At 40.7% G+C, this 72,089-nt stretch overlaps 2 protein-coding genes and 1 long non-coding RNA gene across 3 annotated transcripts; 2 read left to right on the forward strand and 1 right to left on the reverse strand.

Annotated features, from left to right (window-relative positions):
* Positions 1-4,880: 4,880 nt before the first annotated feature.
* Positions 4,881-35,858, reverse strand: siah2l (seven in absentia homolog 2 (Drosophila)-like). The gene is made up of 3 exons (XM_031737201.2): positions 34,081-35,858; positions 10,004-10,183; positions 4,881-8,280 (listed from the first exon to the last, which is right to left on the reverse strand). The coding sequence occupies exons 1-3, from the start codon at positions 34,528-34,530 to the stop codon at positions 7,909-7,911; spliced, it is 1,002 nt and encodes a 333-aa protein (XP_031593061.2). The 5' UTR covers positions 34,531-35,858; the 3' UTR covers positions 4,881-7,908.
* A 9,572-nt stretch (positions 35,859-45,430) lies between these two features.
* LOC116322098 (neuronal acetylcholine receptor subunit alpha-10) lies at positions 45,431-65,403 on the forward strand. The gene is made up of 6 exons (XM_039617896.1): positions 45,431-45,569; positions 57,300-57,445; positions 57,540-57,694; positions 57,774-58,020; positions 58,095-58,380; positions 61,524-65,403. Exons 1-6 carry the CDS (start codon positions 45,512-45,514, stop codon positions 62,222-62,224), a joined length of 1,593 nt encoding a protein of 530 aa, XP_039473830.1. The 5' UTR covers positions 45,431-45,511; the 3' UTR covers positions 62,225-65,403.
* Positions 65,404-66,972: 1,569 nt separating this feature from the next.
* On the forward strand, positions 66,973-69,141 carry LOC120442164. The gene is made up of 4 exons (XR_005614532.1): positions 66,973-67,134; positions 67,658-68,335; positions 68,896-69,005; positions 69,091-69,141. It is a non-coding gene; the product is annotated as an uncharacterized LOC120442164 (long non-coding RNA).
* Positions 69,142-72,089: the final 2,948 nt, after the last annotated feature.

Genomic DNA, 72,089 nt, shown 5'->3' on the forward strand with positions numbered 1-72,089 from the left:
TAAGGACTTGCAGCATAATGCCTGCTGATGCAAAATGCAATGAAATGTCCAAAAATCACCCCCTCTATTTGCGGCTTGTACTTTCTCTCTGAACTTGGTCACAACACCTGCTTTTTTCCCAATCATTGACGGCACACCATCAGTGGCCAGGCTTACGGCGCGGGACCAGTCCACCCCGACCCTGTCCAGTGCTCCAACTACGGAGCGGAAAATGTCCTCAGCTGTTGTGGTGTCGGTCATAGGCACCAACTCGAGAAACTCCTCTGTGACAGTCAAAGTGTCATCAACTCCACGAATGAATATGGCCAGTTGAGCGACGTCTGTAATATCAGTACTCTCATCAATTGCAACAGAAAATGCCAGAAATGACTCCACTTTGCGTTTCAGTTGGCTGTCCAAATCTGCCGATTGTTCCGAAATCCTGTCTGCCACGGTATTTCTCGTCAAGCTAATATTGGCAAAAGCTTGTCGTTTCTCAGGACACACAATTTCAGCAGCCTTCAGCATGCAGTTGGCTTTGATGCTAATGCTACTTAGCTAGCAATTACGTAGCTGGCTTTCACCGCAGCATCACTGACCTCTCGGCTCCGGGTGAAAACAGATTGCTGTTTCCTCAGACCAACCAACATTTCATTTACCTTCTGTTTTCTCAGTTCTCCGTGCAAGCTGTTGTATTTTTCACCATGTTGAGTTTCATAGTGGCGCCGAATATTGCACTCCTTAAGCACCGAAACTTGCCGCATGCACACTAGGCACACGGGTTTCCCATTCACCTCCATGAACATATAGGAAGAAGTCCATTTTTCTTGAAAAATCCGACACTCTGTGTCCACTTTTCTCTTTTTTGACAAAGACATTTCGCTGATGAGGGTGCCCGTTCCAAGAGAAAAAGCGGGTAAAGCGATTGAACTGACTACAACACAGCGCCCCTAGCGAACAAAATAGGAACTGCAGATTTTAAAGAAAATGAAGTTTATTCTTTTTTTTAATAATGCAAATTTATCCCCGGGCCGGACTAAACCCTCTGGCGGGCCGGTTCTGGCCCGCGGGCCGTATGTTTGACACCTCTGATCTAATATCTCTAAAATTAGAAATATCCTGTCTCAGAGTGATGCTGAAAAACTAGTTCATGCATTTATTACTTCCAGGCTGGACTACTGTAATTCATTATTATCAGGATGTCCTAAAAACTCCCTGAAAACCCTTCAATTAATCCAAAATGCTGCAGCAAGAGTCCTGACAGGGACTAGAAAGAGAGAGCAGATTTCTCCTGTTTTGGCTTCCCTTCATTGGCTTCCTGTTAAATCGAGAATTCAAAAAAACTGTCACAAGCTAGCACTTTAAGACAGACAACACACTGCGGCCTCTCCTCATTACTCACCATTGTGCAGGTGAAGCCAAGCGTAAGATGTGCTTCATCATGTTTTCTGCTTTTTGGCTTGGAAGGAAGTGGGTTTGTACGCATATTTGGTGATGCTTCATCTTCTGCTTTTTGTTTGTGTGCGAGCCCGGTCAAAAACCTGTCCATTATGTTAGCAGAGTTCTTTTTTTTTTTTTTTTTCTTTTTTTTTGTAATGCATACCACGGCCCCCCTGCAATTGTTCAACTTTGATTGTTGCATGGGCGAGTAGGGCAGGGCAATGTGGCCAAAAATATTTTTCACGATATATATTTGAGAATTTGCGATATAACAATATAACTAATGATATAACTGACGCGAGAACTCCACAACTTTATTAGTGCACAAAACCCCATCAATGTATTTTTTTTATTTAAACAAACAGCTGTTTTTGTTTCTTGCTGACAGTTTAACCAAAAGGCATTTCCAGTGGAAACTGGCCGACATATCCTGAGCATATCCATGTATAATATCCACTAAACTTAAAAAGAGGTTATACACACACAATACGGTAATATTATGTTGAAGCACGCATGCGCGTTTTACCCATATTGGCTTCCTGTTAAATCCAGAATTCAAAATCCTGCTCCTCACATACAAGGTCTTAAATAATCAGGTCCCATCTTATCTTAATGACCTTGTAGTACCATATCACCCTATTAGAGCACTTCGCTCTCACACTGCAGGCCTACTTGTTGTTCCTAGAGTATTTAAAAGTAGAATGGGAGGCAGAGCCTTCAGTTTTCAGGCCCCTCTTCTGTGGAACCAGCTTCCAGTTTGGATTCAGGAAACAGACACTATGGCTGTATCTCAATTCAGGGTCTGCAGCCTTAAAATGACTGTTCAGTACAAAAATGAAGCCCAACAATCATGTTTTACAGTCCCGTGGTCTCAGCCTCTGATACTCATTAAATCACACAAAGCTCGTGTAGAAACAAATGAACAAAATATGTTCTCCTTCATTTCTGTCAAACAAAGCTGTATGACACGTTTCCAGCTGTTAGTGTCATGGTTGCTAGGCAACCTGGGCAGCGCGACGGAGGCTAGACCGTCCCATTTTATTTATTGATTGATTGATTGATTGATTTTGTTTCACACATGGTACAGCAGTAATTCATTTCCCATACACAACCTTCCTTTCAATTAAACTAACACTGTTTCCATGCATGAAAAGGAGCAGGAAGAAGAATAAATTCTTATTGACACCTGCCCCTATCTGTGACAATACAAGTAGGCAACCAAAATTACACTCTGACAATATTCTGCACATAACAAAACAAAACAAACCAAACAGAACAATATACTCAACAATGAGCAATACCACTAAATATGAAACTAAAAGGATAATTTTTCTACAATTAAATTCTGTTATTTTCAACTTCTTCGTATTGGTTTATCATTTAATTCTTATAGCAGATTTTAAATTGAGAAACATTTGTACAACACTTAAGATGATCATTGAGAGAGTTCCAGTTTCTTATGTCTATGACTGTTGGACACATTTGCTTTTGTGTGGTTCGAGCAAACCGATGCTTAAAGTAAAACTTCCTTCTGCCGTCCCCATTTTCTGAACACAATACAAATAAACTTTGTAACTTAAGAGGTAATGTTTTATTTTTTGCCCTAAACATAATATTTAATGTCTGTAATTTCACTATATCTTCTAGTTTTAGTAATTTCGATTTTTATAAACAAACTATTAGTGTGTTCTCTATATTTAACATTATGCATAATTCGAAACACTCTCTTCTGTAATAAATATAATGGTTTCATATTCACATATGTATTCCCCCATACTTCAACACAATAACTCAGATAGGGTAGAAACATTGAAAAATATAATATTCTCATTGTCTTATAATCTAATATATATCTTACATTACCCAGGATATAAATACTTTTAGCCAACTTTTTTTTTTAACATGTTCAATATGAGATTTCCATGTTAACTTGTCATCCACTATTACTCTTTCAATGAATACTCCCTCTATAGATAATACTATCTCTTCCTCCTTTACACGGTTAACGAATATCATAAACTTTGTTTTTTTCAAATTCAGCAATAACTTATTTACATCAAACCATTTTAAAAAATTTTTTCATTTCAATAACCATAATTTTAGCCAATTCTTTCAAGTTTTCTCCGGAACAATAAAAATTTGTATCGTCTGCAAACAAAACAAAATTTAACATTTTTGACACATCACAAATGTCGTTTATATATAAATTAAAAAGTTTTGGTCCACAAACCTACAAGCCTCGCACTTCTGGCCTTGAGTACGCGGCCCTTGAGGACCGTTGAGGCTGCGCACTTTAAGGCTGCAGAACCTGAACTGGGATACAGCCTTTCTCTACTTTTAAGATTAGGCTTAAAACTTTCCTTTTTGCTAAAGCATATAGTTAGGGCTGGACCAGGTGACCCTGAATCCTCCCTTAGTTATGCTGCAATAGACGTAGGCTGCCAGGGATTCCCATGATGCATTGGGTGTTTCTTCTTCACTAACTATGTTAATAGACCTCTCTGCACTGAATCATATCTGTTATTAATCTCTGTCTCTCTCCCACAGCATGTCTTTATCCTGTCTTCCTCCTCTAACTCCAACCGGTCGCAGCGCCTGTTAAAGATGCCCCAAAAACTGTCAGATTGTAACAAGCTCTAAAATGTGTGACTGTTTGTGCAGCTTTTCATTCTAAATTGGTTTAGATAAACTGAACTTGGGAAAATCCACTTCTGGTAGGAACTCCACATCAGATGGTTTCAGTTCTACTGATCCAGTCAAAGAAACCCTCACTGACATCATTTTAGTCAGTCAGAAACCACCCTTAAGTGCGATCTCCCAGTTAGAATGATTAATTCAAATTAATTTAAATGTACAAACTGAAAATAACTGCCAACATTACAATCAGCTGTCAGTTGAGCTTTAGTCCTCAGCACTGTTGCTATGACAACATCTCCACTCACTGTCACTCTTGAGCAAATATTATGAAATTTGGACTGTGACCAACTCCTTCCAAATTCAAGATCGTAACTTTTGCTACTGTGTCATAAATATGGTCACAGGAGGGATTCAGAGAAAACCTGTCCTGCTCCTGAGGGAAAATCCTCAAACTACACTGTCCCTCTCTCTCTGGCACTTAGCAGGTACTTACTAAAATCTTTTAAAAAGCCTAAAATGTGACTGAGCAAAAGCAGTGAAAGATGTGAAAAAGATGAAAACAACTTTAATATTTCAGTGTCCTGGTGTTCTCTTAAAGACTGAATTGAGTCTCGAGCTCAAAGTACGCAGAATCAGCCCAAGTTCAAAGTGAAGCCAGTTTAATGAAGAAGAGTTAGCACTCTACCTTATCTTCCAAATACAGTTAAAAATGTGGTCATTTTTTAACCGATGGTTTAGAAATGAAATGTTAAACTATTGAATTGTGCTCCACACGATGAGCTGAAGTTCGGTTCATTAGTAAAAGAAGAAAAACCAGCATGAAGGTCAGCGTAAACAAACCCGTTTATTACAGAAACATCACAAACTGAGCTTTACAACAGAAACATCACTGTGAGCATAGAAAACGTACTCTGAAAATCTCAAACAGCAGCACAAATACATGTCAAAAAAACAGCGGGAGGAAAAAATCTTTAGAAAATAGACTGTCACTTTAGCTTCATGTACAATATCTCAAAACATTTCATGGAAAGTCGGCGGGCTGCGGCGTGAAAGTGATTATTGGTCAGTGTGTGTCTGTGGACACGGGCGTCCCGGCTTGTGTTAATGTGGTTGTGTACCTCCCTGTACGTCCTCATGCTTCGTTTCCAAGGCTTTTAAAACTCAATCGGAGTCGTCGTTGGCATTCAGAGGCTGGAAAACCTTTATTCAGATATGAAAAAATGAGGGTTGGCTCAAGACTTTTGGACTCGTGTGTGTGTGTGTGTGTGTGTGTGTGTGTGTGTGTGTGTGTGTCTGTCTCACTAGCTAACAACATTTTTCTTATGGTGCCATAAAACTTATTTGTTTTGTGGAAGTAAACGTACGTTCAGCTGAAGAGTAAAAAGTGTTTCTTCGTCCGTCCAACAGCGAGAGGATGTTTCCTGCTCTCGTTGTTTGTGATCAAAGGTTCCCATGAAACTGCAGCGAGCACTTTCAGATTTCTAAAATCACAAAATGATCCACAAATGGAAAAAATGGACCCTGAAACTGGGACACTGGTGTCCAGGTAAACACACCTGGAGAAAGCAGTGTTTGCTCTATGTTTCTACTGTCTTTATATTAGAATAAGCCTTTTTCCTCCCCACATGACTCCTGGGATTATGACCTTTTAAACTCTGTAAATGTGGGATGTGACAAGTTTTATGTTAAAGTTTGACAAATTAGCTCAAATTTGTGGTTTTCTGTTAACACGCCACAGAAACACGATAATCACCACACAGGTATGAAAGATGTTGAGCTGGGTGTGTTTCTATGAGAACAAAAAAATCTAATACCTACAGCTCAAAAGCCTCAACAGGCTTCCAGAAGTCAGCCAATCAGAATCAGACATAACTCTGAATCATACAAAGCTACTCTCTAAAGAAAAATCCAGAGCTGGATGAGACACTCAGATGAATGACGGGAAGAAATTGGCTTATTTTGGACTTTTCTTTATCTTCATGAACACAGCAGAAACGCCGCCGAGCTCCGAGGGCTTTGCGGTTCAGTTACAGACATGTCTGTGGTCAGAGGTATCTTCCTGGTCAGTTGCTACAACGGTTTCATGAGAAGGGCAGCTCGTCATCCTTCTGAACATATCGCTGCGTTTTCCTGTGTGAAGGTTTCCCAGAAACAGCACATCAGCATCAAGACTCCCTCAGAAAGCGGGTGAATGGGAGGAGATGGTTAGCGGTAGAAAAGTAAGGCGCTGGCGGCTAAACGGACTGCAGGAGGAGGGACGGGAGGATTATTCCTCCATTTTACTGCTTTTATCAGAGATTACAGAAAGTCTGAGGATTAACTGAGCTCAGCTCAGGTCAAAGGCCGACCTCCAGTCAGAGAGCCCGTCACCATCCGCAGCTGCAGGGATCTGAACCGGCAACCTCTCAGACGATGAGCTGAATGTTGGTGTTCACATTATTCTGCTATACCTGAACTGCTGGCAGCCTTCTTCCACCAGCTGACTCGAGGTCTGTGGAGCTTTTTTACAGTATTTGTTTCATTTTCAAACCATCTGCTGGTTTTTTATGAAGACAGACGGATTAACCTGCAGATTATTTTCTATAACATATTAAAAACACATGTCACATGGCTGAGAGCGGCCGGCCCGGGTTAGAGCCCGACCCGCGGCCCTTTGCCGCATGTCTTCCCCCTTCTCTCTCTGCCCCTGCTCCTTTCTTTATCGAGTCTATCAAATAAAGATGAAAAAGGTCAAAAAAATGTGTGAGAAAACAGCTAATGATAATGAGAATGACAGTTTTTAAATTCACTGACACGTGACAAAGAAAACCAACAAGTCAGACAAACATTTTCCGCGTATTAAAAGTGTCTAATTATTTTTGCTTTAAATTCCAGTCTTAAAATGACATTTATCCTCTTTCATAGTAAAATTTCACAGCAGAAATAAACCTGTTTACACTGTTTCTATGGACATGTGGATTTTTTAAAATAACTCCTTCAGTGCACAGAGATGTAATAAGTCAAATTCACCTTAAATAATATTTCCTGAATATTTTTGGTATGTTGGCAACAAGGTTAGACTCAGAATTTAAGTGAAATTTCCATTTTCCAAAACATTAACACTGTCCCATAAACACTGGATGATTTCTTTGTTATATGTGATATTAAAGCAAATATCTTTACATTCTCTATTTCCTTTCAGCAAAAAACTCAAAAACAATAAATAATCTGCACATTAACCAATAAAGAAGCCACGGCTGAACTACGGAGGCCGACGTTTATTGATGAACCAAACTACATGTTCAGAATCTCTCTGTAATACAACTATAATGAGACGTGACTGCAAACGTTATCAGAACGTTTCCTGAACCATTAACTATATTGTATATTGTATATACAATATTGTAACAGTCGGGGTGTATTTGGCCTCTGCTGGTGAAGAACATAAACTCGGACTGATAGCACCAGAACTTCAGAGCAGAATATTGTGAACACGCCGGCCTGACAGGAAGCCGATTAACCTGACGCAGGAAGAGGGAGCTGCTTTGGTGGAGAGAAGCGTTTGTTTCCACCAATGAGGACCGAGTCCTCGGGAGTTCAATCTCTAACCATCCCGGACGTCCTGGCTGCGGTCGAACCTTTTCTCCATTGAGGAGTGTGTTGGAGGCCCCGTGCTCGAGGTGACGCCCTCTTTTCCAGACAGGTAACCAAAGGACAGTCTGCCCCACGTCCATCGTTAGCTGACCAAAGAGGTCAAAGGGCTGCTGCTGACTGTTTGAGTCAACTCCTCAAACGACTCCAACTGAGGCTGTCAGAAGGTGTAATCTGCAACACCTTAACTCCTCCCTCGACAGGAAGCGCCACTCGGCTCAGTCAGCACATGGAGATGGTGACGTTGATCCCCAGGTTACCATTGTCAGCGAACAGATGGGCGATGGAGGTGTCGAAAACCAGGCAGTCACTGTTCATGATGGCGGCTGCCACCCCATCGTGGATGGAGCGCGGCGTGGCCTCCCAGGTGAGCCGGCGCCGGTTGCCGTTTAGCTCCAGGCGATAAGCGAAGTTTTCGGCCTGCTTGCGGGTGCCGATGAGCAGCACGACAGCAAAGAACTGCTGGTGACCTTCATACTTCTCCTGCTTCTCCAGCACCAGCATGAAGTGGTGGCTGAAACATGACTGCATCATCACCCAGTCGACAGCGCCCGGCAGGTTGATGTCCGTCGCCAGGAAAACGATGTCCTCCCCCTGCAGCACGGAAGAAACAAGTACACATTAGGAAGACATCAACGTTTATCTCTCGCATCCTTTTCACACCTGAAATCATGAGGAAAACAAAGCTGAAGAGCCAAGAACTGCTGCGGTATCAGAGACATGAGCAGAAAAGGTAAAATCCTCACTTTTACTTACAGAAACCTCACAGATTTAAGAACACTTGGATTTTGATCCCGTTTCTACACAGTGTGGTGTTGTTTATCTGTTACTTTGCTGATGATTCCTTAATAATTTACATTATTTGTGTCAGCAGCAGAACTGATCTATATGATGTTCTGAAATCTCTCCTAGCTGCATTCGAACTATCCAGAACTACATTCTACATGTTCAGTGGGTAAGTAGTTAAATCTGCTGGTTACTTCAAATGCTGATTTTGTTTGATTCAGAGGTCACACTGACACTGAATGCAGGGCAGCCTGTGGTGTTCATAGTAAATTCAACCTTTATATGTAGGGATGGGTATCCAAACCCGGTTCTTGTTGAGAACCGGTTCCCACTGTTTCAATTCCTTGGAATTGTTTGCCATTTTTACAAACGATTCCCTTATCGATTCCAGTCGCCCCGAATGACGTCACCACTTTGTAGAGCGTCATTTACCTGGCAGGAAACATGGCGGCTCAAACGCTCAAAAGTTTGGTTATACTTTACGAGAACGGATGACAACGGGGCAACTTGCAATACTTGCAAAGTAGATATTTCATTTAAGGGAGGAAACACTTCGAATATGCAAAAGCATTTGCTCACAAAACACGCGATGACCTTAAATGAATGTCGTGTTTTTAATTCCGCTCCGGACTCGTGAATCTCAACCCAGCAGCAGCGGTAACGTTTGCACGTCCTCTCCCGTTAATGCGGCAGGTAACTAATCAACTAACAGTGCATATTATGTTAGCGCGATCTGCCTTATTACAACCCTGCCATTACTGTGCATTTAGGGGACCATGATGAGAGAGACAGAGTCTGGCTGGCAGTTCTCGCTGCAGTCTACCGGTAGCGTCTCCTTTCAGGCCAGGATAGACGAATGTCACCGAGCAGTGACTAAGTTTGTGGTCAAAGGCTTGCACCCATTTGCCACAGCAGATGCCCCCGATTTTCGGTAAGTGAATGTGTTTAATTGTAGGCAGGGACATTACTGGATATTCTTGTGTAATTGCTACAGAATAATTTATGTTATACTTTGTTATTGCTACAGAAGAATATTTATTTTATTATTTTACATTTACAATTTTTTTCCTGGGGACCCTGTGACACCCCATTGAAGAGCCGTAGGCTGTGGATCTCTTAAGATCTCACTGTTGGGTTTGTAAGGCCATGTTACTCCTAAATTTCTGTCTTGTTCAAAGAGAAGATATAAAACAAAGTTCTAAGCTAATCGACCTTAGTGTTCTCCTTTTTTTAAAAGAATCGATAAAGAATCGAATCGTTAAACAGAATCGAAAATGGAATCGGAATCGTGAAAATCTTATCAATACCCATCCCTACTTATATGAGCTTTACACTGCCTAAAGTTTGGAACGCTGACATGACAGCTCAACATTCATTGTGGATACATTGTGTTAAATCCCCAAAGTGCAGAAACAGTCAGAAGGACAGGCTACAAAAAAAAAGATTGGCTACCGTTGATTTTGGGGTTCCCACTTTCCCCATGTTTCTACCCCATACTGTGTGTCTGTAGAGTGAGAGTTTGGATCTTGACCTGCAGCGTGGTGATGGACTTGTGAGCGTGCATGAGGTGAGGCATGACAGCCTCCAGCGAGCCATGCCACTTGCAGGTGGCTCCTGGGCACGGGCAGGTGTACGGCCTGAACTCGCACACCTCCTCGTGATCGGGCTTCTCGCTGTGGTGAAGAGACAGCAGGCAGCCGGCTGACGAATACTGCAGGGAGGACACACAAGACAGTTAGAGGCACGCTCGACCTCAAAGATCAGCTGCTGGAGGAAAGTCGCATCAAATATGGCATGCATCTCACATGAATATTACATCAACTAAATTTACCTTTTCCCCTCACTGAGAATCTACTTGAACTAATGTGGAAGTGCCTTAAACTTGCATTCTTTTTAATGGCCGTGGTTGTAACATGACTTTAGCTCCTGTGGGAGTGTATGGGGAAAATGACCCTTGGCCATGCCCAGTGTTACCACTTTGATGAGTTCGTAGGCTACCTCAGATCATATTTAATATAAGTCCATTAAGAGTCACAAAGGATGGTTATGCTCACTGGCTGACTGACAAGTTTTCTGCCAGCGTACGGTTTCTTGGTGAGATCCGGCCGTCGCCATCTGCTTTCAGCATAAAAACTCATCTCGAGGAAGTTTATACTTACAGTTAAAACTATACTGTGTTTTCTAAAACTGAAAAAATACAGAAAAGTTTTTAGTCAATTTTTTAGTTTTTATTTTTAGTCAATGTTAGTTTGAAACTAAAAAAAACAAAAAAACAAAATTAAAACGACAAGAAAGTGAAAATCCAAAACCACAGTCAGGTTACTTTCTTTTAGTCCAGGTCCAACGTTTTTATTTCAATGGTTCATTGATGCTTCTGTATTGACATTTTTGCCATTTCCACATTTTTACTCCTGATAAATGTGGAAATGTCTGAACTGTTGCCTCGGCTCAGAGGACAGTTGGGATATTAAATGAGTGGTGATTTCAATTTTGCGGATGAATTGAGAAGCTGCGATATAAATACAGCCGATGGCTGCTGCCTTTATGCAGACAGGAGCGGTGCATTACTGTAATGGCTGCAGCTTTCTCCTTAATTTTCTGAAACGCTGAAGGTCACAGCGATGAGACTCTCGCTCCCTCCCTCATCCCATTTCATCTTGAACAACAGACTGGCTACAGACAGACGGAGCTTATAGCAGGGCATGAAGGTAGGGGGAGGGGGTGATGAGGAAGGCAGTAAATGAGGTATGAAAATAGTGAGGCGGCGAGGAGCTCAGGGAGACGGGAAGGTTCTCGGGGGAGGCGGTGATGTCGTTAGCGATGCCGTTTGAACATCGCCCCCTGGTTTCAGCGTGCTGGGGGAGCATCCATAAACATGTGGGCAGAGACATCCAGAAAGGAACGGCGTGTTCAGAAGATGACTGCTGATTGGGTGGTTTGACCTCAGAACACCAGACAGCACACACTCTGCAACCAGCTGTCACAGCACATCATCGAGATATGGATCTATTATTTATAGATCAAATATATGCATGAGAGTAGCTTTGAACAGAAAACAGGATCCCTGATGCAGAACTGAGATCTAGTCCATGTCTCTGATGTTGAATCTCATCTTTCCCCGTCTCACTAACGTGGTGATGGAATGGGGCAGACATGTACCCCGAAGATTTTAAAACTGATGGGCAAAGTCAGACTTCAGGAAGCACTTCTCGGGTCTGATTGGCCAGTTTGTTCAGCTAAAGCATGATCTCATTTTAAGACTCTTAAAACTTTGAGACCTTTTCCATAGTTTTTACAAGTCTTGGAGATAGTCCACTCTTCTTAAGCTCAACTTCTACGTCAATGTAGCCTACACAAGGTTCAATGCCACTGTAGCACTTACATTATATTCATAGTATACATTAGTCAGTTCAAACTGATCCATTCTGTGCCAATCAAGGTGAAAATGGTGACAGAAGAAGTAGCTGGAAATGTGTGGCAGGAAATAATCACAGTAGTTGTGGGCTGTGCCAATGTGACATGTAACTGCGTTACTAAGAGTGCAGATCAGGTTATGGAGTAAGTTCTGTATAAGGGTTTCAGGATACTCTATAGACTCAACACAAAACTACAAAGTAAAGTATGACTTAATGTTCTCTAGGACCAAGAACCATCAGATTTCTTATAGTAAATTCACACCAAACACAAAGTTTTTCTTGTGAACTTCCTGTTCTGCTCCTCCTCTTCCCATTGGCTGGGCAATTTTTGGGTGTCCATCATGAATGATTAAGTCTCACACAAGCAAGAACCGGGTAAACCTCTATTTTGCCTCTGGTGCAATCACACCATTAGGCCACGTTCTTCAGAGACTTTTGTTTTTAGTTCCTTCCTGAGCGCAGATACTCTCTAGAGTTGATTTAGACTTCTGCAGCAAATCTACATCCAACTCACACAGTAACCACAAAATCCTTTCAACTCCTACACAGCAACGTTCCATGCCATCCAAGTTGCTTTGGTATGTGTCGGCCCGATGTGTAGTCACATGTAAAAAGTTTCAGGTTAGGGTTAAAATGGGGTTCTGGTTATGGTGTAAGCCATAAATCTGACGCAGAAGTATAATTCAAGTTTAAGAGTAACTGACATTTAGTGTCGGAGTCCATCCATCCATTTTCTTCTGCTTACCTGGGGCCGGGTCGCAGGGGCCACAGTCTAAGCAGGGAAGCCTCCTCTTGTCTGGAGGCCAGCTGGGAGGTATAATCTGTCCAGCGAGTCCTGGGTCTGCCTCACAGTCAATTTAGAAATTAGCTATTTTTTCTAACAGTCCATAAAACTCTTGTTAAGTTATGATTCACGCACAGCTCAGAGCTGGAGGTGAAGGAGGAATGCAGAGCAACCAGGAAATTGACAGCTTCACATTCACACTTTGCTACATTGGGAATGAGGTGGGTTGTTTCAAGTTTGTTTTGGATCTCTTGTCCCCGAGTGGAGCAGGTCTGCTGTGGCTGAGAGAGCTGGGAAAATGAAGAAACTGAAACGGGATTAAGAACATCGGCTGAAACCTCTGATCATGTTTTCTTCAGTGTCAGTGACACGCCAAACACCAGCATTCCCACTGATTCAATGCAACTGGTGTAAGTGCAAAAGAAAAAAAGCTTCTGAAGCTATGCTGTTCTTGAAGGAGGTCGTAGCAGGTAGTTACCCTCAGGAAGTTCAGAGAACTCTTTGGTCCTAAAGTGGAAAATCTCTGGCCTCCTGAGTTTCAGCAGCAACAGTCTCCGCCCACCGAACCATTCAAGATTCTTTATTTGTCACGTTGTGACGGAGTTACACCGTCCCGGGCCGCAGACAGCTGATCTGGGCACATACACGCACCACCACCATTAGTTTCTACAATTACCGTGGCTGCGCGTCTTTTCGTCGACCGGGCGGATAAACAAAAAGGGGTGAGAGGTATATTTTGAGCGGCACAGAGGGTGGCCAACATATTTTTCCCGCTTACCTTTAATAAAGTCGGTTGCGTAGACTCTCTGTGATCGCCGATTATACGAGTGGTTATGCAAGCCGATGGTATGGTGTTCCAGGGTTCAAATAGTGGGTTCGCGCGCGCTTGAAAGGTCATGTGAACTGCATTATTTTTGTTTGGGTTTTTTTGTTATTGTGAAACACTGTAGGCTGCCTGGAATTGGCCATAAATGTCTGTATATACATATATATGTATTGTAGGAATACAGCTGGAAATAAGCTGAGGGGAAAAAGAGTGTTTGGGAAAAGAAATAATAAAGAGATGACTATTATGCCTAGTGGGAGAGGCAATGGGGTATAAAAGAGGCTGTCAGGGCCTACCTGGGCATTCTGTGAGATGTGACACAGAGGGTAACATACAGACTGCGTTTTGTATATACTGTAGATGTTTGCTTTGTGTTGAATTAAGTTAGTTTTCCATTTTCTTTGTAAATAATCTTTTGTGCACCTGGGAGGCCGACGGAATAAACTATCCACACTGAATGCTTCCTGACTACGCCTGCATTTGTTCGGGAGAAGTTTAGGAGAGGACCCCGCGACACACGTGCATACAGGGAGTGCAGAATTATTAGGCAAGTTGTATTTTTGAGGAATAATTTTATTATTGAACAACAACCATGTTCTCAATGAACCCAAAAAACTCATTAATATCAAAGCTGAAAGTTTTTGGAAGTAGTTTTTAGTTTTAGCTATTTTAGGGTGATATCTGTGTGTGCAGGTGACTATTACTGTGCATAATTATTAGGCAACTTAACAAAAAACAAATATATACCCATTTCAATTATTTATTTTTACCAGTGAAACCAATATAACATCTCCACATTCACAAATATACATTTCTGACATTCAAAAACAAAACAAAAACAAATCAGCGACCAATATAGCCACCTTTCTTTGCAAGGACACTCAAAAGCCTGCCATCCATGGATTCTGTCAGTGTTTTGATCTGTTCACCATCAACATTGCGTGCAGCAGCAACCACAGCCTCCCAGACACTGTTCAGAGAGGTGTACTGTTTTCCCTCCTTGTAAATCTCACATTTGATGATGGACCACAGGTTCTCAATGGGGTTCAGATCAGGTGAACAAGGAGGCCATGTCATTAGTTTTTCCTTCTTTTATACCCTTTCTTGCCAGCCACGCTGTGGAGTACTTGGACGCGTGTGATGGAGCATTGTCCTGCATGAAAATCCTGTTTTCTTGAAGGATGCAGACTTCTTCCTGTACCACTGCTTGAAGAAGGTGTCTTCCAGAAACTGGCAGTAGGACTGGGAGTTGAGCTTGACTCCATCCTCAACCCGAAAAGGCCCCACAAGCTCATCTTTGATGATACCAGCCCAAACCAGTACTCCACCTCCACCTTGCTGGCGTCTGAGTGGGACTGGAGCTCTCTGCCCTTTACCAATCCAGCCACGGGCCCATCCATCTGGCCCATCAAGACTCACTCTCATTTCATCAGTCCATAAAACCTTAGAAAAATCAGTCTTGAGATATTTCTTGGCCCAGTCTTGAGGTTTCAGCTTGTGTGTCTTGTTCAGTGGTGGTCGTCTTTCAGCCTTTCTTACCTTGGCCATGTCTCTGAGTATTGCACACCTTGTGCTTTTGGGCACTCCAGTGATGTTGCAGCTCTGAAATATGGCCAAACTGGTGGCAAGTGGCATCTTGGCAGCTGCACGCTTGACTTTTCTCAGTTCATGGGCAGTTATTTTGCGCCTTGGTTTTTCCACACGCTTCTTGCGACCCTGTTGACTATTTTGAATGAAACGCTTGATTGTTCGATGATCACGCTTCAGAAGCTTTGCAATTTTAAGACTGCTGCATCCCTCTGCAAGATATCTCACTATTTTTGACTTTTCTGAGCCTGTCAAGTCCTTCTTTTGACCCATTTTGCCAAAGGAAAGGAAGTTGCCTAATAATTATGCACACCTGATATAGGGTGTTGATGTCATTAGACCACACCCCTTCTCATTACAGAGATGCACATCACCTAATATGCTTAATTGGTAGTAGGCTTTCGAGCCTATACAGCTTGGAGTAAGACAACATGCATGAAGAGGATGATGTGGACAAAATACTCATTTGCCTAATAATTCTGCACTCCCTGTATAGTTACACAAGTACAACACACAGTGAAATGTGACCATTAATCTCATGCCAAACGAGACGCTGATGCCTAAGTGATTTCTGCTGATGTGTGCTTATAAAAGAGTCTGACAGCAGGTCTGCCTTTGCTGAAGCTTATTATTGAGGCATTTTGGCCAGTGTAGTAATCATTTAAGTTGTAAAGCATCACTCTGCTGCTTAAACACAATAAATAAACCTCAAACACGCTCTGTTAATTAAATAGGATATAACCAATTTTCCTGCGCCTAAGCCTGAAGAACTGCTGTCAAAGACAGAGTTATCTCAGTCGGCAGCATGATAAGTGGATTAACGTCTGGAAGGTGACTGCTGGAGAGGATCTGGCTGTCAGGATGGATAAGGAGCACATCTACACATGTGCAGGAGGAGAAAACAGGGTGAGTCAGGACAGGAGACAGCAGTCCAAAGAGTTCAAGCCTCTGACGACTAGAGCTCCTCATTCAAGTAATTGATGACTAACCAACAAACTGACCGTTTCACTCAGTTTCTCAACTAAGTCCAGTCAAGCTTTAGACAAAAGTTCTCAATGAAATGAGACTTTTCAGACAAATTCAACCAGATCTGGCTCCTCAGCTTACTTCAGACTCCCATTTCTAAGAGACGATCTGCGTATCATAGTTTGAACTTTCCCCCCGCTGAAGGTAATGCTGAAGCCTCCTATGGATGTTTCTGGGGTATATGGATTACCTGGATCTAGACTGAGAGCAGATGATAAATTAACCAATGACAAACTTTTAAATATGCTATGATGGGTTGACCAGTTGGCGAAGAATACTCAGACTAGCCACTTCCTGTGGGTAACACTATTACAGCACCCTATTTGTTCATAAAGCTTTTAGTAACTTGAGAGTTTGGGTGTATGGAAGTCACCTCAGTGCAACCCCACCAAAGAGACAGTTCAACTCTAGAGACATAAATCAATAACCAAAGGACACAAAATAGCCTCGGCAGTATTAATGATCAGAATAATGTATTAGCAGGCATGAAGCCACTGCAGGCGAAGTCCTAGATCACTCCCCAGCAGGAGCTTTACTCAGTGATTAAATATTTACGATCTGCGGGTCAAAACGCAGCAGCGGCTTCCTGGAAAGGGCAGCAGACACAAATAACGCCCACATTAACCGACTTCTATTCATTAAACCAAACTGCTGGTTCAGATTTAACAAATGCAGCTCTCTGAATTATTAACTTGTAAAGCTAATTTATAAACTGACATGAGTTGATCTTCGTGTTTTCTGTGTTTAGATTATTTATTTGGAATAATTACTTTATTTAAATTTTGATTTATTAACTACAAACTACAAAAAAAGGAAATGTTGTTATGAATATTCATCTGTTGTCCAAAAGCCAGAAAACATTTTCACCACCTCCTGAAGCCAAAACACAGACATCAGCAGAACTAAAAACAATGACCTCATTTCCAGGATCAATTTTCAGGGTTCGATTTAGAACAGGTCAGAACATTTTGTCACTTTGTCCCAAATACACAGCAGGCGGGAATCCTCTTATCCAGATTGTTTTAGCAGAGGATTTAGAACAAACCTGTCCAGCGTCAAATCAGGACTCAGAGGGGCACAACCTGCTGTCAGAAAACACCTCCCAGTCCTGACCAACACACGGTGAAGATCTCTCTATTAATCTGCTGTGAATCTGATGAATCAACATCTGTATATTACATAAAAACCAAAACTGTAGAGTAAATTGTTGGGTTTAAAGAAGCGGCTTCTCTGAAATTAAAAGTATGACAGTACTGGGTATTACGGGCAAACCAAATGTATGCAGTGTTTTCTAACAGGGGAAGCATGGATGATGAAAAACCTGTTGGTCTAAGCACAAAACCCTGTGGAACACCACGACCAACTTGTGTGTGAAGCAGATAAATAGATGCGATTCAAACCAGCACATTTCCTTTAAAGCCAACATGCACTCAGGTAGCTGTAGTAAAATAATGCACTGTAAACATTTTTACAGTACAAGCACAGAGGCCATACGAAGATCATCGGTAACCTTCACTAACACGGTTTCTGTGCTAATCATTTCTCTGCAGATGATCACAGAGCTGATTTATAACAACTCTTTGGAGAAAATCTGAAATAACAGAACGATAGAAATCAGTCAGGCTGAAATAGAGACAATCCAAACCTGTGGTCCATAACCCGCTAATAAATAATCAAAAAGTGTTTTGTTACACCCAGTTCAGTTTAAATAAGTGTCTCATTATGTTTGATTAATTTCATCTTTGAGGTCTTAAAAAAGGCTTTTATCATTTGCTGAGTCATTTTTTGATTATCAGTAAGCCTTAAAACAGAAAACCAGCTCTGCTGTGTAGCCGAGGTATCAAACTCCACCCTAAACCATCAAAGCTGTGTTTTTTTGAAAGAGGAGCTAAATCTTCACATCCATTAGCCTCATTTCATCATCGATCTCAGTCAAACTTACTGGACTCATTTGTTCCTAACTGACTGCAGAGGAGGGAGGCTTCTTTACCTCTAACTCGTTTAGCAGCGTGTCTCGCTCACCCTCTCCCGATCCTCTCAGCCTGATTGGTATTGATCGTGTTGGGGCTCAGCTGAGTGCTTTCCTGGCTGTGCTGCTGCTTCAGCTCAGCCTGTGCAGGTCTGATGAATCTGCTCTGTGTGGGATTGGTGAGACGATGACATCTCAAACTGGTTTAATGGTTTTGGTATTCCTCTCTCCTGCCAGCTGTTCACCATCTGCCTGAGGATGCTGCTTGTGATTACAGGCACATTATATGAGCACAGTGAATGGCATCTGAATACGAGATGTTCCTTTCCCCAACTCTCGATTTGTAATTCGCCAAAAAAAGGTGGCTTTTTTTGTGTCTCCATTTCAACAAAGCCTATTTTTAGACCCTTAGTTTATTTTTAGTCATCTCTTCAAGGAGCCTGACAAGCTTATCAAACTCTGCACATATCTTAGAAGTTATGAAAATGCATATACCTCAGTGAATATCTGAGAGATGCAGGCACATCCTAAGATGTTGATAAAGCCTCCTAAAGCAGTCATGCTCAAACATTGTAAACCCTCAGCACACCTGCAGTTAGAGCTGGGCGATATGACCCAAAATTCATATCTCGATATTTTTTAGCTGGATGGCGATATAAGATATATATCTCGATATTTTTTAAAGCCATAAAGTAAGAACAAAAAGAGAGTTCTTAGTCAAAGCTGCGTCCCAGATGTCACACAGGCACTTTTATTAACATACAGCATAGATGTACATGAAAAAAACTACTCAAAAATAAATTATGAGCATTTATTAAATAATGATGCTCTATAAATAAAACTATGTTGTTTTGTGCATAACAAAGAGCTCACAATTGTGCAGTCAAAATATAAACTAACAGACGCTGAGCATAATAACAAAGACAGATTTCACAGCTGCTCTGTTCCCAACTTCTACTGCGTGACTGACAGTATGGGCTCAAAATGTGGTCATAAATATTTTGTACTTGTAAATCAGGATTTGTATGTGTGTAAAAAGAATTTGTGTGTGGACTTAGCAAAAAAAACCCCCTGCAAGTTACAAGTACAATTTTGACCCTATTTTTCTTCCTGTCATCTGATTGGTCAATGTCATGTCAATCACAAATGTAACAATCAATCAGAGAACAGATGGGTTTGGCTGTCGGAGGGGCACTTTTTGAACTGCAGGTCCTTGAAGGAATAAATGCCCTTTACATGCCAACCCAGCGTTTTCCTTCATCACCACGAAGGAAAACAGTCTGTGGTCGTCCGAGTTTGGTGATTTTTGTGTCACAGGTCTATGTGCTTTATACAGGGACTTCCACAGCCTTTTCAACAGCGCTGCGGACCGGGGGGGGCAGTGTTTTGGAAATGACAGTCTTCATTACAAAGCTTTCTTCGTTATGAATTAGCATACATGTTTTATTGAACATTTGAAGAACTAAAAAAAAAACAGAAACTGTTGTAGAGGACATAAAGTCAGAGATAGAAAGCGACAAGGAGCAGGTGCATCTAGTACAGGTAGAGCTGCTGCAAAACCCACAGAGCTCAGCAGCCAGCGCAACAAATTCTGGATCCTTTGCTTTTAGTTAGCAGTTAGCATTAGCAGCACATCCTGCGTCCGATGTGAAAGGACTTTTATGCTGCGCACTGTGACTCACAGCAATGGTCCCGGTCAGCCCTGACTTTGTGTTAAACTAATCCTAAAGTAATAATGGTATTTCTAACCACTGACATACCACAACTTTATCCTTTCAACAGCTGCTGAAAGTTAGCGGACCTAGCTGCTATCGGATATTTATATAGAGATCCTCCAGCTTCAAACTGTATTACCCTTCAAGGACCTGCAGTTCAAAAAAGTGCCCCTCCGACAGCCAAACCCATCTGTTCTCTGATTGGATTGTTACATTTGTGATTGACATGACATTGACCAATCAGATGACAGGAAGAAAAATAGGGTCAAAATTCGTACTTGTAACTTGCAGGGTTTTTTTTGGGTAAGTCCACACACAAATCTTTTTTACACACACACAAATTCTTTTTACACATACAAATCCTGATTTACAAGTACAAAATATTTATGACCACATTTTGAGCCCATATGACAGCCTGGAGTTTGAAATCCGCTTTGTAACCATGTCTCTGAACAGGAGCCATTTATGGTCCTTATACACACACAGTACGGTAATATTACATTGAAGCACAGTACGTATTACTCCGCGAGGCTCCTCGGTAGCCGTAATGCTCCGACAATCCATCAAGCGGTGCAGCTCCGTAGCTTAGCAACGTCGAACTAAAACATTTTTTGACAGATTGCTGAGCGCTGTGTATCACATAAAATCGGTTCGCGGTCATCAAGCACAACCAGAATTCATACAAAAGGCACGCAGTCAACTTTTGAGAGAATGAAAGGATTTCAGGCCGTGCATGGCGTTAGCGTGGCTAGCTCGTTAGCGTGGCTAGCTCGTTAACACGTTGACGCCGTCCAGCCCCACGCACGGGGCGATGTGCAGTAACTCATTAACGGAGATTTGCTGCTTTACTCTGCGACCATGATCAGTGAAGCAACACATGAACTGGAGCTCACAGTTCAAGGCGAAAAGAAGCAAGACTGCAACAAAAAGGACGACCAACGCCACAGGATCCAACCACAGAGCGAGGAAATCTGTGCAGACGCAGCTCAGTGATACAGAGAACTGTGTTTACGACGTGGGAGACACATGGAAACGGAGGCAGCTGGAAGCTAACAAACATCACTGCAACTTGTAGATCGAGCTTCTCTTTCAGCCATGTTGGCTCAAACTGAACTAAGTGAGGTGCGTTTGATTCGTAACAAGACTCGACAAAAGCTTCACGGCAGTGTAAAGTTTTCGTGCTCTTTAAAACACGAGACATGTTATGTTATGTCTGGGCCTCTGTAAACAAAATGTATTGACATGTTCTAAAATAAAAATAAACTGAAAATCTGTTTTGATGCAGTCATACGTTAAAATTCGCCAGCATCATTCAGGACTCACCTGACTGCCCGGCAGGGGTTTGGTGCGTCCCACAGGTCGACGGGCTCTGTCCCTGACCTCTGACCCATGCTGCTGCTGCTGTACGGTGTTAGCAGTTAGCCCTGCGGCACTAGCTGAACCAACCCCATGGCGGTGATGCCAGCCCAGAAGGCAGCGCCACTGAGCCAACTCTCTGAGCAGCGGTAGGCAGGAGGCCGGGCACAGCATCGACACAGGCTAGAGCTGCAACAATTTTACTGATTAGTCGACTCTAGTAACTGTTGACTTGTTGTTGATCAGTTCAGCTCATATTTTAAGGTTTCTTTGGGCTTCTGTGAGAGAAAACTGAATATTTTCTGGTTCAGTCTTGAAAACAAACCAAACACAATGAGTTTGTGTTTCAATGCATGCTTACAGGACAGGAGCACCTTCATATTCACACTAAGTATCCAAAGCCAGAGAAAAGCTATGAATCAGTACATTTTCTAACAGAATGGTGCGTTTAGAAAAAAAACGAGCATGAAATAAAATTAACCTGATGGGTTCAAACATCTTGCTTTTTCTTCTCAGTGAAAGATTTCAAAGTATAAAACAAAAAAACCCCCAATAATTATTAGGGCTGTTCGATATAACGATATATATTGGATGACGATAGAAAAACGTCTATCGTTTCATTTTACGCTATCGTTTGTTTCATGGTGTCGCAAAATAAACTGTTTACGGTAGAGCTGGGCGATAAAACGATAAAGATATGTATTGCGAAATAACTTTTTCTCGATAGAAAAATTAAACTATTGCGATAGACCTCATCTCGCTTGTCCTCTTAAAAAAAAAAAAAAAAAAAAAAAGAACAGCCAATCCAAATTAAGTAGCGCAGAGCCGAACCAATCACAGCCGCAGCGTCACGTCACATGACTTGTTACGTACAGCACAAGCGCCAAGGCACACATGTGTATTTGTTTTTGCAGCCGGGCTGCCCGGGTAATGAAGGAAATGAGTTTGCCGACTAGAGAAAAATCAACCGAGAGCGTGGCGAAGGTTACGAAAAAAAACAGATGATGGTTCCAATGCCGGAGAGCTTGTCGAACGGAAGGGCCACAGAAGTTCCGTAGTGTGAAGGTATTTCGGCTATTTCAAGTCTGACAAAAAAACAGAGTAGCGCGCACTGTAAATTGTGCCGAAAGCAGGTCTGGAAATACAATAAAGCGGTGCCTGCTCAATCTCTGACTGAAAGCGCTGATTCGTCATTCGGCTTTTGTTAAAACTGTTTGAAAAGCTAAGCTATACAACAAGGAGAGATTGATGCTACGTCCACACGTACCCGGGTATTTTTGAAAACGCAGATTTTTCTATGCGTTTGCACCTTTCGTCCACACGTAAACGGCGTTTTCAGTCATTGAAAACGGAGATTTCTAAAAACGCCTGCCAGGGTGGATATTTTCGAAAACTCCGTTTTTGCATTTACGTGTGGACGAGAAAAACGGAGAAAACGCAGCGTAAAAGGTGTGCGCCTTTTTTGACGTCACACTGTGCGCCACGTTATTGTTTCGGTGAAATGAATTTCTACAATACTGTTACTGTTAATTGTACTCTCTGCAGTGTTTAAATGCTTACATATACACACACAGTTACTGTCCCTCCACACATACGACTCGGTTCTGCTTCTATGCCCCATCTTTGTTTACTTTTTCCTACCGAGGCTTCTAGACTTCTGATTGGCCAACATTTCTACACGGTTAGGAATATATCGCCACCTGTTGCTTTGGCATGCTCCTAGCAGCGGTTTCCTTCATTTCTGCGTTTACGTGTGGGACGGGATTATTTTTAAAAGAAAGCGGAAAATCTCCGTTTTCAAAAATACCCGATGTGCACGTGTGGGCGTAGCCTGAGAATTTCCTTTTAGTTCTCAGTTTATTTGATATTGACAAAAGTTAGTCAATTTTGTCTGTTCTTCTGTAAAACGACCTAAGATTTATTTTTAGAATTAATATTTTGTTTCTAAGTGGAATTGACAATTTAGTTTTGTCTGTTTTGTTTGTTCTATTTTGAAACTTAAACGCTTTAGCGGCTGCCTTTTGTGTAGTTTACAATATTTGCCTTTATCTGAAACTGAAGTCTTATGTTCCTTAAGTACATCTACCCTGTTGAACTTATTATGGGAAATAAATATTTTAATTAAAACAAGTTGCTGATTATTTCACATTTTACTTGTGAGCAACGGCATATTTAAATCTTACAAATATAGTTATTTGGCTTATATCGTGATATATATCGTTATCGCCTGAAATGAAAAAAACATATCGTGATATGAAAAAATCTTATATCGCCCAGCTCTAGTTTACGGCAATATTTTTTCATTATTTTGATGGTCACTGTAGTGGCTATATTAATTTCTTAATTTCTCTCTCTCTCTTATATTTAATATAACCACACTACGGACGGACAAGTGCTTGTTTTTATGCATTGTCATTAGCAACAACGACGGTAACACCATCGCGTGTCCGCTTGTTTATGTTCCACATAAACCCTTCACAATAAAGCTCAAGATCCTGTTGAGACTTTTCAAAATAAACTGAATCACGTGAAAGATGCAGAGTATTTACGGATGAGAAGCAAAAAAGAGCCGTCAGGTGCTAAAAAACAAACCTTAGACTCAAACGTTAGAACAGGCTTTTCCCAGCAGCACGCTGTGTAATAAATACAAAGAAAACGGCGGCTGTTACAACCTATGTCTAAAAATGTATCGTTTCATGCATCTGTTAAAACACTCGACTCCAGCTACATGACGCCCAGCTGGAAACACTTCACGCAAGTCGAGCTGCCCGAGATTCACAGAATTTACAGAAAATGTTACATTTTTGTGATTTATATCGTTATCGGGACGACAGAATTCTTATATCGGGATATGCACTAATGTGCAATAATCTTTTCTGGCATCGTTGTATTTTTACTCAGTTGTATATAGCATTTGTATTCTATTTTTATCTTATTGTATATTTTATTCTATTTTATTCTACTCTATATAGTATTTTATTTTATTCTATTCTGTACAGTTGTGTACTGTATTTATTCTTATTTTATTTTTTATTTTATTGTAATTTTTGCTTCATAACTTTTGCACTGTCCACTTCCTGCTGTGACAAAACAAATTTCCCACGTGTGGGACTAATAAAGGTTATCTTATCTTATGAGATTTTGGTCATATCGCACAGCCCTATTAATTATCAACAAAGTTGATAAATAAAACCACCTCATGTTAGTTGGATTCAATGATGGGGACATTTTTTTCATACAAATATTTTTCTGATTGTCCACAAATCTCATGTTCAGACTCAAACCCCCATCTGTGACTGTAAAGTGGGCTTCAGTATCCTTTGGTTTGGGTATGGGCTCAAAATGTGGTCATAAATATTTTGTACTTGTAAATCAGGATTTGTATGTGTAAAAAGAATTTGCAGTTCAAAAAAGCGCCCCTCCGACAGCCAAACCCATCTGTTCTCTGATTGGATTGTTACATTTGTGACTGACATGACATTGACCAATCAGATGAAAGGAAGAAAAATAGCGTCAAAATTCGTACTTGTAACTTGCAGGGTTTTTTTTGGCTAAGTCCACACACAAATCTTTTTTACACACACACACACAAATTCTTTTTACACATACAAATCCTGATTTACAAGTACAAAATATTTATGACCACATTTTGGGCCCATATTTGGGAAGCTGCTTCCACGGTTTAGTTCTCACTGTGAGGAATCTGTGTGGAAACCTGAGCCTGAGCAGGGTTAGCCTTCACTGCATGCACCATGTGTGAGTTTATGGCCCCATATTGCTATCCATCCATCCATCCATCCATTCGCTTCCGCTTATCCTTTTCAGGGTCGCGGGGGGCGCTGGAGCCTATCCCAGCTGTCATAGGGCGAGAGGCGGGGTACGCCCTGGACAGGTCGCCAGTCTGTCGCAGGGCTAACACACAGGGACAGACAACCATTCGCACTCACATTCACTCGCACATTTACACCTAGTGGCAATTTGGATTATCCAATTAACCTATCCCCACAAGCTGCATGTCTTTGGACGGTGGGAGGAAGCCGGAGTACCGGAGAGAACCCACGCAAACACGGGAGAACATGCAAACTCCACACAGAAAGACCCCGGCCTGATGGTGGAATTGAACTCAGGACCTTCTTGCTGTGCGGCAACAGTGCTAACCACCGTGCCACCGTGCTGCCCATATTGCTATTTAAAATAAAAATTTAGTGATTTTCATGATGATGTTGATGACAGTTTGGGCTGTTTTTGTTGTGATTTACCAAAGAACAAAAAGAAATAACTTGGTCTGTGAATATCTACCATTTACTGCCAGCAGTAAATTAGCAAAAATCACAGCGACAGGCCGACTACAGCGATGCTGCCGATCTCGATAGACTCCAACTTTACAGCAGAAATAAACATATACAAACAGCCTGCTGCAGAAACACTTTAGGTCTTTATCGCTAACTGTATTCAGACTTTAAGTTGTCTGACAGGTGGACAATGAGACAGGTGCTAGCTGCTGCTAGGCTTCACCTCAGCTAATTGCAGAATCCATGGACTGGACCTCTGGTGCATGTCTGTGCTGTGTGAGTGTATTTGAGCATTTTTAATGCAACAATAGGCTTGTGTGAGGCCAGTTCTACTAGATTTGGTGAGTGAAATTCTACAGTATCCGAGCATTAATTAGCAGGTATCCATGTGTCTGAGAGGCACCTTTACAGTCAGGCTAGCTAACGTTAGTTGCTAACTTAATCTGTATTTGGACAACAGGGTGGATTGTTAACATGGCAGGGGCCAAAACAACAACACTGAGACGTCAGGATGTAACAAACCAACATTTTTTCTTTTTATATTAGAGTCAGTTAGGCACCGTTTTCGTTTACTGTTGATGTTTTTGTGTTGAAATCGTAGCACAGCCGTGACTCAAAACACAGGTTTAGTCTCCAAGTTTGAGAGGGTCTGAACATGAGCTTTGTTGATTCTGAAACTTGTAAATATTTTAAAATAAAAATGTTTGATGTCCAACGTCACACGTCAGCTACTCCACAATTAGGCTACGTTCACACTGCAGGTCTTAATGCTCAATTCCGATTTTTTGATCAAATCCGATTTTTTTGTCTGCTTGTTCACACTACAAATAAAATGCGACAGCAAACGCGCTCTAGTGTGAACGCTCAAAGCGGCCCGCATGCAAAAGAAGACGTCACACAACGCGCTCTGTTTAGACCCAGAGCAAACAGTATTGTTTGACTGATGGCCCTTAATATAAAGACTTCGGACTTTACGTTTCCCAGTTTTTGCTTTAAGTTATTTTGTTATTTACATAATAATGTAAATAACCTAATAATGATCCTTATTACTGTTTTACAGGAGCGGTGCTTCAAAGGATAGCTGCAGATTTCTGTCAGAATCTGCAGATTATTCAGTACAAATAAAATGTTCACGTTGTCTTCCCAACAGTTTCACTGACATCTACACTGGATGGCCAGGAAGCGTTCGCGATGTCTTCTCCGGCGCTGATAATTGGCGTCTGTCTTGTGTCAGTGACGTAAAAGACGGATTTAATGCGACATGACCGTTCACACAGCAGTCGCTTTCTAAAACATCGGATATGTATCGGATTCAGTACCACATACGAAAGTGACCCAGATCGGATTTGAAAATATCGGATTTGTGCCGTTCACACTGTCATACCATGATCGGATATGGGTCGCATAGGGGCGAAAAAATCGGATTTGATGCGCTTTCGCCTGCAGTGTGAACGTAGCCTTTGTTTAAGCAGCGCCACCCTCTGGTTCAGTGTGAATGTTTGTTAATTAATCTGCCAAATATTTTCACGTTTCATCGTCTGGGTTTAAACTTCAAACTGCCCAAAGACACTCAGTGATTTCACAGCATTTTTGAATGAAGCTGTTTTATTTGCTACAAATTTCCAACGTGTGGGAATAATAAAAGGTTATCTTATCTTATAGTGATTAACACATTCACTGTGCATACCAACGCTCCCCAGTTTGAGACCGGGACACAAATACAAGATCAGGGTCACGAGACTACTCCGAGTGCCGGTCCCAAGTCCAGATAAAGTGGAGAACGATCCAAACCAAAACATGTGGGGACCCATTAGGAAACACACTGTTTTTCATCTAATGTAGATGAACTTTATTCAGTTTAGTTTTATTTATATGTTTCATTTATTTATTATATGCCAATTCACACTAACAGCCTTCTCAGTCTGCTTCATCTGTGTTCATAATTTAACTGTTGGCTGTAAATTTGGCAGTTTTTTTCCTATCGTTTGTGGAAACACTGAGCGTCCGAGTCGAACCACAAATGCTTTACAAATAATGTTTGACTGAAAAAAACAACATAAAACAGTGAAAAGTCTCTAACATGGGGGAAAGAAGTAGAAATATTTTCTATTGGCTCTTTTTGGCTTGAAGAGCGACAAGCAGTAATACAGTCGACAATCAAATACTTATAGTTGCTGCTCCACTGTGGACATTTTTATTATCATTTTAATTAATCAGGAAAATAACTGGCAGATTAATCAATCAGATCAGACCCACAGCTGCTGCACCAACAACATGAATCAGGTAATCGATTATTTGACAAACAAAAACATTTTTCTGATCAGCTGAAAGCATTCGTCTCCAGGTCAGGCTTTAAAACATCGACATCAGTTCAAGCAAACCTGACGACTCATCAAATCAATCGATAATCGATTGGTAAACATACCAGAACCTGTTGGATCAAACAGACGCAGCCGTAATGCAGCTGAACCTCGCTCACCCGCTCTCCCTCTCCTACTGCAGCAGCAGCAGAAAACAACAACAGGCAGCTGTTTTCTTCTTCTGTGGTGACGAAAAAACAAAACACGCAGGGCCTAACACACACACTGAGTGTGAGCTGTGTGGCGTCCGTCTGACCGACCAGCAGTGAATAACACCGACACACACTCGCTCACCGTTTCTGGTTTTCAGTGAATGTCTCTCGACCGAGCTCTCCCTCTGACTGTCTGAGCAGCAGAAAAACGTGTCCTCCAACCGACACCGACACACCGCAGCGTGTGCGCACACTCTCACACACACACACTCACTCTCACACACAGTGGGGGCGGGGAAACAGAAACATGATAGAGAGAGAATAAAAGGGGAGTATGGCTTAACCGAGTGCCATCCTCCTCCTCCAAGCATCTGTCAGCACTGCTCTGCATGCACACTGTGTCTGTGTGTGTGTGTGCACGTGTCTGTGTGTGAGACCAAACACAGGACCTCTGCGTCTTCACTCTTTTGTTTTGTTGTGAATTTAGAAACAAAATCATTTATATTCAATTTTATTTATATAGCAACGGATGACAAAAGCAGTTTCCTCAAGGAGCTTTATATTCTAAGATTCTAACAGGAAGCCAATATGGGTAAAACGCGCATGCGTGCTTCAACATAATATTACCGTATTGTGTGTGTATAACCTCTTTTTAAGTTTAGTGGATATTATACATGGATATGCTCAGGATATGTCGGCCAGTTTCCACTGGAAATGCCTTTTGGTTAAACTGTCAGCAAGAAACAAAAACAGCTGTTTGTTTAAATAAAAAAAATACATTGATGGGGTTTTGTGCACTAATAAAGTTGTGGAGTTCTCGCGTCAGTTATATCATTAGTTATATTGTTATATCGCAAATTCTCAAATATATATCGTGAAAAATATTTTTGGCCACATTGCCCTGCCCTACTCGCCCATGCAACAATCAAAGTTGAACAATTGCAGGGGGGCCGTGGTATGCATTACAAAAAAAAAAAAAAAAAAAAAAAGAACTCTGCTAACATAATGGACAGGTTTTTGACCGGGCTCGCACACAAACAAAAAGCAGAAGATGAAGCATCACCAAATATGCGTACAAACCCACTTCCTTCCAAGCCAAAAAGCAGAAAACATGATGAAGCACATCTTACGCTTGGCTTCACCTGCACAATGGTGAGTAATGAGGAGAGGCCGCAGTGTGTTGTCTGTCTTAAAGTGCTAGCTTGTGACAGTTTAAAGCCTAACAAGCTAAGACGCCACTTAGAGACAAAACATCCAGAGCACAAAGACAAATCAGTGGACCTTTTCAGACAAAAACTTCTAAATTGTCGTGGTCAACAGTGTCTCTTTACTAAAGCTGCATCTGTTTCGGCCAATGCTCTCCTCAGCTCCTATAAAGTTGCCTACCGAGTGGCTCAGTGTAAAAAGCCGCACACAATTGCAGAGGAATTAATACTTCCCTGTGCTATGGATCTGGTTTCAACTATGACTGACGACACAGCAGCCAGCAAACTACGGGCTATTCCTCTGTCCAATAATACCATTGAGAGGCGCATTTATGATATGTCAAAGGACATAGCGGAGCAGCTTAATGATAAGGTGCGTGACAGCAGCTTTTCTCTGCAGATGGATGAAGACACTGATAGTAACAAAGACTGCTTACTGATAACGTATGTCAGATGCATTGATGGAGATGAGACGAGGGAGGAATTACTTTCCTGCAAACAAGTTCCTGCCAGAGCCACCGCAGAGGAACTGTTTAAAATCACTGACTCCTACTTGAAAGAGGCCGACCTGAAATGGGAGGACTGTGCGGGGATCTGCACAGACGGGGCGCAGGCTATGGCTGGGGAACGAGGAGGACTGCAAGCGCTCATCAAGCGTGTCTCCCCCAATGTGCAGTGGACGCACTGTATGATACACCGCGAAGCACTGGCGTCTAAACAGCTGAGTGACGTAATAACTGATGTCATCGGCACATTCAACTACATCAAAACACGACCTGTGAAAGCCTGGATTTTTTTGGCACACAGCCGTTTTGTATCACAGCGAGTCCCGATGGCTGTCACGTGGCAGGGCATCCAACCCATCAGGGATTACAAAGCCCCACCGTGTATGTGTGTTAAAGACACCTCTCTGCCAGGCGCACTTAACACATTCGATGCCAGGTTTGGGACCCAAAACAACGAGCAAGCCAGGAAAACCATCCCCTCGACAGACAACCAAGTGCTGTCCACGGCCAGAGTGAGAAGGACTCTTGCTTAAGCCAACCCACACAAAGCTGCTGAACCAGATAATATAACTGGACGTCTGCTCAGAGCCTGTGTTGACCAGTTGACCGATGTCCTAGTGGACATCATCAACATACTTCCTGAGCCAAGCTGTTGTGCCACAGTGCCTTAAAACCCCCACCATCAGACCTGTACCAAAGACAGCTACAGCCTCGGAGCTCAAAGACTAGCCCCCAGTAGCACTTATTCCAATCATCATGAAGTGCTTCGAGCAACTAGTCCTGAGTTACATCAAGATCCAGCCCGCTACTCTTCACGCTGCTGATCCACGACTGCACTTCCAGCTCCAACACAACCCACATTATCAAGTCTGCAGATGACACCACAGTGGTGGGACTCATCAGGGACGATGATACTGCTTACAGACACGATGTGCAACCGCTGGCACTTTGGTGCAAGGACAATAATCTAAGTCTCAATGTTGACAAAACAAAAGAGCTGATAGAATAGAATAGAATAGAATAGAATAGAATTCAACTTTATTGTCATTGCACATGCACAGGTACAGGGCAACGAAATGCAGTTTGCATCCATCCAGAAAGTGCTTTAGCCGTGATATAGATATATTACAATATATATTAGCAATAATAGAGATGTGTAAGTATATTACAGAAATGGGTCTATTATGGTATGTTATAATGTACACAGTATGAAGTATGTTATGAATATGCTATAACTATAAGTATGTACAGGCTATGAACAGGATATAAATATGAAAAACTGTACAGAATATGAAATAAAAAAACTATACAGAAATATGAGATATACAAGTTATGAACAGTTGTAGGATTAACAATTATTGTATGTACAGAATGATTATTTACACAGAACTATACAGTAGTGCAGTTAAGATAAGTGAGATATGTGGATAATTTCTACAGAGGCTGTATAAAGTGCTAGTGGTTGTGAGTGGAGGTTCAGTCCATGTTATTATTGTGTGTTTGAGGGTACAGATAGTTGACTTTAGGAAGACCAAGGCTGTTCATCTCCCGCTCAGCATTGCTGGTGTCACAGTAGAGCGAGTGAAGAGCACCAGATTCCTCAGTGTTCACATCACAGAGGACCAGCAACACCAAAACAGTAACAAAAAGAGGTCAGCAGCGACTGCACTTCCTGAGACGACTGAGGAAGGTTTCGCCTCCCCAAACCCATCCTTAACACCTTCCACAGAGGCACCATAGAGCGCATCCTAACCAGGTGCATCACAGTCTGGTATGGAAACTGCCACGGTCCGACTGCAGAGCCCTCCAGAGGATTGTGCGGACCGCTGAGTGCATTACTGGCAGTTCTCTACCCAGACTACAGGATGTTTACGCCTCATGCTGCATTCAGAAAGCCAGTAGCATCTTCGCTGACCCGCATCACCCCTCCTACCAGCTGTTTACTCCTCTTCAATCCAGAAGACGACTCTGCAGCATCAGGAGCAGTCCTGCTCCCGAGCACTATGCTGCCCCCCATCCACGCTGCACTCTCTTCTCCACAAACTTCTTGGACCACACTCTCCTCTCACTCCCAATACTTATACAGACAGAGTCAAACAGAATAGCGCATGCTATTTATTTAATGCTATTTATTTATTCTCATTCTTTTCTATTCTTACTCTGTTTCCATTCAAGTACAACACTGTTGTACTTATTCTTAGTTTATCTTATTTCTGTATATTTGAGTTGATTTTTTCATTTTATTTTTACACTTTGCACCTCTGATCCACGACGACGATATTTCGTCCCACTGTACACCTGAGTGTATTTTGTTGGGTTGACAATAAAACTCGACTTGACTTAAACTGATGTTTAGTTTCAGCGTCCCTATTTTTTTCTCAGAGTTATCGATTCTGTCACTAGCTAACATAAACTAATGTTAGTCTATTAGCCACAACCATTCAACCAACCACATGACGTCACGTTCTGCACGGACAGAAGACGGCACCAAACATGTTTTAAAAACTTTAAGCACTTATTTCTTAAATCCGGCTTCACAGACAGTGTAACATGTCAGTCTGTGAGAGCAGGACTCAGTGGTGTAAATCAGCCTTTAGATGTAGTTTCATGTCCTCTCTGCCTCATAAAGGCTGCAGTTTTTCCTCCTACTGTGGAGTACAGCTCAGTAAATACTGGGTCCTACGTAGAATTTTTGTCCTTTTCAAAACACAAACCTCTCCTGAAAAAAACCCCAAAATTTGTGACCAAATGATTTGTATGGCTGACATCTACACCAGCCTGAAAATCCAGTCAGTCAGAACTGCAGACACTTACCAAAAAGCAGTAGATGAGGAAGATCATCACAACAGAAACGCATATTTTAACAGCGATAGTGAAACGAACGAGCATGAACCTGCTGTCTGCAGGAGGTATAACGACACAACATGATTACAGGGCAGGAGGACGAAGCGTGTACGAACGCTGAGGAGATTCTCCTGGGTTGAAATCTAAATAATGACGAAACGCTGGTCAACCAGCCAAATTTTATGCATGATATTCACCTACAGCTTCAATAAGCTCAAATTAAACTGAACTTAATTTTTCTCCCCTAAACTGTTGGGGACATACTCTGTTGAGGTCACGTGCACTGCATGAAAACACCACCAGAGGGTCCTGTCTGTCCTGTCACCAGTCGCTTTACTTTCAGTTTGTATCAAGTCTTTCTGTAATATGCAGGTTGGAAACTGTGTCCCTATTAGACCTCCTCTTCCTCCTCAGGGTTAGAGTTCTCAGCTGCCGAGGCACGATTCAACTTTAATGTGCGTGTAATGGAACCAGAGCCACCGCTCCTATCAGTCGACACGCTGCGAGGCCAAAGGTATGTGGACAGCTGCACACTTGTTGGACATGTTATTTAAAACCTGGTCACAATTCTCATTCTACAGTCACCTTGGATTATTACACCAGTCGTCCATTTTTATCTGCAGGTTTTAGACAAACCGAGGAAACAATCAGCAGAGTGACGAGTCCTGATTAATCAGTGGACTCATAACTGAACTGTGTTTATTACACTTGTTACTGAACTAAACACAGACTCTGGATTTTCCTCACTGTATTACTCTGACATAGTATTAGGGCCACCTTAACAAAAAAATGATCTTTTTGAAAATAAAGCCAGATGAGTTTGCAAATTTGTACTTTAAAATGTGTTTTAGTTCCTTTAGCACATGAACACAGTGCAGTGATGAGCATAAGGGTGGTGAAAACATGGTGCAGACAGCTGCCTAAGGAAAAAACAATCAAACAAATGAACAAACACACAATCATGGAAGAGTTGGCCGAATTTGTAAAGAATGAAATGGCAATGAACTGATGCCAGGATATTGATGATTACACCCTCCTGCAACAAAGAGGATGTATGTTATCACAAGATAGGATATGAAGCTATTTTTTAGAGGATTTGTCAGTTTGCTTTGAAACAACTAATTTGACTTTTTTATTGAGATTTTAGTTTTATTCTCAAATTGATCAATCATATGTTTTCTTAATGTCGCCCTAATACTCCTTCTATATTACAGACAATAAACTCTGTAATATGGTTTCCTTCGCTAACTGCAAACAGTAAACTAAGCACTGATGCTTCAACGTCCGATTATTACTACAGACAGTGAACTCAGCAAGTTAAAAAAAAAAAAAAAAAAAAAATCACCATTTTCTGGAGTAACCTTTGACCTTTAAATCCATTGACCGTGTTTTCACGTGTCAGACGTTTTCTTGGAAAAATAAATCGAAATTCTATGGCTGAGTTTGGCTCTGGTGACGTCACATGGCAGGACAGGTGTGCGGTGGAGGAAGTTGTGCGCAAACTGAAGTGAAGACAGTTGTGAAGTAGTGTGTGAGCACCGGCTGAGCCGGTGTGTGTCTGTGGGTCTACCTTGCAGGGGAACGGCAGTGTGGAGGCCACCTTCTCCATGGCCAGGTTCCGGATGCTCGGGGTGAGCGGGCCTCGGCAGGTCGGGCAGCAGCTCAGTTTCTGACGACACTGGTTACAGACCAGGTGACCCGCCTGGCACTGCAGGATAGGCGGCAGGACGTAGTCGAAGCATACCGGGCACTCGAATAGCGCTGTGAGCTCCGAGGACTGTCCGGCGAGGCCGGTAGCCGGCATGGACACGGTGGAGGAAGGGGGAACAGACCCCGACCCGGCCACGGAGCTCACGCCGGCGGCTGCTGCTACGGCAGCAGAGGCGCCTGCCGCTCCCCCGTGCTTCCCCCCGCCTGCTTTTCCGGCCCCGAGTCCCCCACCTCCGGCTGAAGACGGACGACTCATAGCTTCCAGCTGCGGTCCCGTTCCTGAGAGCTGCCGAACAGGCGGTACCGTCATCTACTGTTTACTACCGGACGTCCCTCGAGGCCCCCGGAGACACAACATGGCGGCTGCTAGTTTGTATCGCCTGCCGGCTCCTGCCATTGGCCGCTACGTCAAAGATTGACAGGCCGCTCGGCCAATCAGAGAGTAGAGTCATGTTCGGCTTGAAAGCAAAAGAAAAACAAACAGACGTCGCATAAAAGAACAAATATGTAATAGAATAGAATATTGGTAACTTATGTAATTTTAAATATTAAAAAAATGAATGGTTTAGAAAGTGATAATTTAATGTTTTCTTTGCTTTGCTTTTTGTTGTTTTATTCTTTTTGCAACTGAACAAAACAATTTTTTGTGGGATTTTCTCCCCCTAAAACAATGAATCATGATGGTGAGTAGTAGACTAAAAATAATTAAGCACCTTAGCCTGGTGGCCTAAACATGCTTTTGTGACCTGATGTAGCTGCTCTGGGCTGCTCCTGCTTGTTGGCCAAAGTGAAACACAAGCTGAAAACAGAGGAAACAGTCACTCTGTGACTTCCTGCTGATTTCTTGGTCTTCAATGTTTGTTTTGTTTTGTTTTCACAAATAGGAGCTCTATTTGCTGCAAACTTTTGTAAGTTTCATAATCTTCTACAAAGTTAAACAATTACAGAAACAGTTGTAATAAATTAAGAAATAACAAATCAAGGACGAGCAGTTTCCTTCATCCCTGAAAACACACCACAGAAATATTTACGCTTGTTTTTTGTAAATGAATTACTAAATGACACCAAATACATTTTTCCTCTCAAAATATTTTATTGCCAACTGTTACGCTAAAAGGGTCCAGGCGATGAGAAAAAGTAACAAAAAGTGTCCAGGTCAGAAAAAGGAGTCAGAGGCAAAATGGTTAAAATAAAGAGTTTTATTAAGTTTCTATTAATAACTCAACTAAAAGAGACGGACAAGCCGCTATCACCATTTAAAGAAACAAAACAAAACTTAAGTGTTGGTCAGTAAACTGAAAAGTAAACCAGAAAAGGGTTAGTAACCAAACACACTCCTCTCCACCAAGCAGGAGCAAACAATCACAAAATACAGCTCACTAGCTGCAACCACTCACATGGCACTCTGGCACCAGAGCTTCTTCTTCGTCTTCTTCTTAAATGTTATTGGCGGTTGGCAAACAACTGATTGTTGCATTACCGCCACCACTAGTATGGAGTGTGGACTGGAATGACGCCCCAAAGAACAACAAGAAAAACAACAACAACAACAAAAAACCCTCAAATCCTTTCAAACACTCTTCCCGCTTTAAAAAACTGAAATAAAGCCTGGTAACTTTTACTCCACAGAAGGCACATTTCCCCATATTATTATTATTAATGAGAGTGAGTTGGGGGGGGGGGGGCTGCTTTTAACCATGTAAAGCACTTTGTGCTACATTTCTGTATGAAAAGTGCTTTATAAATAAAGATTGATTGATTATGTTTCCCAATCAAGAATAGTGTTGCATTCAACCCAGTATGACCAAATCTCAACCTCGATATGACCACCTCCTCTCTCCTGCTCCTTCCAGTGGTCCTCATTTCTCCCACCCCCCTTTGTATTGTATACAACCACCGTCCTCTCCTTTCCTTCTCCCACTGCTGTTGCCATCTACTCCTCATTTCTTGCCGTATGATACTCTTTATTTCAGCTTGACCAAAACAAACAGCCAGGTCAACTGTCCCATGTTTCGTTGCTTCCTTCGCTGCTTTGTCTGCCATTTCATTCCCCTTTATTCCATAATGGGCTGGAATCCATAGAAACACAACTGTAAGACCCATCATGTTTACCCTGAAAAGTGTTTGCTGAATCTCTGCTAGAATATCTGCTCTTGCATCTGAGTGACTACACTGTAAACTAAGCAATGATGCTCTTGAGTCTGAACAAATGATAGCTTTTAATGGCCTCATATCTTCCACCCACTGAACAGCCAACAGAATTGCAAGCGGTTCTCCAGTGAATACTGACAGTCTGTGATCCTTTTTCCTATTTTAACCATGAACTCCGGGACCACAACTGCTACACCAATTTGACCGGCTGAATTATTTGATGCATCTGTATATAATTGAACATAACCATAAAACTGGTCAATGTAAGCCTGCTCGGTATAGGAGTTTAACATAAATGCCCCATTCTTATTCATCTTATCCAGTAGAGTGAAATCTACTATGGCTTCAGGAAGTATCCATGGATGTATTGCTGGTAACAAAACTCTTTGACAAATGTATAACTGATCCAGTTTAAATTCTCTTGCTCTTCCACCCACAATCCACCCAAAGCTCTTTGATTTCCGCCTTTCTTTCTCCCAGCAAGGGTTGAGAACTGCTTGTGTTGGGTGATCCTGTCCATGGCCCTGAAGATTTGCCCAATAATTAAGCATAAGCTGTGTTCTTCTCAGTCCTAGAGGCATCTCCCCCATCTCCACCTGCAAAGCTGCAGTAGGAGTTGTTTTAAAAGCACCTGTACAGAGTCTTAGCGCCTGATGTTGAACAACGTCTAACTTAACTAGAGTTGTGTCTGCAGCTGAATAGTATGCTACACACCCATAATCTAACACAGATCTGACCAACCCCACATGTCAGCCTTTCATCCAACCACATTCCCAGAAACTTAAATTGCCTAACTCTTTCTAACTCTAAACCATACAACTTTAGCTTAACTTCCTCACTAACCCTTTTCCTTGTAAAGAACATTGTCTTGGTCTTATCCAGTGAAAATTTAAAATCCCACTTATACGACCACTCTTCAACTTTCCCAATTGCTCCCTGCAGTTTCTTCACAATAAAGTCAACATTTTCCCCTCTCTTCCATATTGCCCCATCATCAGCAAAAAGCGAACACCCCAATCCACCCTCTATGTCATCATCATTAAAGAAAACAACAAAGGGCTCACTATGCTCCCTTGAGGTGTACCGTTTTCTACCAAAAACCTTTCAGAATAAACCTCCCCAATCCTCACTTGAATTTGTCTTCCCTTTAAAAAAAATCCATTATTCACCTGTACATCCGTCCCCTAATACCCAATTTACAGATTTTAATTAGTAAGCCTTCTCTCCACATTATATCATAGGCTTTCTCTATATCAAAAAACACTGCAACTACACTTTCTTTGTTTATTTGTGCTTTTCTAACTTCATGTTCCAAACACAACACTGGATCCATGGTATTCCTCCCCCTCCCCCTTTGCTGCTGATACAACCAAATTTCCCCTTGTGGGACAATTAAAGGATTATTCTTCTTCTTCTTCTTCCTAAACACACTTTGATGTTTAGAGATAAATCCTCTAGTTTCTAGATAGTACGTTAATCTGGCATTTATCATACGCTCCATTACTTTACAAATATGCGAAGTTAAAGCTATAGGTCTAAAATTTCCTGGATTTGTGTCATCCTTTCCTGGTTTCCGTATGGGTACAACCACAACTTCCTTCCAGCTTTTCGGCAGCTTCCCACCCTCCCAAACCCTATTATACAATTCTAACAAAAGCTCTTTACCCGACTCACTAAGATGGTTTAACATGATATAACACACCTGATCTTTTCCTGGTCCTGATACTTTTGATTTCTGGAGCACTCGATGCAGTTCTGACTTCGTAAAAGGAATATTCAATAGATCATCTGTATCTTCTACCATAGCCAATAAATCTCTATTCTCTGTGACTGTCAGTTCTCTTCCTCTTCGCCCTTCTTCACTAACATTGCCTGAATTATGGATTTTGACAAACGCTTTTAGAATCATTTAAATTATCCACCTCAACATTCATATTGATCCTTTGCAGTTCTTGATCACTAATTAATCTAAATGTATCCCAATCAGCACCACTGAAACACCACTTCTTGACACCTCTTATATCCTGTTTCTCAACACCCAGTTCTACCTCAATCATAATAGGATAATGGTCACTCCCTACAGTAGTCTCTTTCAATATCTCCCATGAACAAATGCCTGCCAATGAGTCCGACACTAATGTAAGATCAATGGCTGATTCGACCCCTGTTCTAACATTTACCCTAGTGCCCCCTCCATCATTCAAACATACATAATTCTTTACCTCCATCAATTCCTCAATCACCGCCCCATTCCGATCATTACTCTTACCCCACAACGTGCTGTGTGCATTAAAGTCCCCACACCAGATTACTCTCCCCCTTAAATATGCATCAAGTTCCTCCACTGCTAATAGTTTGTTAGCTGGATTATAAAAGTTTACCACTCTAATGCTGCCAGTTCCTCCCCATATTTCAAGAATGATAAATTCTAACTGCCTTCCTGTAGCTACAACTCTATATTGGATCCCTTGTTTCACGAATGTTACACATCCTCCTCCATTACCCTCCTTCCTATCCCTCCGGACACTATCATAACCTTTAATAACAAAATCCAAAGTCGGTTTAAGCCATGACTCCTGTACATAGATTATTTCTGGTTTCTTTTTACATTGTCTAATGAATCCCTTAAACTCTTGACCATTAGCTATCAAACTTCTGGCGTTCCACTGTAAAATAATCATGTGTCCCCTGAACCTTCCGCTTTCCCCTCCCCTCCAAGTCTTTTATTGATATGTTCCCAAGAAACATCTTTAATGCCAAAAAACCTCTCCGCTCCTTTAACAATGATCTTAATTTTCTCCGTTTTGTATTTGACTTGATCGGTGCAATTTATAACATAGGCAATGAACAAAATCATCTTCTCAACTGTCAGTCCTGGGTTAGCTCCACGCAGTTGCACCAGTTCCGATGACCGGACTCTTCCTGTTCCGTCCTGCACTTTCTGAACCCTCCTGACAGCCTCTGCATAACTTATGTTATGAGTTACTTTAATCTGCTCGACTTCCATGGCTTTCTTCCTTACCTCACACCCCCCATAACTTACCCTGTGCTGCCCCCCACAGTTACTGCATTTCTCCTGTACATTATCCCCACATTCCTCAAATCTGTGCCCACCCCCACACTTGGGGCACCTCTGTTTCCCTTTACAAACTGCAGCAATGTGACCGTACCTTTGGCATTTATAGCACCTGAGGGGCGGCGGCACATAGGCTCTAACAGAAAAACTCATGCATCTTATTTTAACCCTATCCGGCAGAAGAGCTTCCTGAAAGTCCAGTAAGACTGACAAGCTACTAACCCTCTCCCCATTAATTGTTTTCAACAGTCTTTTTACGTTACTGACCTCACCACCATTAATACACCGCTTAAGTTTGTCCAGATCCTCGTCCACCGGAATACCTGTAATCCCCCCTCGTGTCACTTTATTTCCTCCCAATATCCTTCTCTCTGCTACAGACTTCTTACAAATGCTTTCGGCACCCAACACCTTATTTTTCTGTTCTTCTGTCTTAACCACTATCAATAAGTTACCATCCCTGAGAATTTTGGCCAGCTGGACTTCTCCAAACTTCTTTTTCAACTCTCTGGACACCGCTATTGGGCTCAATCGCACATCCTCATCTTCCGACCTGAATTTCAAGATTACTTTAAATTCCTCCCTCACTGTCTTTCTCCGCACCACCCTAGACCCTTCATCCGAACTGCACTCTTCAAGACTCCGTTTACTGGACTGCGCCCCCAACAAACAAGCATCCTCTTTCCTGCTTCTCCCTCTTCCTGATCTTCCCCCACTAGAAACCGGGGTCCATTCACCAAAGTCCATATCATCATCCTCACCCACCTGAGACGCCATTCCAGCCAGTCACACACCTGGCACCAGAGCTCACCTTCCTCTAGCCTTAAATACCTTTAATTGCTGATGGGAGGCAGCTGTACAAAAGAAAAAGGTGGCACCTAAGGCAGGAGAGATGGTAGGACACGCCCACACAGGCAACTTCAGGAGGAGGACCCGCTAGGGCCGTAACACCAACAAATTTGTGAGAATCAAAAAACAGAGATGTAGCTGATGTTCAAAGAAGAAGAGGAGCTGCCGTCACCAGAGAGCCAGACTGGAAGGAAACACAAGACAGGAAACCTGGGGGTAGATGTTTGACAACAACCACCCTTTCAAAATAAGAAATAGGAAGTTTTCCATTATGAATTGACTCCTTTTTTCTGTTTTTGACCATCTGCCAGCACCCATTCATTCTGAGTAATCAGCATACTGGCAACAACCATACTTTGTAATTGTTTGCTTCATGTTATCCAAGTTGCCAGATTGCCTATAAATTGCATTTTGCACACACAAACACACAATAAGGAAAAAATGGAGAGGGAATAAAAACAAATCAACGTTTGAGCTAAACAGAAGGAATTGCAGCTGTCCAAACGTGTTGAAATTAAAGAGTGGATGCATTTTTCATGGTCCATTTCACCTCAAAGATCATGACTGCAGGTTTAGTTGGTTTGTTTGCAGGATAAAAAGACCCCACAGTTGGAGTCGATCATGAACTCAGAGATTGTAGCATTTACAGAGAAATAAGCCATCACTTTTTAGATTAAGCTTGAATCAGAAGAACATGCAACTCTGTATTATTTAACCAACCATTATTAACAGATTACCTGTCCCAGGGAAAGCATATAGGTGGAGATTTAAACAGGACCAACAACTGACCCCTGAGGAACACCACATGAGAGTGAGGCTGAGGATGAGGAGATTTCTCCCAGGAAGTGAAGCCAGGACAAGGTCAAACAAAGAAGTCAGATCCAAGGGAAATGTGGAGGAAATGTCTTTGGTTGATGGAGATCATTTGGATCTTTAAACACAACAAACACCATGATTACTATATCGTAATCAGTGTTCTGAACCTCTTACTTTTTGCACATAAAGAACTAAAAATAACATACATAAATAAAAAGTAAAGTCATGCTAAACATCTCTAAATAAAATATAAAGTCAACTGAAAACAAAAATAACTGATAAACATAGAGAACTTTAATAACTCTGGCTCTGTTCCACAGCATGGTGTGGAGCTGGATGGAAATGTGTGGCTGTAAACGAGGTGAGTAAAAAGTGATCGATGCAGGAGGTCAAAGTGTGTTTGGATTATACGTACGTTCATATTACTAATGTCTAATATCTATACCTTAACCTGTTTTTTCTTTCTTTTTTAATAAAATGTTTTTAGTTCTTTATGTTTGTGTTGCATACTGAATCTCTCTGTCCTCAGTGCCATCATCACAGCCTGGACTCTGGTGTGTGAGGACACGAGAGGTCAGCGCTCTTCTTTTGATTCACGTCCTTCTGTAGGTGGAGAATCTTTAGTTAATTATATTTTTAATGGCCACCACCAACCATCAGGCGGGCGGTGGTGTTTACATGATGCTCAGGTGGAGCAGTCCCTCCATCAGCAACCAGGTCTGATGATTTATGAGAGATCAGAGAGACTCATGACAATAACACCTTCATATACATGATATTATTATATACCACAAAAAGTTAAATATACATTTGATATCAAGAAACCAGTTTTATTAGACCTTTTATCGATGGATGAGTAACATTACTCCACCTGATGATAACTACAACAAACTGATCACATGCTGCTGTCAGTGTGTTTCTCTGCAGGCCTTGTGTTGAATTTTGAGATAATTGTCCCCAAATATATTTTCCTTTGAAGAAATCAGAAGTTTACGCTCCCTCATTCAAATCACCTGAAACTCTCTGATGCCCCCTGGTGGATGTTAGCCTAACACGACCGCCTTCTTTGCCTTTATTCTCTTCAATTCCAGCAGATATTAATAAAGGGAGACATGAAAGCTCTCAGATGAGCTTCAGATGTTCATCCTTTCCTCTGTGTTCTGTCACAGCAGTCCGTTCAGGTCACATTTGGCACGTGGACTCGTTTCATTAAAGCTGCTGCACACGTTTCAGTGTCAGCATGTTGTTTGTGGAGTGGAGCAACAAAGGAAAACCAGATGTGTGGGTGTGTTTGAATTTATAGAAACCAAATCTGAATTTATTCTCACTTCAGTAAGCAGTGAGTCCACCGAAGGTAAAAATCCCCCCTGAAACTGTATAAAGGAAAGTTTTTGATCACAGCTAAGAAAACGTTTCATATTTATTTCCCCAAATGAGCGACTTTAGAACACGAATTGAAATCTTAGCAATCAAGATGGTGAGAAAAGTCTAAAAATCAGAGAATATTTACACAGCAGTAGTTTTTCTTTTTTTCTTTTTTGATAGCGAAAGATGGGAATATAAATGTGAAATTATCGATATTATAAGTCAATATTATTCTTTTTCTTTCGACCGCTCCCTTTGGGATTGACACAGCAGATCATCCGTCTCCATCTCAGCCCAACCTATAAATAAATGTTAATATTGGCTGATTGGGACCCACACCCAATTTCACACCTTGGCTCAGGCGATTAGAGGATCATCAGGGGGTCCTTTTGTCCCTCTGTGGGGGGATACTCCCACTAGGTTTAAATCTGGGACTCCCCACCATTTGACCTTAGAACTGAAGAAGCTTCTCGGATGAGAGGTGAAACGTCTTCAAGCAACTCAAAGAAGTCCAGACGCTTTTCTTTGCAAACTCCTTTGACTTAAATGTTAATATTAATATATTAATAAATAAATATTTACTTTTTAACATTTCTGCATTTAAAAATAGTTTTAAACTTTCCAAAATGAAGCTGCCAAAAGAATCTAAGGAAACTACAGTTTTCACTTTATGTCCAGAACATTTTTGCATTGTGTTGAAATGATGTCAACTGAACTCTACTCACATGTAATACCAAGCGCCACCACAAGATGGTGCACTTCAGTCAGTATACGCTGCAGAGGGAATGGGAAAATAAACTAAAAAAACATAAAATACACTTTTATGTCCAAATCATTATTTTCAATGCTGTTTTGTGTCTCCCAGGATTTGGGAACAGTTCCTAGCTTTTAATTTCCATTTGTTTGTTTTTTAGTGACTTTCAAATTTATATTTTTGTTTCAAATTTATGGAGAGTCTTCAGCTAAAACATCTGAAGTCTTAGTTTTGGGCTCACATGGAATACTTACGTGATTTTCACCAGGATAAATAAAGGATAATGAACGTATACACTGACATCATTATTTAAAATTTGTTCATTTTTAATATGAACATCCATCACTTGAAATACAGAGAAGCAGAAAAGAAGCACACACTGCTTTGGACCCACTGCTGTGAAACAAACGCAGTCAATTTTAGGATGATTTCAGATATTTAATCCTTAACATATTACGAGGATTTATAACAGCTGTAAAGCACAGGAGGAAAATGTATAAATTCACATCTTTATTCATATTTGTGAGCTTTGTGGTATTAAGGTCTTAAATTGATTTGCTGACCTTGTTTTCACTCATTTCAATTAAAACTGTAAACGATAAAAAGAAAAAAGATCATTTCTGGGAGCTCAGGTGTGAGTTGGACTTTGGCACATTAGACTGTGCGGAGTGATACCTGAGCCTTCCTTCACACTGGTCTGGTAACACCTGCTCCCAGTATCAGTGTGTATTGTTAAAGTTTGGCTCCATAGCTGGTTTCTGTTGGCCGGTTCAGGCCGGCTTTGGCCCTCGGCCCACCTGAAAGGCTTTTACTTTTATTTTCCAGGAGGAGTTATAAGAATTGGCTGTCAGCAGCGTCCCAGCTCAATTAACCTTCAGATGCTTCTGAGTTCACTCAACAAAAGCAGCCTGAAAAGACAAAAAAGCTGAGCAAAGCCAGCTGGGAGATCTCTGCAGTGCTTTTTAAACCCTACTGCTGGAGTTCGATAACTGAACATCTCAAACACTTTCCTGATCTGCAGCTTCTTTAATTGAACTAAATGTGAAATATTTCAGTTTTCAGATCAGCTGCTGTATTCAGCTGTTTTATAATGAACCCTCTAAATTTTATTATTGTGTGTGGATTTCATGAAGTGAAATGCAAACTGCCAAAAATCAGAGCTCGCATGAACGATCGTCTGTGATCATTTTAGTGGAGCACAAACTGGAAAACTGTACATGTTCTTTGTACAAACTGACATCATTGGGATGTTTTGAACTTCCACTGAATCACTGGTAAATAAAGAGAAAACCACAAACCAAACTGGACCATATGCTGTTTTTTTCCTTACTTCTGTTACAAAGAACAGACTTTAACCTCTGACTTCATCACCACCGTCTCTGTCTGCCAATTTAATTCCTGCTAATCCGCTAATCTCCTCCTGATGTCCTCACATCACTTCTCAGACTTTATTTTTTCAGTCGGCTCTCCACACGAGTCAGAGCCACCGAGTCACACCAAATACACGTGTGGACCAGCAAACTGGATTTCACGCCTCACAACAGCAGATTTTGAAGTTTTTGAAATATTAAAGTTGTGATTAGTTTTTAAATGTAACTGCACGTTTAGGACAAATTGTCAGACAAGCTGGAGATGTGATCGATGCACTGAGCTCCTCCATCCTGCTCATCCTGGACGTAGCGTTGTGTGACTTTGATCACTGGCTTGTGGATTATTGTTTTGAAGGCTGGAATTTGGCATTTTGCTTGACACCATTTAGTTTTTTTTAACCTTGATGTCTGTTTTTATGGTTTGAATAAAACCAAACCTCTGCCACCTTAAAATGAAAACAGTTCAAAAAATGATGTTAAACGGAAAAAACAGCAGAGAAAGATCAATAAATGAATCAGTAAACTGTTTTGAGAACGTTGTTGGTTGTAACTGTGACATCAGTAAAAGTGCAAAATTATATTTACGAGCTATAAATTATTGATCTAGTGTTTGAAGTTTTTGTAGTATGTTAACAAAAATGTAATCATAGCAGCTTAAGGTGGATTTTTAGCCAACATGATTATCAGGAATCAGAAGTTGTTGTGGCACTGTTGAGCCCCCATACGGGGACCACCGCACTACAGCAAACACACTGACCTGCATCATCAGCCCTCCCTCTCTCTCCCTCTCTCTCTCTCTCTCTCAGTGAGGTTTCTCCTCCCTGCTCTGTGGTCGGACTCTGCCTGATGTGTGATTGCAGTGTTACTAATAGATTGTTTTTGCCGGATCAATAACAGTTATCAGAACGAGATGAAGTTCCCCTGCAGTGGATCATTTGCGCCTCTTGTGCTTCTCCTCGTCCTACCAGGTAAAACACATTTTCAGCTTCACTTCAGGTATTTTTAAGGTGCAGAAACATGAACACAGTGAGAGTGTTTTTCTCGTTATTGTTACTGATGTTGATATTTTAGGTTTTACTGTATGTTTTCTTAAAGTGGGGGAAGTATGAGCTTTTTAAAACATTGTTCAGTGTTTTGTGTGAACGGTGATATAACTGAGGATTACTGATATTGATCTCTGTGCTGCTGCTGAACCTCTGAACACGCTCCATTCTCCTCCATTACAAATTTCTCCAAGTGAGGTTTTCTTTTATTAGCAGTGAATCTGTCGATTTCTATCTATGATTAGTTCACTGTTTCATTTCCAAAGTGTCCAAAAATACTTTATATATGCCCATCATACTGGAATTGAAAGAGACACACTGAAAGTGCCCTAAAATCTAAAAATAATATGATAAAGAAAAGCTTTAAGTTTTATGATATTATTGACTTCAGGCTCAACTCAGCTCTGATATTTAAAGCCCTACACCCTGTAACCATGACTTCCCAGGCTTTATTAATAACCATCTGTGTCTTTATTTATTAAACAGTGAACTGAACATTTGCTTCTAAGATTCGTTCGTTCTCTGAGAGATCAGGATGAGCGCAAAAAGCACAAAACCAGTTCATAGGTGTGAAGTGGACTCAACTTCCAGCTTTTAATGTTTAAATCAAAGGCTTCAAACTTAAAATTCTAAAAACTTTTTTCTTGGTCCTTGAATATTTGGACCAAAACATATTTGGATCAAAAAATGTACCTTAAAATGTAAAAAAAAGCTTTTACTAATAAAATACGAAGAAGTTTTCTAGAACTAACAGACCAGAGAGACTTGTTCACACCACACATCTTGTGGATGTTCTGCTTTTTGTCGTATGCTGTATATTCTGCTCCAGAGATGGATGACCATATTAAACATAAAAGCAGCCTTTCTAATAACGACATCAGCATATGGACGGTAACCCCTGTGACCCCCACGCTGCTCTGAACACTCAGTTTCACACTGCTTTCTCCTCACTGTGCTCTGTGATGTCATAAGGGCAGAATATCCTTATATGATCAGATCAGGCACACAGCCCAAGCAGTGATAATAGAAGCCACGCCCACCTGTTATTTAAGATTCTTTTATGAGGGGCAGCCAATCAGAAGAAAGCTGGCTTAAAGGAAGGATTGCCTTAAATGGGGAGGAACTAAAGCAACTTACTTCAGACAAACCTGAGGGCCTTGCTCTCGGGCCCATACAAGATAAACATGGATTATTTTGAACTTTGAATCATGTAAAGCAGGGGTGCCCAATCCCAGTCCTCGAGAGCTACTGGCCTGCAGCTTTTAGATGCGTCCTTGTTCCAGCACACCTGAATCAAATGAATGGCTCGTTATCAGGCCTTTGCCAGACTTGATGGCATGCCGAATTGGTAATCCAACTATTTGATTCAGCTGTGTTGGAGTAGGGATGCATCTAAAAGCTGCAGGACAGTAGCTCTCGAGGACTGGGATTGGGCACCCCTGATGTAAAGCTACTTTGAGAATAAACTATGGAGCTGGAGCTGAGGTAGACTGCAGGTTTGTCAGGAAACCACTGGCACTTTTGTATCTTTGCATTCTTAATCACTTATTTTTGAACTAAAACTAATTGGTTAGGTTGAGAAAAGGAAGTAGTTTGAGTTAAAATGTGGGCCTTTGCAGCATTAAATATGCAAAAATGACAGATTTTGAATTTTTCACACAGAGCCAAGGGTCAAAAACGTGCCTGAAACTGAGTGTTGAGAGCTTCTAGCTCGCAGGGATTATTGGACATGGCCTCATTAATTAAGGCTTTGGTAATGTTTATCATAAGACATTTCTATTGTATCATCATGAAAATGAAAGAAATTGAGGAAAAAGTAAAACAGTTCCACTTTAACGGGACAATTAATTTTAAAAATTGTGCATTAAGATGTAAGAAGTACTGATGCTGCAAAGCAAAGTTAACTATGTTGCTGGTGAAGTCTGCTGACTTTTTAAAAGTCATATGATGGATTTTTTTTTTTTTGACCATGAGCAAAGAATCAGAATACTTTATTATCTCTGAGGAAATAATGTGTTTACAGGTGCTCCAAGACAGTAAAATGTCCTTAATCTGTACCAATACTGTCATAATACTACATTAATATTGTAACTCAAGTAAAAACTCACTTTAAAGAAACCAAACGATGACTTTAAGGTCACAAAATGCCTCATCAACCATTTCAAAAGTACAGGTTTGTGTTTAGAGCCATCGCTCTGGGCCCTTTCTCTATATATACATTCAAATAGAGACGTTGGAACGTCTTCTGAAGTAAAACATGATGCTGTGCAGTACTGGGAGGCAGCGTGTTCAGTGATAAGCATCAATGGTTGGAGGATTAAAGCTGTCAGCATCCTTCAGAATGAGGCAACTGACCTCCAGGAGAGGAGGTCAGCTTTAAATGGGGCATATCTCCAGTCCACTGCATCTGCACCATGGGTTTATCCTCATGGGGTCTCAGTTCTTCACACATTGGTTTTTATCTGTTCTATGATCGTTAATTCTTCCTGTGAAGGCCAGAGTGTGTAAAATCTAATTATATTTCTGTAATACAAGTGTAAAAATTGCCCAGCAGTCAGTGAGGTTTCCTCTGGAGACCATGAATGAAGATTACATAGATTTAGATATGTTTTAGTTTTTGTCAGTCACTCACAAAGAACAGTCTTTGATTTAAGGTGAGGTGGTTTGGTGATCTGATCCATCTGCAGGACTTCCACTTACTGAAGGATCTGTTTGTTAAATCAGGCTGTTTTTAAGGGGACTTTGTTGCAGTGTTTTGTGCCTTAAATTAGTCTTTAAAAAACTAATCAAATATCACTCTAACCTACTGATTTTAAATTTTCCAAAAATGAAGCACTGCCTAGCTAACACAGATGTTAGTGTGATGTGATTTGGTCCGAATCAGATCACTGATTGGAGATTGTCGTCAGTGTGCTGCGCTGGCGGGCGGCGTGGGCACCCGGGTTTGTGATTGTGATAAAATTTCTAATTTTTGTTCATGTGCACAGCTGTTAGAGTGACTTTTGGTGACTGGAGAAGCATTTGGAGATTAGTATTTTCATCAGACCACACTGAAGATATAATCCTATTTGGTCTGGGAACAGTCAGGAACTGCAAAACATATACAGGAGAAAATTAATGAATGTGTGGGGCAAACTATCAATAAATCCACCTAATGAGATTATTAAAGACATACTGCCATCCTTATCGAGACAAATGACAAACGGTTGAAAAACCTCTTTGCTCCATGGTGGTTTGTTTAGCTAGCATGGATGCATACATCAGTGGGATCATGAATCAGGATTGGTGCACTTCAGGAGCAGAACTGAGAAGTTTTCCTTCAGGTCCTCAATTCAGTGAACAATGAGGTGAAAAGTTAATGATGGACTAAAGTGCTGGACAGGACATGCTCACATTACACTGTTAAAAAAAACAGTAATATTCCAGCAGCTGGGGCACCAAAATAATACCAGAAAATAACTTTCTCATAAAAATACGGTTATTTTCAGTAATGACAATACAGTTTGTTGCCCTAATTTTACATGGGATTTTGCCTTTTTGATTCGATCTGCTGAAGATCAGTCAGACAATTATCTGGTAGGAAAAAACAATCATATCATTAGGGTACACACTGAAATCACAGTTGGTCAAACATTTCATTGCACATAGAAATGCAATTTCTTCTGTTCACATGACAATAAACACTTTGAATCTTTGAATCTTGAATCTTGAATCTGTTCAGTCATGATTTGTAAGGACAGGAAACAAACTGCTGGACAGACAAACTGATAAAGAGTCAATGGACAACGCGGTGAGCTGTCTCCAATAAAACAGATAGATGGTGAACTTGTTCCCACATTCACTGCTTCTTTTTGTTTCTTATGAAGTTAGATAGTTAGTGCTAGTTGTTAGTTAACAATAAACAGGTATTGCTAGGATCGGTCAGTGAAGACAGATGTGTAAAGAATGAATGCAATTAGGTCCATTCTATAACAGATCACAAAGTTTATCGGTAAGACTGGATCTGCATCCAGATCCAGGAGATTTTTGGCCCCATCAGGGTCTTCAAGTGTTTTTCCGTTAGTCATTAATGAGAAGGTTCAAGTACTTATTAAAGAGGTACAGTCTGTGATTCGCAAGACTTCCAGAAGTTCTTAAATATGTTTAACACCTTATGGAAAGATGTTAAGCAACATGTTCAACTGGGCTATCCTCCATTATCATCAAAGCACCAAATAAGGATATTCTCATGCTGTTGTGATCCGCACGTGTAGTCTTACAGACTCTACCCCCATCCTCAGCACCTTTATGCTGCATTTCACTTTCATTTGTCATCAGTTGGTTTATACACTGTCAGATCTAATGGAATTTCTGGCCCATAGTTGTTTGGATATTTCGCCCGGGTGCAAGGTGTTGAAACTAGAGACATGAAGGGTGTTTTTATTGCAGATACATTTCCTCAACTGGCTGAAGCATTAAATTTGTGTCCTGTCCTTGTCCCTGAATAATCCCCAACTCTAACTCTCACAGTAGAATAGAATAGAATCAAATAGAATAGAATAGAATAGAATAGAATAGAATAGACCTTTATTGCCATTGTACATGTACAATAAAATTGTGGATGCTCCACACTAACTGTGCAGATATAAAATGTATATAGTAAGATACAAACAAAGTGAAAGCAGACAACACAAGAACAATTCAATTCCAATTTTCAGTTTTATTTATACGGCTTCAAATCACAATGACAGTCCCCTCAAGGTGCTTTATATTGTCAGGTAGACCCTACAATAATACATACAGAGAAAAAGCCAACAATCAGGTTGTAAAGTGATTAGTAGTCGTGCAAATGTAGTAGGCAATAAGTTTGGTTTTTATTAAGTTGTGCTCCCAAATGTTGGCAATCAGGGAAAAATGAAAATACTTTGAAATGAAACACATGACAAAACTTTTCACACTCTCTTCGGGCATGTTCAGCTCAGGTGCTGTAAATGTTGTGTGGTTCAGATGTGGCCCATGCTGACGTTTGGTCTGTGTACGGCAGACCAGTGGTAAGTTAAGGAAACTGGAACTCATCCTGAGTGAAAGTCATGTTAATGTGGCTCAAAGGAAACTCCATTTATGGGTCACATCTGCGCCGACCATTTATTGCTGTTTGGGATACTAAGCTTAAATATTTTTATTAGTGTAAATTCCGATTTTTACTAAAAACACAATAACTTAGTAAAAACTACATATATCTACTTATAAGCACTGCTGAAAAGATGAGTTAGAATTTAAATCAAAAGGTAAAATGTTGTTTGCTTTTTATGCCAAACTATCAAAAACTTTACAAACCACTCAGTTAATTTATGGATTTTTTTTAAGTAAAGATGAGCTATTTCTATAAATTTGCTCCATTTAAACTGAAGATTGTCACTAATTTGGGGCTTTACCTGCAGGTATTTCCTTCTAACCTTGTCTTTGTAGCACATTTGGTCAAGAACAGAACCTGAACCTTTTCTCCATCAGTGAATTTGTTTGCAGACAAAAACATCAGCTGTGAATCGGCCTTAAACACAGAAACAGAGCTGAAGCAGAACTGGACCATCTCCATGTGTTCCTCGAAACGACACCAGATCCCGTTTTCTTCTGTTGCACAGATCCAGAGCTTCATGTCCACATTTCCATTTTAGTACAGACGATGTTAACACTCTGACCCCTTTCGCTGTGTCTCTACAGTCATATTGCAGTAATGTATTATTTCCTGTTAAGTGAAGGTCGTTAAACCAAAAACGGAGTCTCGTGTGTTTCCTTTTTTGTGCAAAGCATGTGTGTTGTCCTTGTTATCGAGTGTTCAGAGCGGGTGAAGGTTTAGCATCTGAGTTTTCAGACATTTTTATTTCACTTTATTTTATCTGTAAAGGTTTCTGAATTACGCCATCTTTAAATGAACATCATGTAATAAAAAGCAGACTATTAGGTCTGAATTTTGTTGTTATGTAGATTTTAATTTACTGAATTTGAATCGAATAGTTTCTCTAAAGTCTGTGAAACAAAAGAAGTCATTTCTATTTTCCCCTCTTATACAGACTGTAGGTCTGTAATAAAGATTAATCTTTTTATTACATAAAACCAGTAATCCGTGAGGTGTCAGGCAGAAAGCAACAGCATGTTGTGGTTGCGAGGTGATTTTCTCGGTGGGACCTTACAGGATGCCTACTTGGCGAGTGAGCATCACTCTGCAGCCGACAGTGAGGTCTGTGCTGTTTATCTGCTGCTGTCTGGCTGAGAGTTCACATGAATCATCAGCACTGCCAGCCACGATGTCTGATCTGATAACAACTTTGGAGAACATAAAATATTTATTCTCCCCCTCAGACATCATTTTATTATTCTTACAGAAATGATTCATGGGCCACTATTATTGTTATTATTAGAGAGGGTGAAGGGCTCCAAGTAAAGCTGCTGCCCTCGACATCAAGAGGAAGCAGCTGAGTGAGTTCAGGCATCCAACCAGGATTCCTCCCTTATCCCGAGAAACACATCAGGACTTCCATAGAAGAGCATGAGAGGGTGGCTGAGGTGACGGAGGGTCAGGCACAAGCTGAGACTACTGCCCCTGTGACCCAGGCTGGGATAGGAGAGTAGATGGATTGGTGGATTATCATTATCATCAGATATTTACAGTGTGATCTTCATCATTTGGGCGTGTATATGATTTGTTTGCAGAGTAAAAACACATTCAGGAAAGAAATATGGTGTGTGAAAGGTGTGTATGCAGAGTTTGTGAATGTATTTTATGCTCATGATCATACATTTGAAACTTGAGTTGCCTGCTTTTTACACTGTAAAAACTAATGGTAAGACCACACACCTTTGGAGTGGGAGTCACAAGTTTGATTGAGGGTATCCAGTAAGGGTCCTGGGCAGACCTCCCATGCTAAAAAAACCCCCAAACTAAGCCCTGGAATGGCGAGGCTACATCTGCAGCTCGGACACAAGCATTTCACTACATGTTGTACTATATAGAATTGTGTATGTGACAAATAAAGCTTGTTTGTTTGTTGTTGTTTGTGAGTACGACTCAATAATTTCATCCTTTGTACTTAACTTTGTAGTTTGTTCCAGTTTTTATTATGTGAAAAATCTATTGGACAGACTCATAAACAGAGTCACCGTTTGCCTTCAGCACTGCTGTCACCATCATTAACTGTAAACAGGATTTTAGAGCAGTTATCAGTCTGCTGCTGCTCTGGAGACCCTCCCTGATTAAACGCTGAGGTGATTACTGGGTTAATTGAACTGGGAAATGTGGTTTGCATGTGTGTGTTATGGTATGTAGCGTTGAGCATTTCTGTAGAAAGGATCCAGCAGCAGATCAATGCAGAGAAAAGCAACAGAGAAATTACATAAAACTTGATAACACTTAAAGTTTCATGTGCAAAATATTCTAAAGACGTCCACCACAGCGTGAAGAGTGAAAGATTATAAACCTTGATTTCTTGATTATTTTTATATCAGCGTCATCATCATCGTTTATTTATATAGCACTTTAAAAACACACCTGGTAGACCAAAGTGTTGAACAATACATCTATAAATAGTAATAATATAAGAACTGAACAAAACAATTAAATCAATAAAAATGAATAAAAATGTCAGTCACCCACAGACTTAAAAGCCAGAGAATAAAAATAGGTTTTTAGTCTGGACTTAAAAACCGGTACTGATGTAGTCTGTCTAACACGAAGAGGAAGATTGTTCCAAAGCACCGGGGCCACAGCAGAGAGCGCCCGGTCTCCTCTGAGTTTCAGCCGTGACTTAGGGACTGAAAGCAGCAGTTGCTCAGCTGACTGGAGGGAACGAGTGGGAACGTAAGGCTTCAACAAATCGGAGAAATAAACGGGTGCCAAAGCATTTAAAGATATAAAAAACAATAAAAGAACTTTAAAATGGATCCTAAATTTGATTGGAAGCCGATGTAGAGAGGCCAAAACCGGAGTGATGCGGTCGAATTTCAAACCATGGTGAGAGTCACGGTTTAGAGGGCGCTGCTCTTGTGGCGACCTGCAGCAGGTGTTTATTGGCGTTTTCTTTCTCTTTTTCTTTTTAACTTTGTTTTAACTCTGTTCTTAACCGTTGTTTTAACTTTTTGCCGAGATGGAGATCTTCTACACCTTAGTTTTATTGTTGTTGGCGATATTCACCTGGAGTCATTCACTCTCACTGACAATCACTTATACACGCGAGGAACTACTTGGATTACAGTGGTCCTGTTTGTCTATGTACGACTCTTCTATTGCTCGGACAGATGTGATTCTTGGTGAGGATTTATTTGCCCGGTCAAAGACAAATTTTGGAAAGCCCCGCCGCTTGAGAAAACGTGGAAAGAAAGGCGGCGTGCGTCAGCGTGTAAGAAAACTTCGGAGGAAGAATCGTGTTCCTCTGCCTTCTATGATTCTGGCCAATGTCCAATCTCTTAGGAACAAAACGGATGAATTACAAGGAAATGTGCTTCATCTACGGGAATACAGGGAGGCTTGTCTGATCGGGCTTACCGAGACGTGGCTGACCGATATGGACAGTGACACTTCACTGCGAATCAGCGGCTTTGGGACCCCTGTCAGATTGGATCGGAACTGTGGAGTAACACGCAAATCTCACGGAGGAGGGGTATGCTTGTATATCAACCAGGGCTGGTGTAATAATTTTACTGTGCGGGAGCGGTTGTGTCTTCCTGACATCGAGCTCCTTTCAGTATCTGTCAGGCCTTTTACTTACCGAGGAGTTCCCTCAAATTTTGTCACTGTTGTTTACATTCATCCTAAAGCTGACGTTAAAGTTGCTGCTGATGCCATTTTTAAAGTGGTACACAATCTGCAGACTCTCTCTCCGGATGCTCCTAATTTTATTCTTGGTGATTTTAACAATTGTAATCTTAAGAAATCACTGAACAATTTCTTTCAATATATCACTTGTCCTACAAGGCATAACAAAACGCTGGATTTGTGTTATGGACCAATTAAGGAGGCATATAAGTCTGTGGCTGGACCTGCGCTAGGTTCTTCGGATCACAGTGTTATTTACCGTCTCCCTGCTTACAGATCTGTGATTAGGAGGGAGAAGGCCTGTGTGAAGCGGACTAATGTCTGGACAAAAGACAGTTGTGTTGCCCTTCAGGGGTGTTTTGATTGCACTGACTGGTCCTTGTTTCAAGAGAGCACTTCTGATTTGGATGAACTCACTGATGTGGTGTGTAGCTACATCTCTTTTTGCAAAGACTCTGTGATTCCAGTCAGAGAATCTAAGACTTTCCCCAATAACAAACCGTGGCTCTCTAAAGATATTAAGGATCTGATTCTTAAAAGGAAAATTGCTTTTAACAAGGGAGACGTTCCCACTGTGAGAATATTGAGGAAGGAGGTGAGGGCTGCAATAAAGATTGCCAAGATGAGGTACAGAAATAAGATTGAGGCAGAACTCAGCAGTAACAACCTCAACAGAGCTTGGCATGAAAACAATGGCAGGGCTACACACGAAAGGTAAAAGTAAACCTCTGACAAACATCTGGCAGACAGTCTTAACAGATTTTTACCTTCGTTTTGAGAACTATGACTGTTCTAGGCAGAGCAGCACACTGAGGGGAAAGACTATCACTCCCCCATCATTTGTATTGATGAGAGGGGGGTAGCTAATCTCTTTAGACACACTAAAAGCAAGAGTCCTGGACCTGACAACATCTGTGGACAGGTACTGAGAACGGACTAGCCTAAGGCTAGTCCTTGGCTAACTGATTTTACCAGAGCCACTAGAAAAGAATGTAGAAGATGTGAAAGACGGTGGAAAAAAGATAGGCTGTGTTTCTCTATGGAAGCTGGAAGCTGGAAAGTCTATCAGAGAGCAGTAAAGGCTGCCAAGCACTCCTATTTTTCTCAACTTATTGCTGCCAGCTCGCATAACCCTCGTGTTTTATACAACACTATAAATTCTGTAATTAATCCGGAAGGCAATATTCTTTTGCACTCTTCTGCGGTTATGTGCAATAAGTTTCTTAATTATTTTGTGGACAAGGTTGCTAGTTTGAGACCTCCGACTCTACCTACTGCTGACCCAGCCATGCATGGTTCTTGCTCAAGTCTGTTCTCTGCTTTTCTACCAATTGTTTTATCTGACTTAGAGAAACTTGTGTTGAAAGCTAAACTGTGTGGCTCTCCTAATGACGTTGTTCCTCCCCGTTTTCTTAAAAAGGTATTTCCTATCATTGGACCACACATTCTGAACATTATTAATACTAGTCTTTTGTCTGGTCAAGTACCTAGGGAATTTAAGCATGCAGTCATACATCCTTTACTTAAGAAACCGGGCTTAGACAGTTCAGTCATATCAAATTTTAGACCCATCTCTAAGCTTCCCTTTCTTAGTAAGATTCTGGAAAGGATTGTTTATACTCAGTTGATGGACTATTTGAATGACTCTCAATTGTCAGAAATCTTTCAGTCCGGCTTTAAGCCATTCCACAGTACGGAGACAGCCCTCGTAAAAGTTATGAATGACATCCTGATAGCCACAGACCATGGTAAATGTGCAGTGCTGGTCTTGTTGGCCGCTGCATTTGACACAGTGGATCATGATTTGTTGATCTCTCGCTTACAGCACTGTGTGGGAATTTCTGGTTTGGCACTTTTGTGGTTAAAGTCCTATCTCTTAAATAGGACCTTTTGTGTTAAGTTGGGGTCGGCTTCATCCTCTGTGGCCCCTCTGCTTTGGGGTGTGCCACAGGGATCTATTCTTGGGCCGTTATTGTTTTCATTGTACCTTTTGCCTCTTGGCGCGATTTTCCGGAAACATGGAGTGCCATTCCATCTATACGCAGATGACTGCCAGCTCTACTTACCCTTTAGTCTTTCTGATAGTCTCCCAACTCGACCTCTGCTTGACTGCCTTACTGATGTCAAAGCATGGATGGCAAAAAACTTTTTAAATTTTAATGATCGGAAGACAGAAGCAATTTTATTTGGCCCAAATCGTTCTTCTCATACTCTGGATGTTGATCTTGCAGCTTTAACTTCCCAACTAAAGAGTTCGATCACAAATCTTGGAGTTAAAATTGATTCTGCACTTACCTTTGATGACCATCTAAACGGGGTGGTAAAATCAGCATTCTATCACCTCAGACGTTTATCAAAGGTTAAGCCCTTTCTTTCCAAGCGTGACTTGGAAAGTGTTATTCATGCCTTTATTACCTCACGTTTAGATTATTGTAATTCTCTTTTAATAGGGGTTGGGCAGGGCACTTTGTCACGCTTGCAATTAGTGCAAAATGCTGCGGCACGATTTTTAACTGGCAGAAGAAAATTTGATCACATCACTCCGATATTGACCTCTCTACACTGGCTTCCAATTGAATTTAGGATCCGTTTTAAAGTCCTTTTTATTGGTTTTTAAATCTCTAAATGGTCTGGCACCTGTTTATTTGGCTGACTTGTTGAAGCCCCACGTCCCCACTCGTTCCCTTCAGTCAGCTGAGCAATTGCTGCTTTCTGTCCCAAAGTCACGGCGGAAACTTAGAGGAGACAGAGCGTTCTCTGTTGCAGCGCCGATGCTTTGGAATAACCTTCCTGTTGGGATTGCAGGTGATGACTTTGAGGTCTGCCTGACCCGGCACTATGCTTGGCATCTGTTTTCTGATCCTCAGTTTGCCGGGCTGCTCATGGGCGCTTCGCTCAGAAGCTGATGAAAGACTTATTTACCAACTACACCAATGCTCTGCGGCCGGTGGAGGACACCGACTACATCATCAATGTCACATTACAGGTCACTCTCTCCCAGATCATTGACATGGTAATCAAACCCTGAATGCCTATCCAGCTCTTTATGCTGTATCTAGTCAGGCCGGTACTGGTGTGACCTTGCTGTTTTCATGGATTTTCACCAGGATGAGCGGAACCAGATCCTGACCACCTACCTGTGGGTCCGCCAGGTATGGATGGATGCCTTTCTCACATGGAAGAAGGAGGACTATGATGGCCTTGACACCATCCGCATACCCAGCAGCTACGTTTGGAGACCCGATATTGTTCTGTATAACAGGTAGGTGTATCATCCTGCTGGCTGATCTTCAGGATATTTATTGATATGTTTTCAAACTCCTTCTTCGTTTCTATCATAGTGCAGATGATGAGTTCTCCAGCTCCATGGAGACCAATGTTGTTCTCCGTAACGATGGCCAAGTCATGTGGGACCAGCCAGCCATCACCAAAAGCTCCTGCTCTGTTGATGTGGCCTTCTTCCCTTTCGATGTGCAGCAGTGTGACCTAACCTTTGGCTCCTGGACTCACAACGGAAACCAGATGGATTTGTTCAACGCCCTGGACAGCGCCGACTTGGCCGACTTTGTCCCCAATGTGGAGTGGGAGGTCAGTAATGGTGTCATGTGTTTAGCACATCCTTAATGAATGTTTTGACGAAACCAAATAATTTCTCTAACCAGGTTCTGGGAATGCCAGCCAAGAAAAATGTCATCTTGTATGGCTGCTGCTCAGAGCCATACCCAGACATTACTTTTTCCCTCCACCTGAAGAGGCGGGCCTCCTTCTACATCTTCAACCTCCTCATTCCTTGCATGATGATCTCCTTTCTGGCTCCGCTGGGCTTTTACCTGCCAGCAGATTCAGGTGAAAAGGTTTCTCTGGGTGTCACAGTGCTGCTGGCCCTCACCGTGTTTCAGCTGCTCGTAGCTGAGAGCATGCCACCCTCTGAGAGCGTCCCGCTGATAGGTGAGAACAGCCTCTCACTTTTATTTACATCTATGTATTTTAAAAAAAAAAACATTCATGATGAATCAGAATTATTGTAATGTTTATATTTATCATCCCTCCTGCAAATATTACATTTTACATCTGACAAGTTACTAATATTTGAGGGTGCACCTATAGCCTTAGGATACCTCAAACAGACACATTTCAGCCTTAGGGATGTCCCTAGAGTATATCCTCGGAGTAATCCAAAGAGATTTTCCTGTTATTGCAATGTGTTAGGCAAGCAGAGCTTCACTGCAGAAAGAGTGCAGAGGCTAAGTCTATGTTTGAAGCCACTGAGGTGTTTGATGGGCGGGGTCGACATGATGTCACTAATATGACTAAAAACTTGTGGTATGGAGAAACTCCAATAGCTCCAGCGTTGTTTAGATTAAGCATTTATTGCTCATCCTTGATTGAACTTGCTGTTCCACAGTTCATCTTAATATCCAAAATAAATCCCAGCAGTCAAAAACTGTTTGGTCCCTTCAACCAATTAAACCTGACCCTAATTAAATGTTACTACCTTAAATACAATCATTTACAAACACAAAAAGTGAAAACTAGTCCTACAATGGGGTTCAGGTTAAAGGGAAGACTAAATGGGATTTAGAAGTCACCAAAGAGTCAATCAACAGGAAACAGAAAATCACTCTGAGGCCTACAAATGGTTACTGGACATCTCTCTAAGGGATGAGATCAAGAACAAAGCTCTTGCTGACCGTCGTGCGGATCTCTGTCTAAAATCGAAGCTGGAGAAGGTGGGGTTGTTTTTAATTACGTGAAAGGTGTAGTTACTTCTTTGATCCTGATGCTGCAGTTCTTCCTTTACAGACGGCTTTTTCAACCCTTGTAGCAATGATTGTAGTAAAAACTTTGACCTCCTTATCATCTGCTCTTTCAACAAAGGCGAGTTAGTCAGCATGTGCCTCTACAAGAAGACAAAATCTACATAATCTACAACATCACCTAACAAATTAATAACCAACAGTTCTGATAATCCTGGATATTTCATTTAAGATTGAATTTATGCCTCTTAAATTTCCAGCTTTTCTCTTTTCATCTGTGTACCTTTCGTGACTGCATCATATCTGAAACATGATATTCAGTGCACCTATACATCATCATCATCATCATGGTTAATTATTCCTGAGAAACCTTCTGCATCGGCCCTCTGGTGGATTATCTGTGCACTGCAGGCGATGACATGCAGGAACCAAAGACAACACATAAAAGACAAATGTTTCCACAATGACATCATCTCAGCATTAGTGTCTTGGCTTCAGTCATACTAAGTTTTCAGGGGTAGAAGAACCATATTTAAATTTAATGCTGGAGTAGAGTTATTAGGTAATTTGATCCAGCATGGTTAGAAAGTTATTACTGATTATTACAGCTATTAGAAACCAAATAAAAAAACACTAAAACTGAAAGTAAAGCACAAGCTTCTTAGAGAAACACTGACAAAGTGCTTTTTTTCTTCACCAGGCTGGAAACATCTTTATTTCTGCACCATTTTAAATAACTTTACATCAGAGACATAAGAGAGAGGCACTGCACTCAGATCGTTTTGATCCATGTAGTTTTTATGTCCCCTGAAACTAAAAGTGTTTTAGATCATGTTTATAACTGCTCAGGTAAGTGGCATGTTTCAAAATAGCTGCAAAGCTCCAAAACTTACTTATGCCAGAAAAGGAAAACGATTCAGTTACAGATGCCATTAAATTGTTACTAATACTTTAATATATATTTGCTGTATTGAAAAAAACTTCATTTATAGCAATTTGTGATTAAGTTTGCATTATTAGAATGCTACAATACAAACCCCAAAAGTAAACAGGTTAAGAAATAATAATAAAAAAATCCCTGACACATTTCTGTGAGGTTGTCTTCAGCTGCTTAGTTTTAGTGTTAGCTCTGTGATGGACTGGATATGTGTCAGGGTTTATCCCACATTTCACACACTGTCAGCTGGGATAGGATCCAGCCACCTACAGCCTTACTATGGAAACAAGATGTAATGTTTCTGTGCGCCTGGCTCCTCCTTCCCTTCAGCATAACAATCTCAGATCAAATGAGATCACCACTGAATGAAAAATAAATATAATTGGTTGGGGTGAATGTGCCGAGATAGTTTTAAAGCCGTCTTCTTGTTTGTAACAAAAGCAGACACATAGTGAAGACTGTGGTCCACAGCTTTAAACCCAGGACTGTAATGGGCTGTAGGCCAAAATCCAACAACCACAGCTCAGGAATCAATGATCTTGCAGCCTTCAGAGCAGCAGATTAGCTCTTGAACATCAGTGAGGCCATCAGCAGAGGGTCATTAAATCCTCACATTTCAGCTGAGCGCTCTCGATTAAGAAACATAGATTTCTTTACCTTTGGATAAAGAAGTACCAGTGCACTATAGTACACTACACAAGAGTATTGAACTCTCAGGCCTCTTTTCTATTAAATCTATTAGCAGAAAATACTGGCGATTGCCAAACAACACCTGATGCTGACCAGCTTATGAAGTCTAATTTACACTATTGTGTTCATTGATTGTTTACAGTCAGATATTATCTTCACTGACTTCAGAAATCTTTTGTAGATGCCTTTAAAGGTTTGCAATTTGGATAAAAGTAGCACATCTCAGTGATTGCTGGGGCACAGTTGTTGTCGATGGATTTGAGGACCTTTTAAAACCTCCAGCTTTCAGCTCTCACTGAGTCACTGAGCATTGGCATCAATGACAAGAGGACCACTGACAAAGATGATTCAGATACAGACCCAATCAAAATGATAGGTGGAGCTTGGATGGAGGAGGGTTGCAAAGCAGCTTGGATCTTACACTAACTGTGATTTTCAGCTTTCAATTTTCAGAGACTTCAGTGCAGCAATGCAGCAACTACCCAAGTGCCTCTGCAGTAAATAAAGAAGTATATGAGGAATGTTTGCTCGTCTGCCGCTGTCTGTTGTTACACCCACTTTAGACTTCACAGGGTTAAACAGAGTGTCCTATATTCACCAGCTGTATGCTTTTACTGCAACTAAGACTAAAGCTTGATTTGGAATATAGAGAGGCCGAATAAGGGTCACCAACCTCTACCTGATTTTTCGGTGTCTCTTTTCTATAGGAAAGTACTACATTGCCACCATGACCATGGTCACTGCATCAACAGCGCTCACTATCTTCATCATGAACATCCACCACTGTGGCGGGGAGGCTCGTCCCGTGCCTGAATGGGCCGAGCGCTTCATCCTCAAGTACCTCGCCCGCATCTGCTTCGTGTACGAGGTGGGTGAGAACTGCCTCGGTGGCGCCAGGAAAGAACCTTTATCACAGGAGGGGTCTGACAGCCCATCAGCCAATGGAGGCAGCACCAAAGGAGCAAATTGGGATGTCAATGGGAAGGCGTGGGGAGGAAAGGTGGAGGTGGAGCCTCTGAAGGTGGAGCAGGAAGTAACCAACCAGACAGACTGGAAAGAGGATCTGTTTGTGACCATTGACCACTCACAGGAGAAAGGAGCTGCTGGAGTGCGAGGGGAGAAATCAAACTGTGGTGAGCACGAAGAGGAAAAGAAAGGCGTAGGTGTTGAGGGAGTAGGTGGAGCTGGGGGGAACAGGAGGGAGATCTTGGTGAGGTGTTTATGCCAACACCAGGGACTGGGCAAGAATGTTGAGTACATTGCCAACTCCTACCAGGACCAGCGAGCAGCACAGCTGCGCATCGGCGAGTGGAGGAAGGTCGCCAAGGTCATGGATCGCTTCTTCATGTGGCTCTTCTTCATCATGGTCTTCTTCATGAGCATCCTCATCCTGGGAAAGGCCGTCTGATGGAGCTCAGCCTAAGAATTCACGAGATGATAAAATTATTTGTTTAACGGTTAAATCTTTTTTTCTTCCTTTGTTCTGACACATGTAAACAGCTAAAAAATAACTGAATGATGGTTTTAAGGGTCAGTTTACTCTTTTATGAGCTGGTAGCTTTCCTCAAAAACATTTCCACCAGAATTTAAAATGCTTATCTTTGGATTTGAAAGAGACTCTGAAGGCTGATGAAAGTAAAATGATTGGGAAAAAAATAGTTTCTAATTATTTACAAAGATCCTACCAAATGCTGGCGAAGCTAAGCACGTCTCTGTTGGACACAGCATGAAGGGAGAATAAAGGGTGGGTTGCAAAGTGGTTTGCATAATGCAGCAACTGTGGACAGCCTAAATGAAATTTACCAGTTAGATGGGTGTCTGCAGAGCCGTTAGTTGAGAAGGATGAATGAAATGAAATAAGTAGAGCTGTAAGTGTTAATGTCAGCGTTAAAATGACGTCAACGCCATAACCGCATTAACGTGGCAAGTCTCCGTTAGCATATTATCACGGATCACCCCGAGCGTTGGCCTTGATGGCGCTAACGCATTAACGAGCTAACTGCGCTAACGTGTTGACGCGGTCCAGCCCCGCGCACGGGGCGATCCGTGATAATATGCTAACAGAGATTTGTCGCGTTAATGCTGTTATGACGTTAACGTCATTTTAATGAGATTAACGCTGACAAGACTAGAAATAAGTGACCTGCTTTTTTTTAAAAATTTAAGTTGTGTTGTGCTCATATCTTCAGATCACAGATGTTTTAAGCTTGCGACTGTTTGCATTTGCGTTCCTGCACTGAATTGGTCACTCTAGATTTCAGCATTCAGGCATTTATGAATCCATTCATCATGCCTTAATACTTTTCATTAAGCTATCTGACTCTGAGAACAGCATCCCCACCACCTTTGTTCCTGAGGGTAAGTTGGTATCGGTGCTTTGATGCAGCTGATCTTGACTTTGTAGCCTTAATAAAGTAATAATAGGTTCAATTTGATGTCCTTTCTAGTCCCACATCATTCATATTTAACACACTTTTATCTGCATCAATTCTGTCTGGCGAATACGGACTTTTTATACTCTAAACATGGCAATGCTGCTTCTGTGATTACGATCTGAACTACAAACTGTTTTCTTGCAAATAATCATAATCTGGAAACAAAAAGGAAAAAAGGGAAATCCCAGAAGAGCCAAACCTGGTTTTTCCCTCCAAAAATGCTTTCTGGTACATTTTGCTACTGAAAAAAACAAACAAACAAAAAACCCCCAAACAAACTTTAAATGGTTGATAAAACATTTTCAGGCTCGATCTTAAATGGAAAAAAGTTTTTCAAACAAACTAAAATTCACTCACAAGTTGTGGTCATTTAAGTTTCTAAGAAAGCTCAAATAAACTTGTTCCAGGAGAAAAAAACCTGCAATTATATGTAGGTTAATTTTATTTTAAATCCAAACACACTTCACACTTTTACCTTTTTTCAAAGTCAAAACCAGTGACACAGAAAATCACTTCCCAATATTTGCAGTGATCAAAAGCTAAAAACAGCTCTGCACAAAGCCTCATATCAGAGTTTGAAAGCCTTACTTTACACGTCTGGATGTTTTTTATTGACGCTGTTTGCAAAAATATCGGTTTCATCACATCAGACAGATTCTTTGTTCAGCATTTTGTCTTTTACTACAGCATGTTAAATAAAAAGTAAAGTCTCATATCATCGTTGTTTTAATCACGTGGGTTTGTGGAATTTACGGCGCACAAAAGTTTACAAAAACTGAGCAAAACATTTGAGAGCAGACAAACAGAAACATCAGAGAGGACGAGTTCATGATGCTAGCAAACTAGCTCAGATGGGAATGACTGCTTGTCCCAAATGTGCCTCACATCTGCAGTGTTCTTTGGCTATCTGGATAGTTAGCAGACTGTATCCACAGACTTTACTGGTGCAGCTTTGTAGACACAGATCCTGCTAATTAGTTAACAACAGATGAGTAAAGCCCTAAAATTCCACTCACCAAACTGGAGCTCGGGTATGTTAGATGATCTGTTAGTACATTTAACTGCACAGCAGTCATATTAGTGGTTAAAGAAATACTCCAACAGCACAAACATGGTCCAGAGGTCCATTTCAGGGACTCCAATCAGCTGTGGTGAACTAGCCGAGGTGAATCACAGCTGTCAGTCAAAGACACCAAAGGCCTTAAACTGTTGCATTAAAGATAAGTCACATCCAGCACAGTTATCATGAGGATGCAAAACAGCTGCAGGGATAGAGTGGATATCAGAGGAACTGCAGTTCTGGCTTCAGGTGTAATCTTGGCTCACAGTCTGCAGTAAACTGTCTCGTGTGTGTTTCCCTTACAATGTTTGCCAGTTTTTTTTGTTCTGGTTTGGTGACTTTTTGTAATCTAATGCATGTGATTCAGCACGTCTGCACAATGAAACACTGAGTGTTACGATCCTGAGTGTGTGATGATCCTAACCTCACAGAGGCACAGAGTTTATCGAAGGTTCAGGGTTTGTTTATGTTACCAGGATGGAGTAAAAAATGCATCAACTTTTGTTTGTTTTTTTAAAAAGAAGCTGCTTTGCAGACTCATAGAGCATTAACATGTCTCTGTGAACTAGTTTGTCCTCTGAAGGCCAGAGACAGGCTTTTGTTTTATTATGAAAGGAATAAAAAGGCAAATTTATGAGACTAAATATTTAAGACTAAAGATTAAAAAAAAATAACTGTAATTTTATATGCATGAAACCAAGAAAAATGTTACTCTGCTTATTTCTTTGCAGTGTTTGAAAAATCCACAGTGTCAGCACAACTGTTAAATTTATCAGCCTCATGTTTTGGGTTTGTGAGCTGTTATGTTCACACGGGACACTCTGTTAATGCGGTGAAAGTTCTTATTAAAACTGTTTTGTTCACAGAGGTTTGTTGGGACTTTTCTGATATGATGTGTGTGTGGTATTGTGGGTCTGTGGGGTTTGTTCTCTGTGTGTGTGTGGGTATGAAGGTGGCCCAGAGGTGTGAAGGTGAGTGAATGGTTGTCTGTCTCTCTTTGGCCCTGGCTGGCGAGGTTTCCAGGGTGTAACCCACCTCTCGCTGTATGGTTGCTGGGACAGGGATAGACTACGGCCCCCGCTGGACCCTGATCCCTGGAAAAGGCAAAAGAGCTTGTACTTTAGAGTGTATTTTATTGTTATTTATCTATATATTTATTTATTATTATTGTTTTAACCAGAAGAAACATGAGATTGGTTTGAGAGGAGGTGAGTAGAAGGACGTGTCAGGTTTACTTTTATTTCCTGATATTGCAGTTTGGCTTCTCTGCTGAAGAGGGCAGTGCAGCTGCATCTTTGGACGGTTTCTCTACATAGATCAGCCGGCACTCAGAAAGGTCATGTCAGTCTTGAGATGGGAGGAGCAAATAAAGCACAAAACTACACAAGCTAAACCCAAGGACAGCAGGTGATTTTAAATATATGTTTCTTTAAAACTTGTGGATAATTTTCATGTATAAAAACATTATATGATCCCACACTGTCCTAAAGGTCTGAAGTCTGACTCATTTAACTGATTGCTAAGATCTCGCAGCCGAGTGTGAAACAGCGGGAATGAGGATCAGCACCTCCAAATCTGAGGCCATGGTTCTCAGCCGGAAAAGGGTGGAGTGCCCACTTTGGGTCGGTGATGAGTTCCTGCCCCAAGTGTCGGAGTTCAAGTATCTCGGGGTCTTGTTTGCGAGTGATGGGAGAAGGGAGCCTGTTCTGGCCCTAGCAGGGCCTCCTCCTGAAGGTGCCTGTGTGGGCATGTCCTTCAGTCTCTTCTGCCTGAGGTGCCACCGTTTCTCCTTTACACAGCTTACTCACATCAGTAATTAAAGGGATTTGTGAATGGTGACAGCTAGTGAGCTGCTCTCTCTTTTTGACTTACTTTATTGACCAACGCTTGAGTTTTGTTTGTTTCCTTAAATGGTGATAGCGGCTTGTCCGTCTCTTTTAGTTGAGCTACTTTAATAAAACTCTTTAATTTAACCCTTTTGCCTCCTTGACTCATTTTTCTGACCCAGACACTTTTTGTTACTTCCCCCTCACCGCCTAGACCCCTCAGGGGAACGTAACAGCCGGAGATCGACAGACGGATTGGTGCTGCGGCCGCAGTGATGCGGACACTGTACCGGTCTGTTGTGGTGAAGACAGAGCTGAGTGTAAAAGATCTAAGATCTAAACATTGTTTGATAGATGCTGCACGTTTTGATGCAGCATCATCAGACTGAACAATAAACTTCTGGGAAATGTTTGATTCTGTAGTTATAAAAATACACGTCAACTTTCTTCTGCTTTCTCTTTAAAATGGAAACAGTGAGAGAAGATGGTACAAAAACCAGCACATTGCTTTATTATTAAAGTGCACGACACAAATTGTTCTGCAAATATGTCAACTTACAAAGATGCACAAAATTAAACAAACAGTGAATCCAATGACTGGATGAATGATCTACGGTTACTTCCTGCTGTCCTAAGATTACCAAAGGTCAGCTTTAGCCTGTGAGCCACACTTTGAAAACTCTGCTGATGGGCTGACCAAAACGGTGGATATGTAATTGTAACCCCTATAGACATGGTTACTAGTATTTTTTGTTTTTACCTTGTATTATTATTTCCAACACCCCTTGAACACACTTTGATTTTCCGTAGTTCATGGAATGCAACAAAAGCACGCTGCTGCATTAAGCTAGGCAAAACGGAGCAAGACACCCGAGAGCAATTAACAAGCTATTTTTAACAGTCTCTAACTTAAAGTTATGTACTTTTCAGAGGCCTTTATGTGTTTTACTCTCGACCAAAACCAGGCAGAGCGTGTGTTTGTTTCTTGGGAACTCCGGTGAGTTACTAAAAGTGATAAGTTAGCAGGAAAACCTATGCTAATTTTACATGTGGTAAATACTGCAACAGTGTGAGTTCTGTCTTGTCTAAGAAAGCTAAAACCAGTCGGAGTACTTGAATTGTATGTGAAATGGGGTGTCGTATTTTATTTTATTGTCTATTTGATTGGGCATCTTCACAAATGTGCGAAACTAATGCAGGATGCACTTTTCTTTTAGCCATGAACGTTGTTCAGTGCTTTTTCTGCACTTTGTCATTTCAGTTATGGGTTGATTCATGTAAATAAGTTATTTAAAACTAGTTACGTTGCAAACATTTCATGATGTGATTAAGTATGCCTTAAAAAGGGGTACATAAATACAATTGATTGTAATGCTGTAAAGCAATACAAATGGAATTCATAGAGACAGAACAATGTTAAAACAACAGTGTACTTGATTTTGAAAACGTTATGAGATCTCATTTTATTTAGAAAAACTGTTAAGAACTATTTTGTTTATTGCTCTGTACTGTATGTGCAGACTGGTTTTTTGTGATCCTGGATCTGAAGTGGTTCTGGATATGGATGGCGAGCCAGACCCTGTGAAAACTCTTGGCGAATCCAAAAGCAGTGTGGCCAGCTGTTCTGGATGCAGGAGTAGAGCTACAGCCTGACTTACTTCGGATCACAGGATTTCAGATAAGCAAGAGCAAAAACTGCTTACTTCATACGGATCGTTTCTCTGGAAACTATTGAACTCACAATATCCTGTTCATCAGGAGTCAGGTCTAAAGAGACTACTTATTTTATTTTATTTTATTTTATTTTGTTGTTATTTTCAAAAGAGCGCTCTTCTCTGCACTGTAATCCCTAACAGTTGTTCTAGCTCATAACTAATAAGCTCATAACACTCAAATGTCGTTTTGTAGTTGAGCAAACTATAAAGTATTGAGCTCTGTTGGCTTTTATGCAACTTTAATTGAATAGGGCTCAATATTTTTTAGCTAATTTGTTTGGAACGCTCAAAAAGTTTAAGAAGCATATATTAGTGACGTTCTGGTGGGTGGAGTCTTGTCGCTCCCTCAGGAAAGCTGAGTCAGCCATCTTGAATTTACCTTGATGTGGGGAAGATTTGGCCTGCCCGTGTGGATTAAGAGTCCCCAACTTCAACCTACAACGACCACCACCTTAATTTTTTTCATCAACTGCCCTAAATTTGGTAAGTCTAACGTGTTTTTGTTTTGTTTAAATTTAATTTCGATAAACAGTCTTTTTTATTTTTTACTGGAAATATATTCGTACTTTGTGCACAGTGAATGTTCGTTATAAATAAATTCGAATCCAAGTAATTGTAATTTTAGAAGTTTTCGAATGTGACAAATACGTAATGTTATTTCAAATTACAACGGTATAACGTTTTTGGCGGTTTTCCGTGGGGACAACATTTCCCATAATGCATTGTATTCTTGCCCGGAAGTTGACGGTGGCAGTTCTAGCTCCATGCGTTTGAACTTTCTACTAAAACTTTCTACTGTCCGTTTCTACCGGTTGTCGTATTCGCCGGTAATGCACGTGCGTATTGTGAGTATACTTATTTCAATAAGTGTCTGCGTTACACAGTCAGTAGTTTACGCTGTAGAGCTATGTGTGTGTGTGTGCTAGCATGAAACGAACAATGCTAAACAACATGAGTGTGTTATCATGATTAGACACATGTTTGTATTTTTTTCGTAGTCTCAAATATGTGGTTGTGAGATAATCTCGAAATCCTTTTAACAGATTAGAGGGGTATTCCACTAAGCGAGCTCTACAAGTCAAGACTGGGCAGTGGGTCCATGAATAAACTGCCTCACTCCTGCAGGTGTCTGTCCATACTTCCCATCGTTCAAGTGAGGCTATGGACTTGTATCGTTGTTTGTATCACCTTTACTCTCCATAAAAATTAATGTGTTTTTTTTTTTTTTTTTTTTCCAGGAACCAAAAGATGGCTGCTGCCCAGAAGCATGTGCTGCATGTGTATGTTGAGCGAGACACCGCCCTGAAACTTACTCTACTTGAGCGACCAAAGTCAGTGGAGGAGCTGAAAGAAATAATTCAAGAGAGGTTCAAGCCAAGACTGAATGGGGACTTTAGCCTTCACTATGTCCTCATGGACACAACCTATGCCCTATGTCGCCAAGAAATTGTTGAGCTGTTGGAGCTCCACGAGTGAGAGACATCGTGGACAGATGGCCAGCCCTACTTATGGAGTCACAGGTAAAAAAAAAAAAAAAAAAAATATATATATATATATATATATATATATATATATATATATATATATATATATATATATATATATATATATATATATATATATATATATATATATATATATATATATATATAGACAGTGTTGGGGAGTAACGGAATACATATACACCGCCACATTACGTATTCAGAATACAAAATATGAGTAACTGTATTCCGTTACAGTTACCGTTTAAAAGGTGGTATTCAGAATACAGTTACTTTGTTGAAATAAATGGATTACACTGCGGTACTTTCCTGTTTCATATTGTCGCTGGTCAGGATTGTTTGGGTTTGTTTGACAGCTACGTTCTGTTGTTCCAGGCGGCAGCGTTCACGGTTGCCATGGTTACAGGGTGACGCTCTCTCTCTGCGTGTTTCCTGGGTGAGAGAGCGCTTTTTTGTTGTTGTTGTTGTGCTAAGCTAAAGGCAGAATGCTACAGGCATGGCTCTAAAGCATGTAGCCTGATGGGCAGTGTAGTCCGTGCTGCAGGGAGAATGGACTACCATACACGTTATGTGTCTGTGAGCGAGGGAGGAGAGAAAGGAAAAGTCCGAGCTGTCACGGAGCAAAACGGGAGCTGGAAGCATGTAAATATAATAATAACCACAGCAGCCAAGAAGAGTGCCTGACGAGCCCATTTGTAAGTAAGCTATTAAGACTCAACTGTACACTGTGTTCGTGTTTTCCTCCGGAAAAAAATAAGTTCCGTTGGAGCAGCCTTTCAACGCCTCTCTGTCTCCCATAAGCAAAGTTGACCCAGACAACAAAGTAAAGCTAGTTTTCGGCTACCAGCCCGACAGGGAACCGGACGATTAGCCAGAGGTCCCTTTACTACGTTTCGTACTACGTACCTTCAGTAACAGTAATAAATCACAGCAATAGGACATTCATGTAGTTGTAAACAGCATGATAATATATTAAGTAATCCAAAGTATTCAGAATACGTTACTCTCATTGAGTAACGTAACAGAATACGTTACAGAATACATTTTGGGGCATGTATTCAGTATTCTGTAGTGGAATACATTTTAAAAGTAACCTTCCCAACACTGTATATAGATGTGTATATATATATATAGATGTATGTGTATATGTATGTATGTGTGTGTGTGTGTGTGTGTGTGTATATATATATATATATATATATATATATATATATATATATATATATATATATATATATATATATATATATATATATATATATATATATATATATATATACATATATATATATATATATATATATATATATATATATATATATATATATATATATATATATATATATATATATATATATATATATATATATATATATATATATATATATATATATATATATATATATATATATATATATATATATATATATATATATATATATATATATATATATATATATATATATATATATATATATATATATATATATATATATATATATATATATATATATATATATATATATATATATATATATATATATATATATATATATATATATATATATATATATATATATATATATATATATATATATATATATATATATATATATATATATATATATATATATATATATATATATATATATATATATATATATATATATATATATATATATATATATATATATATATATATATATATATATATATATATATATATATATATATATATGTATATATATATATATATATATATATATATATATATATATATGTATATATATATATATATATATATATATATATATATATGTATATATATATATATATATATATGTATGTATATATATGTATATATGTATATATATATATACGTATATATATATATGTCTGTCTGTCTCTTTACTGTTCTCCCAGTTTTTAAAAGTCTAGATTTTCAAACAATTTACCAAAAAGCAAATGACAGATGTAAATGACAACACATCACTCTGTGACGTATTTTTTTCCCCATTCACAGTAAACAAAGTCTCTAGAAGTTTATTTATTTAAATTTCCTTTAGATAACATTACAAAGAATGACGAATAACTTTCTATTTTGGCCTTGGTTCTGACTAGAATTGCTCTGGTTTTGCTAACCTGAGAACTTTTAAAATACATTCACATTTCTGCTCCTAATTCATCTTTGTTCATTTCTGTGTATTTCTGTTCATGTACAGGTGGTTGCAGAGTTCCACCGAATCAAGAATGTTAACCTGCGCACTCAATTCTACAAGGAGCTGGACAGACACACGCCTAGACTCATCACTTTGTTCCGAGACAAGGCCATCAAGACTGGCAAGATTGCAGAGGAGCTAGCAAAGCTCATGAGAATTTATGACATTCAGGTAAATTTTTCATTTCACATGATTCAGAATTACATTAACAAATGGTTTGTACACAGCTGTAAGAAGCCATAGTGTCAATTGCTTCAACTGTGCCCCACGATTAAGTGATTATGCCATGGATACAAGGTTGTCATTTTAGGAGAAGGACATCTTGACAAAATGTATCCTTTCAAAAAGTGTTGTGTTAAAAAGATTTATCAGCTTCAATTTAAAGAAGTCCAAACAAGTACTGTTTTGTAAAATTGGTTTACATTTGGAAGTTTTTCCTTTGTGAGTTGTTGATGTATTTACGATGGAAACTTATTAATTTAAAATGTGTATTACTAAAAATACGGTTATCCAAAA

The sequence above is a fragment of the Oreochromis aureus genome, linkage group 10, assembly GCF_013358895.1.
Source record: "Oreochromis aureus strain Israel breed Guangdong linkage group 10, ZZ_aureus, whole genome shotgun sequence".
Lineage (NCBI taxonomy): Eukaryota > Metazoa > Chordata > Actinopteri > Cichliformes > Cichlidae > Oreochromis > Oreochromis aureus.

Bases quoted from the DNA above. Each gene is read 5' to 3' on its own strand.
- siah2l (XM_031737201.2), bottom strand. From the start codon at position 34,530: ATGACGGTACCGCCTGTTCGGCAGCTCTCAGGAACGGGACCGCAGCTG. The intron at 10,184-34,080 runs GTAGACCCACAG...TCCTCCCTGCAG, and splicing joins CACTGCCGTTCCCCTGCAAG to TATTCGTCAGCCGGCTGCCT. The intron at 8,281-10,003 runs GTCAAGATCCAA...TCCGTGCTGCAG, and splicing joins AGTCCATCACCACGCTGCAG to GGGGAGGACATCGTTTTCCT.
- LOC116322098 (XM_039617896.1), top strand. From the start codon at position 45,512: ATGAAGTTCCCCTGCAGTGGATCATTTGCGCCTCTTGTGCTTCTCCTC. The intron at 45,570-57,299 runs GTAAAACACATT...TCTGATCCTCAG, and splicing joins GCTTCTCCTCGTCCTACCAG to TTTGCCGGGCTGCTCATGGG. The intron at 57,446-57,539 runs GTAATCAAACCC...GATTTTCACCAG, and splicing joins TCTCCCAGATCATTGACATG to GATGAGCGGAACCAGATCCT.